This window comes from Perognathus longimembris, chromosome 9, assembly GCF_023159225.1.
Source record: "Perognathus longimembris pacificus isolate PPM17 chromosome 9, ASM2315922v1, whole genome shotgun sequence".
NCBI classification, from domain to species: domain Eukaryota; kingdom Metazoa; phylum Chordata; class Mammalia; order Rodentia; family Heteromyidae; genus Perognathus; species Perognathus longimembris.
In genome coordinates, this window is record NC_063169.1 from 71,289,144 (window position 1) to 71,350,906 (window position 61,763).

The following is a 61,763-nucleotide window of genomic DNA, read 5'->3' on the forward strand; positions in this document are numbered from 1 at the left end:
ACTCTCTGGTCTGCTGTCACTCGCCCCGCCCAGTGTCTACATACCCTCAAATACCACATTTCCCACCTCTACAAGTCCAATTTCTACCTCTTGCGTGTCTTCGTTTCTACATCATGGTTGTACTCAGCTCTTCCTTTGTGAATACATGCAGCTTGCTTATATCTTTGTAATCTCCTTTGCTGCCAGTTCTCTCTCCTTTTTTTTTTTCCTTTTCATTTCTAGCTTTTTTCCTCTCTTGGTTTATCTGTCTTCAGGTGCTGACTCCTATTTTCTTGGAAATAACCCAGGAAGCCAAAGAGGAAGATGGGACGGCGGGCTCCCGGGAACGCCTCTGGGGTCGAGTCCTCCACGCTGCAAGGACGACCTTGCACTGGTCCCCACCTGTTGCATGGCTCCGCCTCGCAGCTGCACTGCTCTGGAAACCTTGGGCCTTTAGAGGACACGCCGCACCCACACCTCAGCAGCACCCGGACGCTCTGACCTCCCCCAGCCCAAGGTGCACTTCCCCACACCGGCAGGACAGACAACAGCGCTCTCCGGGCAGAGTGATGAGCCAGAGAACTTACCGATCTCCAACTGTCCTCCTCCCCGTGTTCTAATTCTATTCCTCCTGCTGAGCAATGTCTGCAGCCTCTCTCTGAAGTCTCTCAGCCGGGTGAAAGAGTAAACCCAGCCACTGATACCTCACTTCGGCTGGGAAGAGCTTTTCTGGCACATTCACTATCCACATAGTGAACCAACGGTCCTCTGGACACCCCACACATCAGCTTCAGGTTTTCTGGATGTAGGGCTTGTTTTCACCCATGATTACTTTTCTAAGTCTCCCATGGACGGTCCGGCATTCTTATTCCCCTTGGTAGGAAAGTCTTCGTGTCCCAAGCTCGGGAAAGGCTCAGCTTTGTGTCTCCATTGTCTTCAGGGCCTTGCCGGGGCGCTGCATCTTGCATCATTGGTCAGAACTCCCAGGAGAGTGGGGAGTTTCCCTGAGATACTCCCAGGAAAGGAACATGGCCAGTGACTCAATCTGGGCTCTCTTTAAACATGTTCATCACTACACTTCCTGTCAAGGCGCGTTCTCTAAGTGAATTCTTCCATGTTGAATGTGTTCAGTGTGGTGTAAGACCATGAGTTGTTGTTGTTGTTGTTGTTGTTGTTTTAAAGCAACTAGAATCTATGAATGTATGGTAGACTCCCTGGGAAGTGTCATGTAAGATCACAAGTATTTTGGTGTCAAATGAAGATATCTCACAACCCACACTGTCCCATAAGCCATGAGGTCAGTGGGGGGCCCTTTTCAGAGGTGCGATGTACAACCCTGGGTCAGAACCACACCCTGGTCCCACGGGAATGAAGGGCCCCGACCACCACAGGGGAAGTCCCAGATGTCTCCCTGCTGGGGCGGCCTCGGGCCTCCGGCAGGCTGGAGAGGTCTCCAGTGCTCCTCTCCTCCTCAGCGCGTCTGGAACATTCCCAGTGGCACCTCAGTAGCCCTTGATGGTCTGCTGTCTGGATGAGGACATGGAGCTATTCATCCTGGGCCCTCGGACACCCTTCGGAGAGCCCCAGGGTGGTCCTCCATGCTCCGCATGGTGAAGGCGGAGGTCATCCTTGCAAGCACACAGCCCGGCACCGCTGCTCTCTGGGGACAGTGCACCCACAGTCACCCGGTGGAGTCACCAGGAAGGCGTGGCCCCGCCGCTGACATCCCTAACAGGACTTCACTCGCTCTTTGTCTCTAACTACAGCCTAACTGCTCCTGGCCTGAAGATGGAGACTCGGCGCCCTGTTGGGACGGTGGCACCGGCCCACGCCTACTACGTGCCGGCCATATCAGCTGTCTCTGCTGACGGCAACACTTATCTCCACCAGCACAGGCCCAAACCATCACCATGTTTCTCACACACACACACACACACACACACACACACACACACACGTGTCTGTGTCGGTCTCTGCCACTCTCTCATCCCACCTACATCCCCATTCGTCTCTCTCCTCTGCTGGGAGCCCTTCAAGTAGGACACATCCAGGGAGGGGCATTCTCTCCGTCCCTGCCACTGCCGTGGTCAGCTCTACAGCAGCGGGTCAGCTCGCATCACCGCGTCCTGCGCTCTGCCCTCTGGCTGCTGTGTTATGTCTTCCCAGGTGCATGCCGGCCGCGTCCTACGCCGCCCCTGGCTGCACCTGCTCCTCTCCGCCCAGGTCAAGCCCGGGACCTTGCAGCAGGTGCTGCCGCTGCCGGGAACGCTCTTCCTCCCGGCTCCGCAGGCCCGACTCCTCCGCCTCCTTCGGGTCCCCCCCAGGGAGGCGGGTGCTCTTCTGCTGAGATCCCCCCCCCCCCCGCTGCTCCCCAGCACTCCTTCCAGCTCCCCCACGACGCCGGGGTCTGCTCCGTGCTCCCCCCGATGCTCAGCAAGTCACTTCTGTTTTCTGGGTCTCTCCCAGGGCGCTAGGTCCCACAGAACAGGGAAATGCGTTTGTCCGGTGCACTGGTTTCTTTCCGGTGCTCACATGGTTTATACTAAGTGCCCAGCGATTACTTGTCATCTTCCGGTGACTTAGCCAACCTCTCGCTGATCTTTGCGCGTTCTCCCAACGCTCCTCTCAACTTAATTGTTTCCCCTATTTTCCTTCCACAAACGTAAACCCATTCCCCTGCCCCAAAGGTGAACTCACAAAGTACTTGCAAACGCCGTGAATGCATTGATCTCCTGACTATAAGCAGCTATGATTTAAATGATGAAACTCTCTGGCTTCTATACGGACTAGCACGAATTCGAATGCTCCTCTGTGGTGGGAGCCCCGTGTCCCCGCTTTCCTTCCCGGGGGATTAGCTGCCGGCAGCTGCCGAGCCCGGTGGACCGGCGCAGTTGCCTGGCCCAGCCGGTCCGCCGCCTCCGGGCGGCTCCGCTGACGTCAATTGGCAGAGCCTCTTCTGGAGCTGGAGCAGGTTCACACCGCGCCTGCTGCCCACACGCCCCGCCCCCCCCTTCCCTCCCCCCCCCCGCCCCCTCCCCCAGTCACCAGCTCACTCCGCCTCCCCGCACTCAGCGATTGCCACAACGTCTTCCTCCAGCAGGAAAGAGGTGGCCTTTGCACACTGCTCACCCATGTGGTCCGCAATCTGTGACTCAGCCAAGGAGAACTACAGGGCTGAAGAGCGGACAGCGCCAGCGGGTGACGCGTGCAGTCACACACGCAGCTCCGCCTGTCAGAGACACTCCCCAAATACCGAAACCCATCCGTTATGGCTTTGCTTTCTTTACATCTGAAAGGAGACGGGCGGTCTTGCCCAGAGAGCCCGCAGGCAGCAGAAAACAGCTGAATGCCAAGCATAGGATGATGGATTTACTCACCCTCTTTGCCTGGCTTTCAGTGCGTGTGTGAGTGGAGTCACTGTCTCAGAGACACTGACTAAGCCGGTCGCCTCTTTTCTGCTATGCTGTGAAGACGCACCAGATAGAAAGAACACATGGCAGCACTGATGCCATCCGATTATGTGATGGGGGGGCGGGGGGGCACAATGAGTGTAATTCACTACGCAAAGAGAAGATGTTTCCTGAAGGGCAGACTCTTGACCTGCGCTGCAATGGAGTTGAACTTGAGGCCTCTCTCGCCTTGCCGGCTGTCTAACTCAGTTCCAGGATGTGAGTTTTGCACCAAGTCTTCAGAAGCCAAGCGGGTCCGGGAGCTCCTCGCGGCTGAGCACGCCGGGGCCCGGGACCCCACTCCGCGCGCCGGGGCCCGGGACCCCACTCCACGCGCCGCGCTGGGGCCCGGGACCTCACTCCACGCGCCGGGGCCCGGGACCCCACTCCGCGCGCCGGGGCCCGGGACCCCACTCCACGCGCCGCGCTGGGGCCCGGGACCTCACTCCACGCGCCGGGGCCCGGGACCCCACTCCGCGCGCCGGGGCCCGGGACCCCACTCCACGCGCCGCGCTGGGGCCCGGGACCTCACTCCACGCGCCGGGGCCCGGGACCTCACTCCACGCGCCGGGGCCCGGAACCTCACTCCACGCGCCGCGCCGGGGCCCGGGACCTCACTCCACGCGCCGCGCCGGGGCCCGGGACCTCACTCCACGCGCCGGGGCCCGGGACCTCACTCCACGCGCCGGGGCCCGGGACCTCACTCCACGCGCCGGGGCCCGGGACCTCACTCCACGCGCTTCCCCCCGTGAGGGACGCGCCAGCTGCTCCAGTGGGAGCACAAGCGGGCGGGCTCCTGAGAGGTGGGGGGGCAGGGGAGGCGGGGGGCGGGGGAGGCGGGGCGGGGGGGGTCCTCACGGCCCTCAGAAGGACACGACGGGCACCGCGGCACCCTCCAGAAGAGGAGACGAAGCCTAGGCCCCTTAGAGGCGCTCGCCCGCCTTCGGAGCCAAGCGGACCCACGGGCCGTCCACACCTCCACCGTCAGGGACGCGCCGGGCGGGCGAGCGCCATCTGCACACAGCAGCCACGGGCGCCTGCTCAGAGACGCCCGCGGCTGGCCGGAGCACTCGCCCGTCCCCGGCCGGGAGCACTCACCCCGGGCACGGAGCACTCGCCCCGTCCTCCCACGCGGAGCACTCGCCCCTGGACACGGAGCACTCACCCCGGGCACGGAGCACTCGCCCCGTCCTCCCACGCGGAGCACTCGCCCCGGGCACGGAGCACTCGCCCCGTCCCACGCGGAGCACTCGCCCCGTCCTCCCACGCGGAGCACTCGCCCCTGGGCACGGAGCACTCGCCCCGTCCTCCCACGCGGAGCACTCGCCCCGTCCTCCCACGCGGAGCACTCGCCCCGTCCTCCCACGCGGAGCACTCGCCCCTGGGCACGGAGCACTCGCCCCGTCCTCCCACGCGGAGCACTCACCGCATCCTCTGGTACAGAGGAAAACACGCGGCAGGAAGTCCCGCCCTGCCTCGCCTGAGTCAAGGAGGGAGAAGTGCAGCTGCTGGACCAGGCAGGGGCGACGTCCCAGAGAACACCGCCGCACTGCGGGAGTGGAGCCAGGGCACTGTGGGTGACACAGCGGGTCACAGACACGCAGGCGAGACCCGGAAAAGGGCGCGGCTGAGATTCTCCAGCAGCACTGGACTCCACGGGCGCGGGGCGTGGGGGTGAGCACGGCCGGGCACGGACGCATCCGCCTGGCAAACGTGAGCAGACACTGCGGGCTTCCCACGGGGAGGGAGGGGCTGAGTGGAGCAGAGGGCCCCACGCCACCGAGAGGAGCCCCCGCTGCGCCCATCGTGGGGGACCCCTCCCTCTGGCAAAGGGAGCTTCCCCACGGCTGTCGGAAGGGGCCACAGGCGCCACCTGCCCCTCCAAAGCTGTTGCTATGACAACCAAAGCTCAAACACCCCTGGCGGCTGAGAGGCCGGAGCACCTGCTGCATGGGGAGGTGAAAGCAGGGCCTCGGGCAGCCCGGGCTCCGCTCCCCCCCCCCCCACGGCCTGAGCCCCAGCCAGCTCCCGAAGACCACGCCAGAGGTGAAAGCAGGGCCTCGGGCAGCACGGGCTCCGCTCCCCCCCCCCACGGCCTGAGCCCCAGCCAGCTCCCGAAGACCACGCCAGAGCCACACACGGCCACGCAGGGCAGGGGGGACCGTGTGAATACACCAACACGCAGGCAGAAACGGAGCCGGGCCGGAGGCGCAGAGGGGAGGACTGGCCCGCTCCTCCTCCCTGCAAGCCAGTGGCACGGACCTTCCGGACGGCCTTCGTCTGAGGAGTGCTCGCTGTTCTCCTCATCTCTTGCAAATGTCTCTGTGGGTGGCGGGTCCCACCTCCTGCGTTCCCCGGGCTCAACCCCTCTCCCCTGTCGCCATCCCGAACCAGGATGTCTTCCTTTAGCGGCACTGAGCCGTAGCCCCGTCCATCACGATTCGGATGACTTCCGGCACACACGGTGACCGCTTTCCAGTCTTCCTTCCTCCTCCTCTGCTCCCCCGCTGACCCCCCCGCGGTGTCACCTAAGGTTCATCTCCCACACAAAACCATTCCGTGCTAACCCCCAATTCTGTCATATAAAAAAACCCATGATCCCTTTTATACGCAGTTGACTGGTGGTGTAGATTGTATTTCCTTATTTTTTACTTTATGTAAATATCTAGATTGGTAGTGACTTGGTATGTTTAATGTTGTTGACTTTTACTCCTAGTTGAGAGAAGACTCACCGATGCTTCCACTACCCCGGGTTCCCAGAAACAGGGAACATTTTCAACAGAGACGATTTACTTGAATTCTCAAACTGTGAGTGACTAAAACTACCTATCGATGACTTGACTCCAGATAAGAAAATTTCAGTTGCAAAAGCACAGGAAATATCAAAAGAAGGCAAACATTACATCTGAAAGAGTCAGCATTCACACCGCAAAAGATCAGAGCAACAGTGAAGTAGAGAAAATCTCGAATAATGAGCACACAAAAATAATGGTAAGAATGACCCGTGAGATGAAAGAAAACATGTAAACATGTCAAGTAAATCAGAGAGAATACAAGCCAGCAATGAAATGAATTCAAAGAGAATAAAAACAAAAAGTAAATTAAATCAAACTCAATGCAAATAAACAGCTAAATGAACTCAAGGGAGACAAAAATGAACAGCTAAGTGAAGTAAAGAGGCTAGTCCAAGACACGGAAAGGGAACTCAGTAAAGATAGAGGAATACGGGCAGGAAATACGGGACATCTTGGCGATTGGAAGCCACAGTTAGATACCTTTCCAGTGGAATAGAACAAATGAAAGACAGGATATTCAGACTTCAATACAAGGTGGATATAGAATAACATTTTTTTTAAATAAAGGAAAACAATGAAGAAATACAAAAGAAACATTCCAGAACTCCTAGACACCATGAAAAGACCAAGTGGACAAAGCATAGATATAGGATATGCATTTTACAATCCAAACATTAACTACAGATAACAGGAAATGCATACCGAAAGCTACAAGAGAGAAGCATCAATTCACTACAATGGCAGACAGATCCAAATAACAGCAGATTTCTCGACAGAAATCTTAAAAGCAGCAATAGCAGAAATGATGTATGTCAAAGCATGAGAGTAAACAACTATCAACTTACATTAGCCTAGCTTGCAAAGCTATCATTCATAACTAAATGAGAAGTAGAAACTTGCTATACAAACAAAACCTAAAGCAACCTAAGACCACTAAATTTGCACTTCATAGATAATGAAAGGCCTCCTGCACACAGAAGAAGAAGATAACATAACACAAAACATACATCTGGGAGAAAATTTCACCAGACAAGCAGATACGCAAATGAAGAATAGAAAAGAACCAGACACGACAAAAACCACAAAATAGAGCAAGATGGTTGCATACCTCCCAATACTAACATGGAGTGTTAAAGGTCTCAATTCTCCAATCAAGACACGTAGAGGGGCTGGGGATATAGCCTAGTGGCAAGAGTGCCTGCCTCGGATACACGAGGCCCTAGGTTCGATTCCCCAGCACCACCTATACAGAAAACGGCCAGAAGCGGCGCTGTGGCTCAAGTGGCAGAGTGCTAGCCTTGAGCTGGAAGAAGCCAGGGACAGTGCTCAGGCCCTGAGTCCAAGGCCCAGGACTGGCCAAAAAAAAAAAAAAAAAAGACATGTAGAATGTCATAGCGATTAGGAATGGTGAAATATTGTTATTCGCAGGAAAATGGTCAGAACTCGAACAAATAATGTTGAGCAAGACAAGCCTAGAACACAGAAAACAAAGGGGCATGATCTCCCTGATATATGACTGTTAAGATGGGGTGACGGAGAGACAGTAGAGACCAGGTCTGTGAAACCAAAAACTGCTTGTCAAATGGTATTTCCCACAGAATTGGGGTAGCGACCCAACAGTATGTAACTAAAACCAAACAACTACTCAACATATAAAGGTCAAAAATTGACCTCTCAGTGGAATACAATAGCTCAAAAGCTAGGTATGTATGTTCATATAAGACTACTGTCGACATATTGTCTAATATCGACATTACATTTAAAGCCCTAGGGGAATTTTCTTGGGCTTGGCCACGTGGCTACCGTATATGGTTTTTTTTTTTTTTTTTTCCAGTCCTGGGCCTTGGACTCAGGGCTTGAGCACTGTCCCTGGCTTCTTCCCGCTCAAGGCTAGCACTCTGTCACTTGAGCCACAGCGCCGCTTCTGGCCGTTTTCTGTATATGTGGTGCTGGGGAATCGAACCTAGGGCCTCGTGTATCCGAGGCAGGCACTCTTGCCACTAGGCTATATCCCCTGTATATGTTCTCGATACATTGTATATTGTTTATATGTCTGCCTGACCTAGAGAAGGGAAAGAAAAACAGGAGGTAAGATATCACAAGAAATGTACACACTGCCCTACTATGTAACTGTACCCTTTTTTGCACAACACCTTGTCAAAAAAATTGTGTTCAATTAATAAATAAATTAAATTTAAAAAAGTATTCTAATTAAAAAAAAAGACACGTAGAATGGAAAGTTGGATAAAGAACCAAAAGCCGACCATCTGTTGCCTATAAGGAACACATCTCACTGGCAAAAGCAAAGATTCATTTCAGGGGAAAGGTAAGAAAAATAATTTCCTAGCAGTAGGACCACAAACATGTGTAGCCATAGTTGAACTCATGTCTGATAGTTTTCAAACCAAAATTATGCAGAAAATGCAAAGGTCATTTCATATTAGTAAAGGAATCCATCAAGAAGAAATAAGAGCCTATTCTTGTAACACACACCTGTATTCCTAGCTACTCAGGAGGCTAAGATGAAAAGATCATAGTTCAAAGCCAGCCCTGGAAGAAAAGTCCATGCAATTCCATCTCCAAAGCCAGCAAAAAGCCAGCTTAGAAGCACAGCTTAAGAAGTAGAGCGTCAGACGGGGATTCAAGATGGCGGACTAAAGATAGAGCAATACCAGGGCTGGGTGTGCTCCATCAGAAATGCAAAGCTCTAGCTGGGCAGTGGAGGCTCAAGCCTCTGGTCCTAGGAACTCGAGAGCTTGAGATCCAGGCTGGGATGGAGCTCGGTGGCAAAGCGCTTGCCTAGCAAGTGCAACGTCCTGGGTTCGATCCCCAGTACCAAAAAAGAAAAAAAAAAGAGCTTGAGATCTATAGACTGTGGTTCGAAGCCAGCCTGGGCAGGAAAGTCTGTGAGACGTTTATCTCTGATTACATCGTAAGTCTGAGTTTAGGTTAGGGTTTTACCTCCTTCCAGCAGTGTCAGGAACCGGCCCTGGGGGGAGATGGAGACGAAGGGCCAAGTCTGGTGCTCAGCACTCGGAGGTGGCGTCAGCCTCCGTCCACACCAGACCAGAGGACTGGGCCTCCTGCGCTGATCACAGCTGACTCTGGGTGTGGGTGCACCTGGGCCAGAGGACAAAGCCCAGGGCTCCCGTTCAGACGGCACCCCCGGCTCTGCCCACACCCGGCCTTGGGATGTAACCACCTGCTGGCTTCCCACCGAGCCCATCCCCAGGACGGACAGGAAGTGGCAGCACCAGGAATCCACGCCAAGAGGGGCTGAAGAAGTGCCGGGCGCCAACGCAGAGTCCTGCCCTTGAGCTCGGGCCTCAGGGGAAGAGGAGGCACTGGGCCAGTGCGTGCGCCCCGGAGCCAAAGACCCCGGCCAGAGGCCCCAGCCCAGCCGCAGCGCTGAGGGAGAGAGAGGGAGGCTTCCAGGGCCAGGCCGGCCTCAGCCGCGCCCCCTCCCGGGGAGCAGTCTCCGTGGGCCCCACCCTGGCCAGGAGACCCGAGAGGGGCCCTACGCCGGGAAGCGCTCGACAGGACTCCGCACAGGACCCGTCACAGCGGTGCTGCGGGAACAAGGCGGCCTCTCACCCGGGAAGGCCTCCACGAGTGCTACGCGTGGACACGGCAGAGGCCTCTCACCCGGGAAGGCCTCCACGAGTGCTACGCGTGGACACGGCAGAGGCCTCCAAAAGTGCATGCGCACGCGCGTGTGTGTGTGTGCACGCGGGGCGCCGGCGGCACGCTGCGGGGTGGACCCCCAACCACCTCGGGGGGAGCGGCTCCGCAGGCCGCCAGACCCCTGCACTGAGGTCTGCACCCCGACAGCCTCCAAAGCCCCCTGGGTATCCGTGCGTGAAACACCCCCCCATGGCATCGGGGGTCTGGGCCTGGCCCACCCCAGAACCAAGCCGTGTGGATCCCCTGCCCAGGGCGCCGGGAGTCCACGCCCGCAGCCCCCGGGGCCGGCCTGGACACCCCCCAGCCGGCCTGGACACCCCCCAGCCGGCCTGGACCCCCCCCACCGGAGCCGGCCTGGACACCCCCCCCAGCCGGCCTGGACACCCCCCCAGCCGGCCTGGACCCCCCCGAGCCGGCCTGGACCCCCCCCCAGCCGGCCTGGACCCCCCCCAGCCGGCCTGGACCCCCCCCACCGGAGCCGGCCTGGACACCCCCCCCAGCCGGCCTGGACACCCCCCCCAGCCGGCCTGGACACCCCCCCAGCCGGCCTGGACCCCCCCCAGCCGGCCTGGACCCCCCCCCACCAGAGCCGGCCTGGACACCCCCCAGCCGGCCTGGACACCCCCCCACCGGAGCCGGCCTGGACACCCCCGAGCCGGCCTGGACACCCCCCAGCCGGCCTGGACACCCCCCAGCCGGCCTGGACACCCCCCCAGCCGGCCTGGACACCCCCCAGCCGGCCTGGACCCCCCCCCACCGGAGCCGGCCTGGACACCCCCCCCAGCCGGCCTGGACACCCCCCCCAGCCGGCCTGGACACCCCCGTGAGGTGACGGCAGCCCCGGGGCCCCGGCTCACGCCTCACCCAGCACCCAAGGCTTCTGCGTGTCCCCTGGGCGACACCCGAGGAGCCCCGCGCCGACGGTGGGTGGGGGGGAGACGGCAGCGCCGACAGTAGAGGCGGAGCGGGCTGGGGAGCGCAGGGGCTGCGCTCTCCTCATCCCTCCTCGCCACCGCCGCGGTTGGGGGGCGCCTGACTCCTGCACGGTGCGGGGGGGGGGTCTCCCCTCCTCGGCCAGCCCCCCCCCCCCGGGGCGCTGGCTCGTCGGGTCCTCGCTGGGTAGTTTCAGTGTGCAATGCTGGGAGAGGCGGGGAGGGAACGCGGGAAGGGAAGGCGCGGTCCCCTCTCCTGCCGGCACCGGTCCTTCTTCACGCGCCCCAGACCCCTCGGGGGCCGAGCACGGGGCCCGCGGGCCCCCAAACACGCAGGCCGACGCACACCTTGCCTGTGCAGCCCGCCCCCCGCGACCCAGCCCGCGCCGCTCGGGGCACAGGCCGCTCGGGGGCGCGCGGGGGTCGGAGCCGGGGGCGCGCGGGGGGGCGGAGTCGGGGGCGCGCGGGGGCGGAGTCGGGGGCGCGGGGGGCGGAGTCGGGGCGCGCGGGGGTCGGAGTCGGGGGCGCGCGGGGGCGGAGTCGGGGGCGCGGGGGACGGAGTCGGGGGCGCGGGGGGCGGAGTCGGGGCGCGCGGGGGTCGGAGTCGGGGGCGCGCGGGGGCGGAGTCGGGGGCGCGGGGGACGGAGTCGGGGGCGCGGGGGGCGGAGTCGGGGCGCGCGGGGGTCGGAGTCGGGGGGCGCGCGGGGGCGGAGTCGGGGGCGCGGGGGGCGGAGTCGGGGGCGCGGGGGGCGGAGTCGGGGCTCGCGGGGGCGGAGCCGGGGGCGCGCGGGGGGCGGAGCCGGGGGCGCGGGGGGCGGAGCCGGGGGCGTGGGGGGCGGAGCCGGGGGCGTGGGGGGCGGAGCCGGGGGCGCGGGGGGCGGAGCCGGGGGCGCGGTAGGCGGAGCCGGGGGCGCGCGGGGGCGGAGCCGGGGACCCGCGGGTGCAGAGCCCGCCGCCCGCCCGCCCGCCCGCCCGCGGGCCCCGCTCTGCTCTCTGCAGATCTGCCGGGGTCGCCGGCCGGGGCGTCGCCGGGCCGGGAGGGCGCTCGCTCGGGGCGGCTTTGGGCGCTCAGGGAAGCGCACCAGGCCCGGGCGGCGGCCGCGGTGCCAGCGCGCCATCGTGCGGCTCCCGGGCAGCGCAGCGCGGGACTGGCGGGCGGGGGGGGGGGAGGCCGGGGCCATCGTGCGGCTCCCGGGCAGCGCAGCGCGGGACTGGCGGGCGGGGGCGGGGGGGGGGGAGGCCGGGGCCGTCGTGCGGCTCCCGGGCAGCGCAGCGCGGGACTGGCGGGCGGGGGTGGGGGGAGGCCGGGCCGTCGTAGGGCGGCACTGGCGGGGAGGCCGCAGCCGGGACGCGCCGGAGTTCGCTGCCGGCACACGCCGCTCACGCGTCCCGTTCTCTCTGCGTTGCCTCCGCGTGGGCCGTGCGCGCGGGGACGCGGTGCCGTGGGCAGTACTGGAGGTGACCCCGCCGTGCCCCCGCCCTCTCGAAGGCCACGGGCCCAGCTGGACCCCAGCCCCGGGTCTCGTCCCCGTGGAGTCCTGTGCGGTCCGTCCCTGCCCTCGGGGCCGCCCCTTCCCCTCCCGACCTGCAGATGGCGGTTCCAGCCCTCCACCCTCGGCTGTCCTCGCGGCAGGGTCTCCCGGCCTGCTGGCTGGGGCCCAGCGCCCGCTGTCTCCGCCCTTCCGTGGAAACGTGACCGGAGGACGAGAGGACGTGGACGCCCCCGCCCCATCACACTCCACACCCGTAGGACCCGAGCTCGCGCCGGCGCCCTCCACCTGTGCGCCCCGTCCGCTCCCCGCTGCCAGCCAGCCGGGCGGAGCGCTGCGTCCCCGCCGTCCGTCCCAGCCGCTCCTCTCCTGCAATGCCTTCTCCCTTCCGGTAGCATCACTTCCAGCCCACAGAGCGGGGAGCGGGGGACGGGCGGGCCACCTCTGCCAGCGTCCCTGCAGAGAGCAAGGGTGCGGGGGGGGGGGGGAGCAGCTGGGGGCGGCTGGGTGCTGCCTGGGTGCTGTCTGGGTGACGGCTAGGTGCTGTCTGGATGTTGTCTGGATGCTGTCTGGGGGCTGGCTGGGTGCTGTCTGGATGCTGGCTGGGTGCTGTCTGGGTGCTGTCTGGGTGCTGTCTAGGGCTGGCTGGGTGCTGTCTGGGTGCTGTCTGGGGCTGGCTGGGGGCTGTCTGGGTGCTGTCTGGGGCTGTCTGGGTGCTGTCTGGATGCTGGCTGGGTGCTGTCTGGGTGCTGTCTGGGTGCTGTCTGGGTGCTGTCTGGGGCTGTCTGGGTGCTGTCTGGGTGCTGTCTGGGGCTGTCTGGGTGCTGTCTGGGGCTGTCTGGGTGCTGTCTGGGTGCTGTCTGGGTGCTGTCTGGGGGCTGTCTGGGGGCTGTCTGGGGGCTGTCTGGGGGCTGTCTGGGTGCTGGCTGGGTGCTGGCTGGGGGCTGTCTGGGGGCTGTCTGGGGGCTGTCTGGGGCTGTCTGGGGGCTGTCTGGGGCTGTCTGGGGGCTGGCTGGGTGCTGTCTGGGGGCTGTCTGGGGGCTGGCTGGGTGCCAGGCAGGAGCTGCTGGAGAAGCGAGTGCAAACTCAGGGCAACCATGCAGGGAGCAGGAGGGACTTGGGACAGACCGGTAGTGCTGGGCCTGCAGCTGCCTCTGTCTTAGCTCGGGGCTGGGGACCAGGGCCACCGTTTCTGCCAGGACCTGCCCCCCCCTCCTAGCGCTGGGGAGGGATCCCCGCAGTCCAGGGGTGAAGGCTGATGCCGTCCTTCCCACCAGAGTCTAGCCCGCCTTCGTGGGACTCCTGCTGCAGTCACGGAGTTCTGAAGAATCAAATATGCAGGCTTGAAGAAAGCACGGAGGGGCTGGCGCCTCCCACCCCCCACCCCCAACTCTGAGCCAGGGAGCGCACAGCTGAGTCCTGGCTAGGGAAGGAGCTGGAGCCACAGGCCAGCTGGGGAGGGGGGGAGGGGGGCGGGGGGGCCTGGCACAAAGGCGCCTGCCCAAACGTCCAGAAAGAGCTCTTCCTCGGCGTTTCGGGAGGGGAGCTGGCAGAAGCACCAGGGCAGAGTACTGTGGTAATTATCAGCTATGAATATTCGTTATGCGTTCTCAGCCGCAAAGGCTGCTCCTTTTGTGTTATGTGGGCGCTAGAGCTTGAACGCAGGGCCTTCGTCCGCCTTGGCTTTCCCCCCTCAAGGCGGGTGCTGCACCATTTCGGCCGCACCTCTACTTCTGACTTTCAGCCCATTAACTGGAGATGAGAACCTCAGGGATTTTTCTGCGGGGTCTGGCTCCAAATCCAATCCTCAGATGTCAGCCGCCCGAGCAGCATGGATTACAGGCATGAGCACCAGCGCCTGGCTCAAAAGCTCCCTCTGAAATGTTCCTATGTGGATATGTAGCTGCATATATGTTTGAGGATACATGAACGTGAATGTTTAAAGGTATATGATGGTAGATGTATATTTATACGCATATAAGCATGTATGTATGTTCACACGTATGCTACGGTCGGGCACATGTCCTACATGCACACTTCTGTATATGTGTATATGCTGTGTTTGCATAGGTGAATATGTAGGTGGGCTACCCATACTCAGTACATGTGCGTGAGTGTGTACACGGTGAGCAGTAGATGTGTACCTGTGCGGCACACAGGGATGGAATGTGTATACACTTACATGAGCATGGGTGTGTAATGCGTGTAGTATGGATACGCTTGCATACATGGAATGTAAACGTGTGCGTGCATCACAGCGGTTGTCTCTCGTGTGCGTGTGCGTGCATCACAGCGGCTGTCTCTCGTGTGCGCACGCACAAGCGCGTGGTGGTACTGGTCTCAGTAGTTTCAGTTTGCATTTCTATAAACTAATTGTGTTGAGCATTTTTTATTGGTTTTCTATTTTATCTTATTTTGTTGGTGTGTCTGTTCAAATCTGCCGTGTGTTTATATATTTATGTAGGCTGTTTGTCTTCTTATAATTTACCAATGCAAGTGCCTTTGTTAGGTATATAGTTTACAAGGTGAGTAAATATTTTCACAAATGTTGGCCTAGTGGCAAGAATGCTCGCCTCGTGTACATGAAGCCCTGGGTTCGATTCCTCAGCACCACATATATAGAAAAAAAGCTGGAAGTGGCGCTGTGGCTCGAGTGGCAGAGTGCTAGCCTTGAGCAAAAAGAAGCCAGGGACGGTGCTCAGGCCCTGAGTCCACGCCCCAGGACTGGCAACAAACACAAAACAAGTAAACAAACATTTTCTCCTAGTCTGAAGCTTGTCTTTTAAGTTTCAGAGTAATGACCTTTGAAGGGCAAAAGATTTAATCTGGAATAAGTCAGCATATTGATTTTTTTGTCCCTTATAGTCTGTGACTTCGGGGTATTTTTAAGGGAATTTCTCCTTCAAATCCCAAATTACTTGAGCACCACTTCTGGCTTTTTCTGTGTATGAGGTGCTGAGGAATCGAACCCAGGGCTTTGTGCATTGCTAGGCGAGCTCTCTACCGCTAGGCCACGTTCCCAGCCTGTTTCACAGCTTTTGTATTACAGAAGTTTAATAGTTGCACAATGAAAACTGTGTTTGACAGCTTTCCTATTACAGCGGAGCCTGTGACCTACGTCAAGCTGATGTTTCCAGTGGTGGGAGGCGGGAGTCTGCGGTTTAGGGCTGGCTCCTTGGATTCCACCTGGCCTCCAGGGTCCCGGGGGCTGAGATTTTTCTTGAATTGTCTCGGGACCTTTGTCAAAATCAAAAGCCTCCCAGGCGTGTGAACGTGATTTTCCACTTTCATTTAACGGACCTCTTTACTACGATGACATGAAGCTCTGATTGGCTGTCAGGAGCAGAGATGACCGGTAGTAAGGGAAGAACAGAGAGAGGAAATATCTATGCTAGAGAAAGATGCTAAACACGATCAGAGTATAAGACATAAGGAGAGTGTTAAGCGCATAATTTATAGGAGTGAACACGAAATACCTATCCAGGATGACACTAATGCAAAAATAAAACAAAGCAGATGAACAACTCACTAAGTCTTAGACTGTCGTGCTAATATCGTTCTCGCAAAATCTTACATACATATGGGCTGGGGATATAGCCTAGTGGCAAGAGTGCCTGCCTCGGATACACGAGGCCCTAGGTTCGATTCCCCAGCACCACATATACAGAAAACGGCCAGAAGCGGCGCAGTGGCTCAAGTGCCAGAGTGCTAGCCTTGAGCGGGAAGAAGCCAGGGACAGTGCTCAGGCCCTGAGTCCAAGGCCCAGGACTGGCCAAAAAAAAAAAAAAATCTTACATACACATGACGGCCATGTTTGCAAAACCAAAATTTAAAGCACATAATTAAACAACACCGTAAATATTTGACTTCGGATGGTAAAGCAAGATAAAACTGCTAATAAACAATTGATTCTTAGTGACTACTCACAATGTTCTTCATGCAAAAGTGTTTCAAATTAAGTCATAAATATTTTAAAAAATAGATTATTATTCTTTCTTCTTAAATCTCATCTCAATATATAGAATAGCACATTGCAGGCATTTTAAATCCAAAATGCTGTTCACCGGCTATGTGCTAGGAGATAGACAAGCTTCCTCAAGCACTTTTCCGACATGGAAATCTGATGAAAGCAGGTCTCGCCGCTGCCCGCTGCGGTCTCTGCAGGAGACGCCACACGACGTTAATTACAGGCCACCATTCAAGCTGTAGCTACCCATGTCCAAGAAATCAACCCCGGAGACAAGATGCAGACGTGCCATGTCCTTCAGCCCCCCCCCTCCCCCCTGAGTCAGAGCCCCCGCCCCCCACCTCGCCCAGCCTCTCCCTCCACCTCCCACCGGTCCCTGGGGTGCAAGAATCTTCCCCGGCGTCTCCAGGAGCACATTCTCCCACCTAGGTGAGGAATGGCTCGCATTCCCAGCACTCACCCTCTAAGAGCACGGCACACAGAAACCCCTTGAGCGGCCCGCGGGCGGCCCCCTGGGGAGACGCCAAGCGGGGGGGGGGGGGCGCTGCCTGTGCTCCCTCCAGGGACAGACATCCTTTCTTTTCGTGGTGCCAGTCCTGGGGCTTGAACTCAGGGCCTGCGCACTGTCCTGAGCTTTTGAACTCAAGGCTAACCCTTTACCACTTGAGCCACAGCTTTGGGGGTTTGGGCAGATAAGAGTCTGACAGACTCCCCTGGCCCGACGGGCTTTGCACAGCGATCCTCCCATCTCAGCCTCTAAGGAGCTAGGGTCACAGGTGTGGCCACCAGAGCCCAGCCAGACTTCCCGTTCCTGGGCGCAAGGTCTCCTCTCTGCGTATGGGGAACGATCTGACCTCCGAACACGACACCACCCAGGGATCTCCGGGGGATTTTGGTCTTAGACGGGGCCCAGGGCCATCCTCTGTCACCCCCAAGTCTGGAGCTGGCTGGGAAAGCAAGCGCCTGGAGGAGGAGCACGCCGCCTCGGGCTCTGCGCTCCACCCGAGGAGTTCTCAAACCTGCTGTGGGAGTAGAGAGAGGAAGCACCCAGAGGGAGCACCCAGAGAGAGCACCCAGAGAGAGCACCCAGAGAGAGCACCCAGAGGGAGCACCCAGAGAGCACCCAGAGAGAGCACCCAGAGAGAGCCACCCAGAGGGAGCACCCAGAGAGAGCACCCAGAGGGAGCACCCAGAGGGAGCACCCAGAGAGAGCACCCAGAGGAAGCACCCAGAGGGAGCACCCAGAGAGAGCACCCAGAGGAAGCACCCAGAGAGAGCCGCCCAGAGAGAGCACCCAGAGGGAGCACCCAGAGGGAGCACCCAGAGAGAGCACCCAGAGAGAGCACCCAGAGAGAGCCACCCAGAGGGAGCACCCAGAGGGAGACACCCAGAGGGAGCACCCAGAGGGAGCACCCAGAGAGCACCCAGAGGAAGTACCCAGAGAGAGCACCCAGAGGGAGCACCCAGAGGGAGACACGCAGAGAGAGCACCCAGAGGGAGACACCCAGAGAGAGCACCCAGAGGAAGCACCCAGAGGGAGCACCCAGAGAGAGCACCCAGAGGGAGCACCCAGAGGGAGCCGCCCAGAGAGAGCACCCAGAGGGAGCACCCAGAGGGAGCACCCAGAGAGAGCACCCAGAGAGAACACCCAGAGAGAGCACCCAGAGAGAGCCACCCAGAGGGAGCACCCAGAGGGAGCACCCAGAGAGCACCCAGAGGAAGTACCCAGAGAGAGCACCCAGAGGGAGCACCCAGAGGGAGACACGCAGAGAGAGCCACCCAGAGGGAGACACCCAGAGAGAGCACCCAGAGGGAGACACCCAGAGAGAGCACCCAGAGGAAGCACCCAGAGAGAGCACCCAGAGGGAGCACCCAGAGAGAGGTACACAGAGGGAGCACCCAGAGAGAGCACCCAGAGGGAACACCCAGAGGGAGCACTCAGAGAGAGCACCCAGAGAGAGCACCCAGAGGGAGCACCCAGAGGGAGACACCCAGAGGGAGACACCCAGAGGAAGCACCCAGAGAGAGCACCCAGAGGGAGACACCCAGAGAGAGCACCCAGAGGGAGCACCCAGAGGAAGTACCCAGAGGAAGTACCCAGAGGGAGCACCCAGAGGGAGCACCCAGAGGAAGCACCCAGAGGAAGCATCCAGAGAGAGCACCCAGAGAGAGCCGCCCAGAGAGAGCACCCAGAGGGAGACACCCAGAGAGAGCACCCAGAGGGAGCACCCAGAGAGAGCACCCAGAGGGAGACACCCAGAGAGAGCACCCAGAGAGAGACACCCAGAGAGAGCACCCAGAGAGAGCACCCAGAGGGAGCACCCAGAGGGAGCACCCAGAGAGAGCACCCAGAGAGCACCCAGAGGGAGCACCCAGAGAGCACCCAGAGAGAGCACCCAGAGAGAGCACCCAGAGGGAGCACCCAGAGAGAGCACCCAGAGGGAGCACCCACAGAGAGCACCCAGAGGGAGCACCCAGAGGGAGCACCCAGAGAGAGCACCCAGAGGGAGCCACCCAGAGGGAGCACCCAGAGGGAGCACCCAGAGGGAGCCGCCCAGAGGGAGCACCCAGAGGGAGCACCCAGAGAGAGCACCTAGAGGGAGCCACCCAGAGGGAGCACCCAGAGGGAGCACCCAGAGGGAGCCGCCCAGAGGGAGCACCCAGAGGGAGACACCCAGAGAGAGCCGCCCAGAGAGAGCCGCCCAGAGGGAGCACCCAGAGGGAGACGCCCAGAGAGAGCCACCCAGAGGGAGCACCCAGAGAGAACCACCCAGAGAGACACCCAGAGAGAGCACCCAGAGGGAGCACCCAGAGCCACCCAGAGGAAGCACCCAGAGGAAGCACCCAGAGGGAGCACCCAGAGGGAGCACCCAGAGAGAGCACCCAGAGAGAGGACCCAGAGGCCCAGCATGCACCTCAAGGGACTGACTACCAGGAAACTACACACCAGCAAACAAGCACTGAGACCACGAGCGCCCAGGGCGGGAGTCTGTGAAGAGGAACTCAGAGCGCCCTCCGTGCCCCGGGCCCAGGCTCCGTGACCCTTGACCCTCATGCGGCCCGCGAGCTGGGCATCACTCCGGGCGAGGACAAGTACCTGCCGGCCCCCTCTGTGCCAAACGAACGCAGCCAGGCGCCCGGTCCCGCGGGACGCACCGAGCCGCGTCCACCGCGACTGAACTTCGACGGCCCCACAGGCCACCGCGTGAGATCACCGCGCTCGGGAACAAGCCGGACACCACGCCACCCCCACAGGGCCACTGCGGGCCCCAGATTTGGTATACTAAAACAACAGCAGTGGTAGTAATAATAATAGTAACCTTCCAATACGACGTTAGCGAATCTCGTGGGGCGGTTTCGACAGGAGCAACCGTAACGAGTCCTCTGCAATCACCGCATCCCGTCGCGAGATGAGCACAAAGGACGCCAGAACCCAGCCCTCGCCCTTCCGCTCCAGGTCGCCCCTCAAGAAGACGGAAGCCGCTGCCCGTCCGAGGTGGCCCTGCCTTGGGAACGCCCCTCCGGCTCGGGCGGCTTTTGTTTTCTGTCTTTTGGGTTGGGGGTTTTGTGCGTAGCACCAGAGCTTGAGCTGGGGGGCCGGGCGCGGTCCCTTCGCCGGTGGGACTCCGCCACTTGAACCACGCAGCTCCACCTCCACAGTTTACCGGCTCAGGGTGGAGATCAGAGGCTCCCGGGCTGTCCCGGCTGAGGCGGCTTTGAACCTCAGCCTCCCGAGCAGCCGGAAGTGCGGGCGTGCGGCACCGGGGCCGTGCGTGCGGGGGAGCCTCCTCCCCCTCCGCATCAGACATCTTTATTACCCACATGCCCCAGGCCACCCTGGCCCCGCACTCCCGGGTGCCCGCCGCCCGCCGCCAGCAGGGGGAGCCGCCGCCCCACCGTCACCCCTCAGCTCTGCCCCGACCCCTTGCCGGTACACCGTCACTACGGCAACCACCCCTCACGCTCACGCAGTGCTCCTTAAACCCCGCGAAAACCACTTGGCACAGCCTCCGTTTGGGGACGGTGAGGTTGAGGATTGCACAGACGTTCCAGCGGATTAAATACAGCACGGAAACCTAGAGTAGACCCAAGACCTCCAGCTACTCAACAGTCGCGAGGAGACATTCACAAAGAGACACCGCCCCAGCCGGCTCTTGTTTACTGCTTTTATTTGCTTTTTTTCTTTTGCAGAAAATGCTTTCTGCCGATTGTCTTTGGCTGCTTTGTCGAAAGTCAAGATGCAGAACAGTTGGTTTCCCAGCCCAGGAAGCTACAGGTGCTCCAAGTAGAGGCCTTCTAGCGGGCAGGGGAGGCCAACGTGCAGCCCCGCGGGAACCTGCCGTCCTCCGGCGATTGCCTTCTCGCGACTGATGAGCCACCGGAAGGAGACGAAGCCTGCGCAGCCCGCCTTCAAGCAGGGCAGGGCCTCCCGGGGGTGCAGGGCCTCCTGGGGGGTGCAGGGCCTCCCGGGGGTGCAGGGCCTCCCCGGGGGTGCAGGGCCTCCCGGGGGTGCAGGGCCTCCCGGGGGTGCAGGGCCTCCCGGGGGTGCAGGGCCTCCCCGGGGGTGCAGGGCCTCCCGGGGGGTGCAGGGCCTCCCCGGGGGTGCGGGGCCCCGTGTGCCGGAGTCGCGTGCACGCTGAGAAGCACGCACAGCGGTGTGGGAGGAGCGGGGAGAAGGCTTTCTGACTGCGAGTTAGAGGAAATTAGGAGCTGGGCGGTGACTCCGCCGTGGCGCGGGCGTGGTGGCGGCCGGGGCCACCTCCTCCTCCTTCCCACGGCTGCGGGCGAGGCCGCCTCCTCTTCCTCTGCCCGGGAGCGTCCACGCCACCCTGCCGGAGCCGACCCCACCCCGCGGGCCCCTGGGGACCGGGAGAGGGCGTGGCCGCTCACAGGGAGGGCGGGGACACGGGCGTCCAGGAGGCCAGGAGGCGGCCTTGGGCCGCGTCGAACTGGCCGTCGGGAATGTCTGTGACCGCGCTGGCCCCTTCGTACAGCGGCGAGCCGGGGTTCGGGCCGGGGCCGGCGGGGGCCAGGGGGGCGTAGTGTACAGGGGAGCCGCGGAAGAACGGGGCCCCCAGCCCACCGGACACGCCGGCCGTCTGGGAGCCGGGGGCGATGCCGCCGTTGCTCACCGACCACAGGCTGGGGTACTGGCTGAAACGGGAAAGCGCGGCGGTCAGAACCCCGCGGGGGCCCGTCGTGGGGGCAGGGCCCAGAATCCCACCGCCCTGCACCCCTGTTCCCCGTGGGACCGCCCGACCCACATCTGGAGTTGCACACGCTTTGCCGCCTCGCCCATTGGCAACTACAAAGGCGGCTCACCAGTGCACAACTCGTGGCAGAGTGCCGCGGGCCTGGCAGAAAGCAGCTCCGTGTTCACAAGGCAGAATGGGAAGCTTCAGAGACCCGGGAGGCCCCCTGCGTGTGTAAGAGGCACACGGCCCCTGCGTGTGTAAGAGGCACACGGCCCCTGCGTGTATGTGGCACACCGCCCTCTGCGTGTGTAAGAGGCATGATCACTCGCTACATTAAATCCCACCACAGAGAACAAACCCTCCTGAAAGGGGGCCGGGAGAAGCTTGTTTTCCTCGGGGGCTTGCACTCAGGGCCTGGGAGCTGTCCCTTAGCTTTTTTTCACCCCTCAAGGCCGGTGCTCTGCCACTTGAGCTACGGCTTGTCTTCTGGCTTTTTGGTGGTTTATGGGAGCCGATTTGTGTGCCCAGACTGGCTTTGAACCGGGATCCTCAGGTCTCAGCCCCCCGCATGGCTAGGATTGCAGGCCAGGCAGGAGCCACCCACCGGTGCCTTCCGTTAGAAATCTTCTGGTCTAAGCCAGATGTGGGTGGCACAGCCCTGCAATCCTGGCTACTTGGGGGGTGGAGAGTCTCAAGCTTGAGGACCCTATCTCAAAAGCAAACTACAAACAAAAGGGGCTAGGTAATGGTTCCAGTGGAAGAGTGCTTACCTAGAAAGCTCAGAGCCCTGGGTCCCCAGTACCACACGGGGGGAAAGGGAGGGCTGATTGATTGGACTGTGCTACAATCCACAAGGCCTCTCATTGTGTCGCTGTGTGGTTTATCAAGACATGCCCGGGCTTTCCGCCGCACTCGACCTTGTAAGCAAGGCAAGGGCTAATAACCTAACCAGGCAGATTCCATCCCATTTTGCGGGTGACGGAGGCAGAGTCCCGGCGGCCTTGCCGTCTTCCGGGAGCCCCCCGCAAGCCGTTTGCAACGTACGGGTCATGACACTGCTTCTTGGGCAATGACCTACAACCCTTGGAAATTTCGCTGTCGGCAGATGTTTGGTTTATTTTTAGGAGCAGACAATTTGGCTCTGGTTATTAAAGGACCATTTCTTGGTCAAAAGGAACTAAGATCTTAGGCAAATGTGGCCAAGGGTGTCGCTTCTAAGGTCCCACCCACGGGACGCGGCCTCCGGCTGACGCGGTTAGCGCACACCGTTTGCCCACGCGGGAGGAGGGCTGGCGTCGACCTTGGCTGTTTCTTACTGTGTTAGCCCTACAGAGGAGCAATGACACACCTGGGGAGGGATGTGCACCGCTTGATTTTTTTTTAAGTTCATTTTACTGTCAAGGTGGCGTACACCGCTTGATTTTTTAAGCCATTCTCCCACCACAAAATTGATCATTAAGGAAACAAACAGTCACCATTCTTTACCTGTTGACTTTGATTCTATATCTACAGAAAAGCCAATATGCTTATTTCCTTCACTGAATCACTTTCACTAACTGGAAAAGATCTTTATCATTTCTTCAAGCTTCATCTACTGACCCCAATCTGTAAGAGACAGCCAGGGTTACTTGGCGTCCCCTTTTTATGTATGGAAAAAAAATGGAGGTTCACTGATGTTAGGAGACTGAGTCGTCATAGGAGCCCTGACATGCCAGCACCCCGTAAATGCTCTGGGCTCAAGAGGGCACAGACAGAGAGGGACAGCTCCCCCGCACAACGCTGAGAGGTTCAGGGACAGCCAGCTGCACAGCCGGCCCACGGTCCACAATCGGGAGCCAGCAGAGGAGAAAAGACCAGGAGAAAGGGAAGCAATGTGGGTCCGGGAATGGCATGGCCCTTCCACGCACGTACCTGGAGCCCGTGGGCGGGCTGGAGCTGTGGCCCATGGGTAGCATGCTGGGGGGCGGAGACACTCCGAGGGTAGACCAGTTGTCGTGGGGCTGCAGCATGGATAAGCACGCCGACGAGTTGTCCGCGTAGGCTAGGGGACACAGAAGGAGGTTGTCATTGGGTGGGCTCCTCCAGCAACAGAGTACAGTGAAAACAGCCAAACACGACCAGGAAGAGCCAGCATTAAAAGCCAATGGTCTACAGGATATTAAATATAGAAAAGAATCCATTAGCTGGCTTACCTGGTCATCAGGACAAATACTTACTGACAGATACAATTACTTTTTCCTTTACTGTCCCATCAGTCACTGCCTGGCAGAAATCTGCAACCATTGACTTGGGGATCAAACCCAGGGTCTTAGTGCTCTGCCACTAAGCTATACCCCAGCCCAGATTACAAGTAGGGAAATCTAAGTAGGTGTTATTTTAACCAGCCTTTCCCATGCAAATTATAAATATGACCTTCCTGCTTCAAAGTCTAGCCTTTGGTTGAAGGAGTTCCAACGACTTATTTCCTTTCACTTCAAATCACCTGTAATTGCTTAATTGCTTTATGGTGTTCAGCTATTTTCAGCAGACAGAAGTGAGTCTGAGCATGCAGAATGTTAGAGAGAATGAGGCCTGGGGTCTTCAGGGGCTGACCCGGTACCCGGCCCTCAGCCCCAAGTCTGGTGGGGCCGGAGACCCGGCCAGCTTCTGGTGCAGGGCTGGAGCGTTCCCCGGGGAAGCCACTTGGGCCCAGTTGGCTTTCAAGAAAGCATCGTCAAACCTCTCCTCCCGGAGGGGAGCACTGGCCCTGGGGGCCGGGCTCGGCAATCTGTCCTTCTGCACACCGGCCCCCGCGGAGCCCCGGGGTGCCCCTGGGGTGAGGCGGGGACACACCGGGCTAAGAACGGCGTTCTGCAAGAGCGCCTCTCTCGCCCAGGGCCTCCGGGCCTCCCACCGCCCCAGCCCACCGAGGGGTCGACTTACTCGGAGAGTTGTTCCGGTGAGCGTAGGGGCTGGGGTAGGGCGACGCGCGGTGGCTCCTCAGGGCCGGGTACCTCTCGCAGCCGTGCGTGGAGGAGAGCGGGAGGGGGCCGCCGAACTGAGGGTGCGGGCTGGCGGGCGGGCAGAGGGGGCCGGTGCCCGGGAGGAGCCAGCCCCCTGCTGTGGGAGAGAACGTGAAGCGGCTGCCGTCTGCGGGCAGACATCGGGGCCTTTCCCTCGGGAGCGGGGAGTCCCGCGCGCCCGTGCTAGGGTGCAGACCCTCCGGGCGTCGACGCGTGGCCACGTTCCACGCACCCGCTAGAGCAAGGGTTCAAGCCCCCCGAGTTCCCAAGAGGCCTGCGGACCCCGGGTGCGCGCCTCGGCTCTGCCTCCTGGGGAGTCCGCCCCCCACCCTCACCCCGCAGGGGGCTTTCCTCAGCCCCAAGGGGAACGGTTAACGGACCCAAGAGGACAGAGGCGAGGGGCCCGGGGAGCCGGGGAGCCGGGGAGGAGTGACTACGCTCACGCCAGGGCCTCAGCTCGGCCTCCACTCCAGCTGGGGTGGACACGTCCTGCCTTCTGCCTTAGCCCACCCCACCCCACCCCACCCCACCCGAGTCCACCGGCCCCTCTCTCTACCTCTGCAGCAGAAAGCTTCCCCACCACCCTCCTGTCTCCCTCTGAGACTCATTATGCTCTTACATTCACGGTCAAATGAGCCCGGAAAACTGACAGGAGGCCTCTCCCGCGGGGCCTGTGACGCGCCCGTCACGCTGACCGTGACACCGGGCACACCACCCTCCCCCACCTCCGCGGGTCCTCCTTGCCCAGAGCGGGGAGGCTGGACCTGCGCTCTTGGCTCAAACTCCTGGAGGAAGCAAGACTCGACGCACAACCACCCGCATGTCACAACCCGCGATTCCACCAGAGCCCGCGCGTGGCTGGCGTGGACGTCAGACTGGAGGAGAAAGGTTCCTTCCGCTTTCAGCCACTGACAACAGGAGAGACCGCCTCCCCGAACACAGGCCGAGCCCGCCCTCCCCAGCCCCGACTCCCCTCGGTGCTCAAGGGGCTCTCCCGGCACCAGAGCCGCGACGGACGGACTCAGGTGTGGGCTGGGGGAGGACCTGCAGCTGGGAGCGGAGCTGGCCGCAGGGTGGGCAGCTCTACAGCAGGCCCGGCGCCCTGGGCACAGAGGGCATCTGCCCCCCACCCCCACCCCAACACCGCAGCTCAGCCCTGGCACCCAGTTCCCGCCGGCCTAGGCCCGAAGCCAGGCCCAAGGACAGCCCCGGGTGTGACAAACCGTACACTGGGAGCAGCCCGGCTGCTGGCCGTCCCCGGGCTCGTCCATCAGGTCCTTGTGATCGCTTCTGCCGAGAGAGCGCGTGCAGCGGTTAAAGGCGCGCCCGGCACCATCCCCGGCTCTTGGCTCAGGAAGTCCAGTTAGTTATCTCACCTTTCCTTTGCATCCAGGAAAGCTTTAGCAAATGGGTTGTATTTAATTTTAAGAGCTGTGATCTGAAAAACAAGAAAGCGTGTTTTCTAGAAGACGGCCCACTCGCTCAAAGATCGGACGGGAAGAAACTGGGAAATGTCACAAAATATATTTAAATCTAGCTCCAGGTATATTTCTCTCTATTTGGATCCAAAGTGGCTGAGAACTGCGAGGAAAGCCGTGTCTGGGTAGAACTCGGGATAAACTTGGCGGGCCCTGCCTGCCCTCCCCGTGTACGAGGGAGAGGGGGTCAGAGCAGCTCCGCGGGAACTCCAGGCTAGCTCTTGTGCTCGGAGTGACAGGAGCCTACTCTGCATTGGCCTCCAGCTGAGTGTCACCCTCTCCTTGGAGGAGATGTACACACGGAGGAGACACACTCTGGAAATTCTCTGGGCCTTTCGCCTAAATGCCTCGCGCCGCGGAGCCTTTCAAGCATCTAGCGGGCGGGAGCAGCTTTTGTATACACCTCTGTGTGCCGTTATGGAAAAGCTAACGAGGAAACGGGGGGGGGGGGGATCTTAAACTGTTCTGCCCTCAGCCTCCACTTCAGCCGCACTCAATTAGAAAATGGAACTGCTGGGCTGGGGATATAGCCTAGTGGCAAGAGTGCCTGCCTCGGATACACGAGGCCCTAGGTTCGATTCCCCAGCACCACATATACAGAAAACGGCCAGAAGTGGCGCTGTGGCTCAAGTGGCAGAGTGCTAGCCTTGAGCGGGAAGAAGCCAGGGACAGTGCTCAGGCCCTGAGTCCAAGGCCCAGGACTGGCCAAAAAAAAAAAAAAAGAAAATGGAACTGCTACTCAGGGGTCCCCATCTCCAGACTCCCCAACCCAAAGGGCTCCCGCCCTCCCCGCTTCTCCCCGGACCCCCAGTCCGCACCTCCTCGTTCTGGTAGGCGGTGACGGCTATGAACTGCGTCTCGGGGAAGCAGTGGCTGGTGATCATGCGCTGCGGGCCGCCCACCCTCACGATGTGGATCCGAGGCTCGTACTTGTGCAGGGAGTTCAGCATGATCTGCGGAGACAGCAGCAACAACGCCCTGCCCTCGCGGAGGCACACCCGAGAGGCCAGACGACAGCCCGCCCGCCCTGCTGCAGGGCTTTCCGAGACAGCCGTCGACAGCGTCTCCCACAGCTGACTCGGAAAGGGGACGTGAGGCATCGTGTGCACCGCTGAAACCAGGGAATGCGCAGGGCCACGGAGCGCCCTCAAACGCCCGGCTGTCTGCAGCTTGAAGGGACTGACCGGCGCTCCGGAACAATCCTGAACTGAAGGCTGCTCTCAAGAAAAGATGGACACTTGCCTAGCAAGCGTGAGGCCTTGAGTTCAAACCCCAGCATTACCAAATGGGAGGGAAGGGGGAAAGGTGAGACGGGTCACCAGCGGCTCTCAGCTATAATCCTAATTAGTCAGGAGGTGGCAACTTGGGGGTGTCGGTGTGAAGCCTGGGCAGCTAAGTCCGTGAGCCTCTTCCCTCCAATCCACCACCAAAGCTGCCACAAGTGGAGCTGTTGGCGCAAACCGCGGAGCACCAGCCGGGAGGGAAAAGGTTGGGGACAGAGAAGCCGGGACCCTGAGGGGGAGCCCAGGTTCTTTTTTTTTTTTTTTTCATTGCAATTTTGCTCCGCACGTCTGGCTTTCATGTGATGGTTTGTGCCAAGCTGCCTCCAGGAGGGACAGAGGCTGGAAGAGGGCCGGCCGCCAGCTCCGGCCTGCACCGATTCTCCCCGCGCTTGTGCTCTGGGGGCTTTGGCCTGCGCCTTATCAGCTCAGCATAAACAGCACTGAAGATTTAACGGGGGGCGGGGGGGGGGGGGGCTGCCACTGCTTCTCCGGAGCCCAAAGGGGCCGAACTCCTGCCGCCTGCCGGGCGATGCTGGGGACCCGGGGCCCTGTCCTGCCCGCCCCCCCGCGCCCCTCCTACCTGGCCCCCTCCGTTGAGCTTGTTGGTGAGCTTGACTTTGCTGAAGGAGACGGGCGCCTTCATCCAGTGCGCCCCGAAGTTGGGCGAGTCGGGGTGGATGTAGACGCAGCTGGGCGCCTGCGGCTCGGGCTTGCCGCCGGGCACCCACTCCCCGTTCACGTACTTCCAGCGGTGGTTGTCGGCCGCCACGAAGTCCAGCAGGAAGGAGTACATGGCGTTGGGGTCCAGGCCCGACACGCTCACCTTCAGCACCGGGAACATCCTCCTGGAAGAGACGGCGCGCGGCGGGAGGACCCGGGGCCGGGCGCGCGGGGGCCCCGAGCCCGGGGAAGCCGCCCTCCTCCCGGCCACCTCCGAGGGGGACCACCCCCCCCCCCGGCCAACGCGGCCCGACGGGACGGGCGCTGGCACCCGGGCGCCTCCCGCGGTTCCCGGGGCTGCCTCGGAGTTCGGGACCCCCCCCCCGTTCGCGCCCCGCGCCCCTACCTGCCGTTCTTGGTCACGATCATCTCGTTGGTGAGCTCCTTGAAGCGCAGCCACAGCTCGCCCTCCTCCAGGCCCACGCGCAGCTCGCGCTCCGTGGGGTCGCCCTTCTCGCGGCCCGCCAGCAGCTCGCTCTCCACGGCGCTGAGCAGGTGGTCCACGCGGTGCTGCAGGCTCTGCCCCGCGCCCTCGGCGCCCGGGGAGCCCATCCTCCCGCCGCCCCGACGGCGCCCAGCCCTCCGCCACCTCCCCGCGGGCCGGGCCGGGCCGAGGCCGCGGGGCTGCGCGCCGGGACGGGACGCGGGGCGGGGCGCGGAGCGGGCAGCGGCCCGGGGCGACGCGGCTCCACTTGACCTCCCGTCGGGCGCGCCGGGCCGGGCTCTGGGGGAGGGCGGCCGCGTCCCCTCCCCATAAATAGAGTCGGGGGCGCGGCGGATTGGGCCGCGGGGCCTTTGAAGCGCCGGGGAGCCGCCCATTGGCTGCGCGCGGCCATATCAGACCCGCCGGGCGGGCCGCGGAGGCCGGGCGCACCGCGGGCTCCCTCGCCCGCTTCCTGTCGGCCGCGGGTCCCGGCCCTCCGCGCCGGCCCCGCCCGCCCCGCCGCCCCGCCCTCCCCCACATGTTCGCACCTCCATCAAAGCGGGCGCGGGGCCGCCCCCCCCCCACCGCGCGCCCCGGCGGCCCGTGCGCTCTCCCGGCGCGCGCGCCCCCCGACGCCCTGCCCCGGCCACGCGGGGCGGGGCCGCCCCCGACCCCTGTGCGGGCCGCCCTGGGCGGGGAGGCCGCCCGCCGCCCTCACCTGTCCCGAGGGGGCGCCCCGGCGGCCCGGCTCCCCGCTCGGGGCTCGGGGCTCGGAGGGCCCGGGCTGGGCGCCCCGGGGGCGCGGCTCCTCCCGGCACTCGCGCGGGCGGGCGGCGGGCTCCGGAGCGCGGCGGGCCCGGGAGGTGGGCGCGCGGGGTCCCCGCCCGGCGGCGCGGCGGGTTTATGGCCTCCGGGGCGCGCTTCCTCGGGGCGCTGGGAAGGTGACAATGGGCAGGAAGTGGTTCAGCGGGGCTCCCAACAATCACATGCCGCCGCCACGGGCGCCGGGAAGGGGAAGGACGCCGGGGCGCGGCCCTGCCCGCCGCCCGCTGCAGCTGGGGACCTGGGGACCGACGGCCCCGCGCCCCGGACTGGGGCTCCCGGCGGGCCGGAAGCCCCCGGACGCCCCGGACTCGCTCTGCGCCGGGGACCCCACGCCGGACCCCGGGGCCCACCCGCTCCTGGCTCCTGGAGAGCCATTCTGGGAAAAGGCGCGCGTGGGCCCGGGGCGGGAGAGGGTCTTTCCGGGGCGCCCTTCTGCCCCCCTCCAACTAGTAACTGGGGAGGGGAGAGAGGGAGACGCCCCACCACCGCCCGCCCTCCCCCCTGCCGGCGCACCCGCTTCTGCTGCTGTCTAGGATTCGCGGGAGTCCCCAGGAGGCCGACCGGAGACCCCGAAAGGGCGTCCTCTGCGCCGGACCCCGGGACTCCCGTGCCACCCCCCACCCCGCGCGCCTTCCTCGCGGGACCCCCCTGAGCCTCGGCTCCTGCAACCAAGGGTCCGGGTGGAGAGGGTGGGGGCGGAGGAGGAGGGATTCCACGTGACTGCGGGTCTCCAGCCTTCCACCCAGGGGGGACACGGGTGGGAACTGGCGCCCCCCCCCCCCAGCTCTGTCAGGAAGCTCCTGAAGATCTGTCTTCCCAGAAGGCCTAGCCCCGCGCGCGGAAAGGGGCTGGGTGGCAGGGGAGGGCGCCGCCAAGTAAGAGGAGTGTTCACCCTCTGCGCGTCCACGAATTCCTCCCCAGGCCCCCCCTCCCCGGGCCGAGGACCTGAGCGCCCCTTCCCCCCCCCCCAGGCCGGAGGACCTGAGAACCCCACCCCACCCCCAGGCCGGAGGACCCTAAGAGCCCCATCCCCCCACCCCCTGCCTGGCCGGAGGACCTGAGAGCCCATCCCCTGAGGCCCCCGGCCCCGTTGGGAGTTACCTTGTCACCTGTGGGGTGTCCCCTGGGCCCCACGCCCTCTCCCTCCGAGTCCGCCTCTCCACACCCCGCCTCTCCGGTGGCCCCAGGTTCTCAGGACCAGGCCCTCACTCCCCCCCCCTCGGCCTTTTCAGGGAAGGCTGCAGTGCATGACCGTTTACAGCCAAAGGCTTCCTCCAGCCAGGCTATAAAGAATCCCAGTCAATAGCAATGGGTCCCTCGGGGTGCCAGGGGGGTGGCAGAGGCTCTTCCAGCCCTCAAGGTCTGCCCTTCCTGGAGAAGCCCAGCCATCCACAGAAAAACACAGCAAAAGATCTGTCTGGACTCAGAAAGAAACGCCCCCCCCCCATTAAAAAGTCCTGGGAGACACACACACCTTAGAAGCCCAGGCGCGCTTTTCTCTTCAGCTCAGCTCTTCCTCACACGCAGTTGGAGCTGGGTGGTTCCAAGGCAGCGCACGGGCTTCAAAGCCGACCCAGAGCAGAGGCCGCTCCTCTGGCCCTGGCCGGCCGGGCCCTCTGGAGCCTGCTTGAGGCCAGAAGGAAGCCCACGCTGCTTCCTAACGCACCCTCGCTGCGCTGCCCGGCCCTCCTCGTGCAGGGGTGTGGGTGCAGATGCCCCGTCGGGGTGCCCGCATTCCTACCTTTTCCATTTGGCTCTTCCCCGAGCCCTGAACTGGAAGTGACAAAGAGCCTCAGAGCAGGCAGTGCCGTCCCTCCCGGTGGGCCATTCCTGTCGGATGGCTTGTAAAGTGGAGTCATCCCGTAGGCTCCCTCGACGTGCAGCACTTCAGCGGGCTCCTGAGCCGGGGGCTCCGTGCTTCTCTCTCTGATGGTGGTCATCTCAGTGGTGCTGGGGAATGGCCTCCGTGCCTTCAGCTTGCTCGGCACGGACTTCTCGGGAACGGGACCCCGACCCTTCCTTCCTTTACTTTTCAGGTGGTGTCTGTCTGGCATTTTTCCCAGGCTGGCCTCAGACCAGGACCCCCCTCCCTGCGGCCTCCTCCACGTCGGGGACCACGATGGCCCTGAGGTGGACGGTTCCATACGCGTCTACGATGCATCTCCATCCAACTTCCTGCCGCTGGCCCCCTCCATCCCCCCTCCCGCTTCACGGCCATCTTGTCCTCACCCCCCCCTTCTGTGGACCGCTCCCCATAGAGGCTGTCATTTCAAGTGTGTATTGGTTGCCCCAAGGTATTTTAGATGCGCGTGTGTCATATTTTAATCAGAGCAGTCGTGGTGGTTTCTTTCCTGTCCCCGGCTCCCTGTGGAGGAGCAGCTTTTACCACGACGTATGGGCGGCTGCGGTCTTACAGGAAATGACGCATCTTTAATGTCCCCTCTCCCACGTCAGGGTCCCCCGCATTCTGCTCATCTGCCGCTGCGTCACTTGGAGACTTCCTCGTGAGGTCGTGGAGCTGCCAAGGATGGGAGGAGGCGAGTCTGCGGAGAGGGCTCGAGGAGCGGCCATGGCCGCATCTAGAGCCGGAGGCCCCGGGCTGCCGCGCTTGCCACACAGGCCCGGGGTCTGGTGGTTTAGTGACAGAGCTCACACAGCCAGCCTGGGATTGGAGCAGGTCCTCCTAGCGCTCCTGTGTTCTGGCATTCAAGCCCCCGAGGGGCGGTCAGGGCGGCTGTGCGCGCCTTCTACCCTCTGTGTCTCTGGGCTGGGTGGGGAACGTGCGTCTCGTCTCCCTAGAGGCGGACTGGTTCCCCCTCCACAGCTCCACGTTGGGGGGGGGTCCCATCCAGCCTCTCCCAGGAAGAGGGGTCCCCATGGAGGTGAGGGCCTTAGCGCTCCCTACAGACCTGGGTGTCACCCTCTTTCCAGATAGCGCCCGCCTGCTGGCCAGCCCTGCCCACTCGGCTCCTCCCGCCCGTCTCCCCGGGTGCTTCTTCTCTTGGGTCTTGCTGCGTGTATTAAATGGCTTGTAAAATGTTTTTTCCACACCACGCTGTCAATGTGCCAAGAGGACACTGGGGTCTTACTGCCACGCGTGCAGATTTCTCTGTTGTCCTTTCGCGTGTCCGGCAATCCCAGCCAGGATTCCTCCAGCCTCTCATCCCGCTCTGCGGGCTGTGGTTCTGTAGCAGTCACCCTGTTTGCTCCCTGAGACTGCTTCTGTCCCCCTCCCCCACGCTGGGCCTCTCTCTTCTAGTGACGGCAGTGGATTGTCTGGAACGCCCCCCCCCTCCCCTGGAGAGGCTCCTGGTCATTTGTCCCTCTGTCCTCCCAGCCCACTGCCTGTCTGAGCTCTGGGCTCCCTTCCTGGACAGGAGTCGCCGTCAGTCTCCAAACCGGCTGTGTGTTGGGAAGCATGCCACCCTCCGCAGATGCTGCCGCGTGGCAGTCCCCCACACTTCCCCAACACAGGTGCCACCAAACCTGCAGCCACCTCCTGCCTGGCTTAGCCGCTCACCTCAGTTCCACTAGCCAGGTGCCTTCCAGAGATAAAGGAGGGACTTGGGGCAAGGGCTGTTAGGTGCGACCCTCACGGGTAGGAATGGGGCGGGCAGGTAAGCTCCCAGGCCGGCCTTTCTCTGGAACCAGAGGCGAGGGCAGGCCCACCCACAACACGAGTGACTACCTGCACCGCAGACGCTTTCCCGCCCTCCGCACCGTGTTTGGCAATCACTGGGTCTGTGATCGGGCGGGAGAGACAGGAAGGAAGCAGGGCAGGGGACGTGGGCGGGGCCGGGCTTTGGCTGCCGAGCTGGCTCTGGGGAGCTCAGTGGGACAGGATGTCCACAATCCCAGGAGATGGGGATCGGGCCTGGGAAGGTGTCGGCCCCCCGCGGGGCCGCGCGCTCAGAGCTAACACCAAGCAGGTGGTGGGTCAGGAGAGGAGGAAGGGAGGGAGGCAGCCAGCACCGAGCCGGGTGACAGGCGGCGTGGAGGGCCCGGGAGGGCCAGCAGCAAGGGCGCAGGGGCGATCTGAGGCCGAGCCTGCCGGTTGTGAGCGCGGACACTCGGGGAGATGCAGCCCAGCTCCCAGGGAGAGCGCGCAGGCGGCTTCACGGGGCGGGCCTCGCTGGAGGGTGTATTTTGTTTTCTTTGGGTGCCACCCGAGGGCGGGCAGGGGCCCGATAGAAATGGAGAGGCACCGGAGAGGGCTGAAGGGAGGGTGTGTGGAAAGGTCGCGGGACAGGGCAGCGCGGGGGCCTCTGCAGAGGGGTCCAGAGGGCGCGGGCTGGGCGCGGGAGCTGCCCGGGCACTCCTGACACTGAGGCATGGCCACTGCGTACGGGGGGGGGGGGGGAGCTCTCCTTAGGTGCAGGCAGCCAAGGCCCACAGAAAGCGGGAACCCCAGAGGTCCAATCCCACTTCTGACATGTCCTCCTTTAAACTTCTGCCAGAGAGGATCACAAGAGCCCAATAGCTATGCCCTTATGAACACATAAGATGATGCTAAGTGAAATGAACTCCATGTTATGGAGACAATTGTTATATCACTGTTGTAACTACTTTCAACGTCCCATCTGTATCTGTAGCTTCTATTATTGATGATGTTCTTGTATCACCTTCCTGTGGTTGTACCTACACTATCTCTGTAATCTTATCTGAGTATATTGGAAACCGTGTATACTGGTATTAGAACTAGGAAATTGAAAGGGAATACCAAATTCGAGAGACACGGGGTAAAAAAAGACAAACAACTACAAAAGCAATACTTGCAAAACTGTTTGGTGTAAGTGAACTGAACACCTCAGGGGGGGAAAGGGAAAGGGGGAGGAGGGAGGGGGGTATGAGGGACAAGGTAACAAACAGTACAAGAAATGTATCCAATGCCTAACGTGTGAAACTGTAACCTCTCTGTACATCAGTTTGATAATAAAAACTTTAAATAAAAAAAAAAACTTCTGCCAGACCACGCGGCACATGGGAAAGGCAGAGGAATGCATCTCTCTCTCTCTCTCTCTCTCTCTCTCTCTCTCTCTCTCTCTCATCTACCACGTCCACATTAGGGAACAAAATCTGACCCGCGGCGCTGGGAAAGGGAGGAAGGCACTGGTGGCTTCATTCCCTCTTGAAGTCTGGGTGTGGGTGCAGAGGGGGAGACTGCGATCCGACAGATGACAACGCAGGAAAATCCGCCCCTGGAAGACCCGAGTGTGAGGCGCTACGGTATACGCTACACCGAGAGCAGCCAGAGCCGAGCCAGGGACACGCGGGAAGACATCTTGCTAACCCGTGTGCAAGGGCTCCGTTCAGTGACTCCGCTCGTTATAGCCACTCTCCGTCACACAAGGCACGGCTGGCGGAAGTGCTCCCGGCTGCCCGTCTGTGGCCGAGCGAGGGCCCTGCCCGTGGACGGCAGGAAGTCCACCTCCAGCCCCGCAGACGGTGCCCCGGGGACTTGCAGCGTGCAGGCCGCAGTCACGCCGGAAGCTGGCCGCATCCTGGCTGTGGTAGCGGCTGGCGGGGCGTGGGAGCCGCCCCGGGCGGGCAGCGCGGGCTTCGGGCCCTCCCTCCAGTGGGTGCCCGGCCTGGGGCGTAGAGCGCACACTACTTCACGCGTCTGGGAGGAGGGTGTGCGGCTTGCAGCTCTAAAATCTAAAGGATGTGGAAGTGGGAAACAGAGCCAGCCACCAGCACCCGGCGCGTCACGGCCTCCAGCGTGAGGAACGTCCGCTGGGTCGCGCGTGAGTGTCTCTCACAGCCCACGGGTGGGCGTGTCGGTTCCACCGGGGTCTGCGGCAGTGAGGGAGGCGCCGTGGGTGCGGTCGTCCACGGAGACGAGGAAGGCTCGCAGACCTGCTTTCCGAGCGTAGAGAACAGGGGTTCCAGAATCAGAGAGGAGGGCCCCCCGCGGGCTGAGCCGGTCCTCCTCGCCGCCCCGCGAGGCTCGCCAGACCCACGCCCCAGGAAAATGGAATCGCGGTGAACGAGCCGCTCAATAGTCCGTCACTCAAACTCAGCCCATCTGCCCCGGGCACCCCGCTGTCGGTCCCTCGGGGTGAGCCGGTGGCCTCACTCGGCAGAGCGACTCAGGAGGCTGAGAGCCAAGGACTGCGGTTCAAAGCCAGCCCGGGCAGGAAAGTCCGTGAGACTCTTACCTCCAACCGACCACCAGAAAACCGGAAGTGGGGCTGTGGCTCAAAGTGGTAGAGCGCCAGCCTGGAGTGAAAGAGCTCCGGACAGTGCCCAGGCCCTGAGTTCAAGCCCCATGGCAGACAAAAAAGAAAGAAGCTTTTTGAGCCTATCATTGTGTTGTTGTTTTTCTTAAATTTAAGTTATTCAAGATTGTTTAAAATGCTGGCACTACTTTCTCATTTTTTTCATGAAGGATTTACATATCCTTTTCTAAATTTATTTGTAATTAATTTTAGCTCATACAGTTTTTTTTTAAATGTGTGTTTGTTTTCCGTTCCTAGGGCTTGAGCTCTGGGCATGAGCGCTGTCCCTGAGCTTCTTCTCCTCAAGTGGTGGCACTCTAGCGCTTGAGCCAACTCTGCCACTTGAGCCACAGCACCACTTCTGGCTTTTTCTGTGATTAATTGGAGATAAAAGTCACATGGACTTTCCTGCCCAGACCTTGAACCAGGATCCTCAGATCTCAGCCTCCTGAGTAGTTCAGGTTGCAGGCGTGAGCCACCAGCGCCAGGCAAAATTGTTGATAATAAAAAGTCTCACTGACTTTCCTGCCTACGTTGGTTTTGAACCTGGATCCTCAAATCCCAGTCTCCTGAGTAGTTAGAATTATAGACATGAGCCACCAGGGCCCAGCTTTTATATACGAACTTTTATTTTGTAAAAAAAGCTCTCATAAAGCAAACACATGAATCACCACTGGTCAGGTGAAGAAACAGTCCAACATCCTAGCAATGCTCTTCTCAGCCTCACACCTTGTAATCAGAGCCATTTTCCAGGAGCTCGTCGCCATTTCATGTCACTGAAGATGTGCGTTACGCCCCGAAACTAAGCACAGGCGCTCAAGGACTTGGCTCACGGTGCTGGCGACTCGGAGCGCCTTCGGTCTGAGGAGCAGCGTCCCTCATCGCTCGAGGGGCCCTTCCCCCGCCTCTCAATGCTCCCCCTTGGGGGCCCTCCTCCCTGGGCCCCCCCCAACCCTCTCTCCCACGCCCCACCGCGCCCGGTTTCTCCGCGCTGAATGGCACATCCCTTCCCGCCCATCTAGCAGGCATCTGGCTGCGCCGTCCGTGGGCATCTTCCCCGGGACGTTGTTCTGCTTGTAAAGCTGATGCTGCCGCGTCGATCACGCTCTGCCACCCTCGGCACCCGCATTGTGCTCTTCACCTGAGCATCTCCAGAACCCAAGGACACGCGTGTTTCCATGGCTGCTGCTCGTGGCTCCGGGCGCCACGTCTGCCATCGCGCCGGTTGGGACACGCCGTGCGAGGTACACGCGTGTTCATTTTGCGGCGGAGGCAGGACGGCACCGCCGCCGCCTCGTCGCTCATCATAGCTCGGAACTAAGAGGAAAGAAAGCTGCGACTTCCGCGGTGTCCGCGTCCTCCATCGTTTCCACCCGTCACAGAGCTGCGACCTCGTTCTTCATCCGCGTAGTTAACCCAGTACCGGCTTGCTGCCTGAGCTTCCTGGAATGAACACAGCAGAAAACACATCCATCTGTCCATTCACCATTATAGCTTACCTACGTGAACCCTGGAGATGAGGTACCGCGGGGTGCGCCCTCACGGGGCGGGGGGGGGCCTCACCACCTCCCGCTGGCCTTCTCCTGCTCCCCAAGGAATCAGGAGGCAAGTCCTTCCTCCCCAACCCCGGCCATCATGCTGGGGACCCCTGTACCGGCAGCCCCCCTTTCTGGGTGCTGGCCCATGGAATTCTCCAGCCCCTCGAAGCCCCCTCCTTGCTCCCAGTGGATCCCCCCCGCCCCTCCCGCCCTCCCAATGCCTCCCACCCCCTTTTAAAAGGACAGGCACCCACCACCACCGGATGAGTCTGGAACAAGTGCTCCAGGGCCAGGGGCGCTGGGGGCCGGGGCGCTGGGCTCACCCCACGACCAGAGGGCTCAGCCTGCGTACGCCCTGGGAGCTGCCGCCTAGAGGAAACAGGGGAAGAGCCTTCTCTCAAAGGTTGCGCTTACGTTGCTTCTTCTAGGAATATATCCAAATTGGCGTAGACAGCAATGTTTTTGTTTTATTTCACTTCATTCAGCTTCATGACATTAACCTCCTTTGGATCCCAGATGTCCCGTCCTAGCAATCTATTTTTTTAATGTTTCTACAAGCCCTCTAAGGAAACCATACAAAAGCCATCATGTGGAATATACTTTAATGGGATTACACCTGTCTAGGTTTGTGAAACTTACATGTCTCAGCCTCCTCTGTGTTGGCCAATGGTGTCTTAACTCTCTGAACATTGCTTTCTTTATGAATCTTCATTGGGTATATATTCACATTTCCTTTTTTCCTGATTGTTTGAATTGACAAGGCTATTTTAGCTCAAATTGAAATTCTGACCATGAGGAAAGTCACAAAACACTCTAAAATTTTAGAAACTAGACAGATAAAAATTGGAATTACAATAGTTTTTCTGTATACCAACAATGTACCATCAGAGAAGGAAATCAAGAAGACAATTCCATTTGCAATAGCCTCAGAACAAAAATATTTAGGAATAAATGTAACCAAGGAAGTAAAAGAAATGTATTGCTAATAATAAAAAAAGAACTGTATAGTGAAAGCTATAAAAATCTCAAAAAGAAAGAAAGTGAAGGCATCAGAAAATGGAATGACCTCCCATGTTCATAGACTGGTAGAATTAGTATCATGAAAATGGTCATGGTGCCAAATGTGATCTACAAATTCAGTGCAATTCCCATCAAAATCCCAACGATGCACATCACTGAGAAAGAGAAAACAATCCAAAAAGTTACATGAGACAATAAAAGACCTTGGATAGCCAAAGCAATTCCAGGCAAAAAAAAAAAAAAGCAATGTTAGTGGTATCACAATCCCAGACCTCAAACGCTACTATGGAACAGACTAGAAGACCAAGAAATAAAGCCACATACTTACAGGTATCTGATATTTGACAAGGGAGCCAAAAATATATAGTGAGAAAAAGATAGCCTCTTCCATAGTTGGTACTGAGAAAACTGAACATCCATGTGTAGAAAACTAAAAGTGAATCCTTGTTGGTCACCTTACACCAATATCAACTTAAAGTGGATCAAAGACCTCCATGTCAGACCTGAAACTTTGAAACTACTGTAAGATGGAAAAGGAAAAGCATTAGAGCTTACATGTATAGGCAGAAACTTTTTTAAGAGTCCCAGGAGCCCAGCAGATCTGAAACAGAGTTGACAAATGAGCTTGCATCAAAATTAAGAGTTTCTGCACAACAAAGGACATGGTTTCTAAACTAGTAAGACAGCCAACAGATTGGGAGAAGATCTTTACTAGCAATATATCTGACAAAGGCCTAATATCCAGAATATATAGGGAGCTCAAGAAACTAACCCCCAACTAATAAATCAATTACTAACAGGGAAAAAGGGCTAAAGAAAGGTTTCTCAGGAAAAGAAGTAAGAATGACAAATAAACACATGAAGAAATGCTTATCATCCCTGTCCATAAAGGAAATGCAAATAAAAACAACTCTGAGATTCCATCTCACCCCGGTTAGAGTGGCCAACATTGTGGATTCGAACAACAAATAGGGATGTAGAGAGAAAGGAAACCGATTGCACTGTTGGTGGGACTGTAAGTTGGTACAACCACTCTGGACGGCCGTCTAGAGGCTCCTCAGGAAACTGAACACAGAGCTCCCCAGCCATCCCATTCCCGGCATCCACCCCGACGTCACGAGCCAGGACGCCAAGAGCACACCTGTACCTCCATGTTCACTTTGCTCTGTTCACAATAGCCACGCTAGGGCCCGACAGTAGAGGAGTAAATCAAGAACGTAGTTTACACATTGCATTTTACTCATTCATTAGGAAGATTAATATTATACCACTTGCAAGAAATGGATGGACCTAGAACAAACCATAGTAAGTGAGATTAGTCAAACTCAAAGAGACAAATGGCACACGTTTTGTCTCCTGTGTGGAAGCTACATCTGAAATACCACTGGACAAAATAAATTATACAGGACTCTAGGCATTCACACACAAACAGTCTGACTACAGGAGGATACTCTTAGAGGAAGAACCCAAAGGCATGTCTCCTCTGAACACTTACAATACTATTTATTGAAATGAGTTCCAGGAGATGGAAACATGGGTTTATTGTTGTTGGTAGTGGTGGTGGTGTTTCTTTTTGCTCTTAGTGGTTTGTTTTGTTTTTTGTTTTGCCTTTTTAGGGGGAACAAATGAGGAAATGTAGAAAAGGAAGGAGAGAGGGCGAACAAATGCAGTCATGGTGCTCAGTATTCACCAGGTAGAAGATGAACCATGCAACCGTAGGCAAAGGGAAACAGGAAAGTGAAGGAAAGGCAGACATTGTCCAAAAAAAGTTGTACTCATTGCCTGACTTAGGAAATGTCAATCTCTCTGTACAACACCTTAATAATGATAACAAACTGATATTTAATAAAAACCGCATTCCTATTTTATTCAACACCATTGCTTTGGAGGCTCTTTTGAAAACCAAGGACTCCAGTTGAGACGGCACTGCATAGAGCAAGACATACTCACGAACCCTCATCAAAAGCTGTTGATTAGAGAAGTGTGAGCAATAACCGTCAACAAGGACATGTGTGTGCATTTGTTGGTGTAAAAACAAGCGTGAAAATCAGCACAAACAGTCTGGTGAGCATGCACCTGCTTGTGCTGGACTGAAGAGAATGACTGAAAACATAAAGCACTGGGGCTGGCCAGGAGCATGAGATTCGCAGATCATTCCCTGGGCAAAACCCAGGCCCAGGAGGGCTCTGCTCTGCTCTGCTCTGCCCTGGGGCAAGGGCTGGGGCACTCAGGAGAACGGCGCCCTCGCAAAAGCCCTCAGCGGGCGACGGAGCAGCCCCTCCCTCGCCCCCCAGTCGCCCCGCATCTGTGCAGGGTCCTCTGCCGCACACGGGGTGTCCTGGGCCCTCTACACGTTATCTGCCTCCTTGCGATGAGAGAGCATGAGAAGTTCATTTTCAGGTTGACGGGCCTGCGCTTTACGTGAACTATTAACTATCTTCCCATCTCTCCGTCTGGAAAGGACTCTAACAACCAAAGACGATACTGATGGCGTAAGGACACTAAAGGCCTGGCACCGGTGCCCACAGCACACGCGCCGCCTCCCTCACAAAGGCGCGCGCGGAGCGGCACCCGAGGCCCGCGGGCGGCTGGGGTTTTCTCTAGTGGGGGGAAGGCTCGCCCAGTTCTGGAGCTTTCAGTCATTTTTCACAGTCCCTGGCCAAGTGAACTCAGAGGCGAAGTCCTGTATGACTTTCTATCCCACGCAAGTGTCCTGCGCCCAGGAGGCTACAGCTCTACGAGGACACGCGTGGCGTTTTGTGTCCAAGGCAGCACGGTGCCAGCTCAGGCTGGCCGGAGCCGGCATCTACCAGTTCCTCCTCACGAAAGACCACCGGTCAACATCAGGAGGCACTGGGCGTATTAGACGAGTTATGGACGCTACCTGATCAGATGCCAGGGTACTGTACAAAGAACTCGAGATCAGCTCTGCGCTGGCGGCTCATGTCATGACCCTGCCTCTGTGGAAGGCTGGGACCTGAGGATTACAGTTGCAAACCAATCTAGGCAAGAAAGTCTGTGAGATCCTTTTCCTCCACTCACCACCCCAAAAGCTGGAAATGGAAGTGACTCGGCGGTAGAGCACCAACCGTGAGTGATAAAGCTTAATTACAGTGCCCAGGCCCTGAGTTCAAGTCCTAGTACCAGCAAAAAAAAAAAAAAGAAACAAACAAATGAAGGAAGAAAGAGAAAGAAAAGGGAAGGAAAGGGAAGGGAAGAAGAAGGAAGGAAGGGAGGGAGGGAGGGAAGGAGGGAGGGAGGGAGGGAGGGAAGGAGGGAAGAGGGGAGGGAAGGAGGGAGAGAGGGAAGAAGAAAGAACAAAAAGAGTGGGCCATTGGCAGGCGTTGTGGAGGAGGTCTTGCTCTTGTGACTCAGTGGGTCTTCCCAATCATTGCTTTTTTCCTGCCAGTAGTCTTGAGAGTGGGTTATCAGTATTTGCTGTACAAAATCAGAGACGCACGGCTGAGCCTGACTGAGACAAGGGCAGTGAGGTACACAGGACTGGGTCTGGCTGGCTTGACCTGTGAGGCCCAGAATCATACTGGGCCCCACTGACGGAAGGAAAGAATGAACATTTTTATCTTGTAGTAGCAATACTGAGGGAGGGAAGGTAGCTCGGAGGTAGACCAGTTGCCTAATACATGTAAGGACCCAGCTTTAATTTCTGGCACTAGAAAACCAACATATCCCAGGACACTAAACTAAAGGTTCGTGGATTCACTCGCCCCAGAAAACTGAGTTCTTCCCGGTGTCTTTATGGTACCAGAGGCAGCAGGCACTGTGGTGGCCACCGGTTCTCACTGGTGGGTGGGACACCCGGTGGACGGAGTGAAGCTGGTGACAAACCGCAACCACGGTCGAGGCAAAGCTGTGAAATGGGACCTGGCGCAGGCACGTGGGGACCCCAAGAGAGCTACGTGGGCACCGCGGAGGTCAGGCAGGCATTCACAGCTCACACTTCTGCACTGTTTCCACTGTTCCACTGCCAACTCCCGTCAGAGACTGCCAGTGTGTGTGCGCGTGTGTGCGCGCGTGCGTGCGTGTGTGCGTGTGCGCACGCGCGTGTGCGTGTGTGCGCGCGCGTGTGTGTGTGTGCGCGCGTGGGTGGTCTTGTTTGGCGGGGTTCGTTTCTCATTTCCGCCTTTGTCGCCTGCTCACCTGCCCCGCGGGGCCCCTTGCCGTCCTCTGGTTTGGGGGTGGGGCTCTGTCTTCAGGCTCGCTGACCTCTGACATTTCAAGAAGCAGAGGGCAGGGCGAGCGCGAGGCCGCGGCCCGGGGGCCCGCTCGTCCTCCTGGGCCGCCTCTGCCCCGCGCTGGGCCGCTCCCGGCTGCCCGTGTCCACGGGGGATCAGGAAATCACGCTTGGAAAAGCAAAGCACACTTCCCGTTTCTAGTCGTTTCCTCGCAGTCAGAGCAGCAGAGACGGCTTTCAGAACAGAATCTGGGAGGCTCGGTGAGCGGCGATGGCCTCGCCCTTCGTGGTCGTGGTTTGTGCCGTGCGGGGGAAGCCAGCCTCGGCACCAGGAGCCACGGCTGCACCGGGCACACAGTCGTCCGTGGTCCCCGGCCTCCAGCGGCCACGCGGACGGGCCGGCTTGCGGGGGGAACGGCGTGCTCCCGTCCCGCCCCCCCAGGGCCTCCCAGATCCGCACCCCGGCCCGACAGAGGGCCCCTGTGCCGCCCCGGGCCCAGCAGGCGCTCACCAGACGGCCGGCTCCGGGCTCGGCGAGCGTGTCTGCGAAGCGGCCGTCCCTCTCCAGCAGGCTGTCCGGGTGGCACCAAACAGAGAAAAGCAAACACGCAGGAAGCTGTCAGGCTCGGCACTCTGTCCACACCGCGGCGGGCCCCCGCCCCGGGCATGTCCCGAGAGCCGGATTCACCCCGGAGGGGACGGGTGGCCACCAGGATGCCCCAGGAAACGGATGGAAATGCACCGCCTGCGGCAGCAGCAGAGGGCCACGCCTTCCTCTCACACTCCATATTTAAAATCAGGCGGCTCACACCTAGAATCCCAGCTACTCAGGAGACTGAGATCAGAGGATCACGGTTCAAAGCTGGTCCAGGCAGGAATCTCCTTGAATCTCTTATCTCCAATGAACCATCTGAAACGCCGGAAGGGCTGAGCTGCGGCCCCAGCAGCAGAGCATCAGCCTTAGCAACCAAGCTCAGGGACAGTGATCAGGCCTCGAGTTCAAGCCCCAAGATTGGCACGAGAAACCACATAAGCCTGGTATGAAAAGGGGAGAGTGTGGGATTCAAGGAGTCTGCAGTGCTATGTTGGGGGTCACTGGCTGCGGAGCGCTCGCTGTAAAGGCGCGTGGAATTTACGGGCTGCTCGGTGCCTGTTTCTAGACCGGGAACCCACTTCTCCCCGCGCAGAGGCCGCGGCTCACGGGCTCACGGGGCCCCTGGCGCTCCGGGGGCTCCCGCGTCTCTGTGCACGGGAAGATGGGAGCTCCGAGCTTCCTCACCCACGGGGCAGACGCAGCTGGGGAGATGGGTGACGGCTGTGTGTGCCCATTTCGGGGGCCGGTGGGGGGTGGGTGGGGGGAGGACGTCCTGAGCAGCACTGAAACCCAGCGGCCCTGTCCCAGGTCAGAGTTCACCCTGGCCCCAGTCTCACGGGTGTCCCTGGGTTAACTCAGTGGTAATCTCCCCCAGCGACTCTTGCTAGCTTCTCACCACGGCCCAGGAGGTAGCTCTGTTGGGGCTGGCTTATTTTCGAGGCCACAGGCTGAGGATGTATGTCTTTCTTTTCCATAGGGCTCTTCCCTGACAGGCGGGAAGGCTGGAGGGAAAGGTCGAGCGGGGGGGGGGGGGGGGGGGGGGAGGTGTAGGGGGGAGACAAAGGCAGCAGAAGCCAGGCTCATCCCTGTGACAAGACAGGTGCCATTTGTCTCCGTACACAGCAGCCAACACCTAGGCAGAAGCACACACACACACACACACACACACTCGGCCTTTCATCAGCCCCGGAACAGCTGCCTGACAAATTGCTCTCCCTGGAGCAGCCCTCCCGCGGATGGGGCTACGCGCGACTTCGGGGAGGCACTGACGGAGGAAGACGCCTCTCACCTGGAAGGAGGCCGGGCCGAGCGGGCCCAGTGTGCGTGTCTCCGAGGTCGTGTCTTCAGGACATCAGCCACGAGAGACAGCGGGCCACATGCAGGGGCCTCCGCCCCAGGGCTCGTGTGTAAGGGAACTCGAGTCTGGCTGCTGACGCGCGCGGACTCCCCCGCGCGGGGTGTCCTTCACCGGTGCCTTCTGCGTGTCTGGGCGCCGGGCCGGGCGCCGTCCCTGAGCCCCCGCGCCGCCCCTGGAGCCCCCGCCCCGGTCTGGCTCTTTGGGGGTTGGCTGGAGGGAGGTCAGCGCCTCGCAGACCTTCCCGCCCGGGCCGGCTTCAAACCCCCGCCGTCCGTCTCGGCCCCGGAGCGTCTCGGGCGTTAGGAGCGAGCCCCCCGCACTCGCGTTCCTGCGTTTTTACAAATCTAAATCCTGGTGTCTCTGTGCTCAACACGAGGAAATGGAACGCAAGCCACGGGGGGGCCATCGGGAGCTCCCAGGATTGAACTTTCCCCTAGTGAACGTCCCCAGCTGTTCATTGCGGAAAGAGGCCACTCCCGTTCACGCACAGTGCACGCGCACACGGGGCAGACGCACAGTGCACGCGCACACGGGGCGGACGCACAGTGCACGTGCACACGGGGCGGACACAGTGCACGCGCACACGGGGCGGACGCACAGTGCACGCGCACACGGGGCGGACGGACAGTGCACGCGCACACGGGGTGGACACAGTGCACGCGCACACGGGGAGGACGGACAGTGCACGCGCACATGGGGCGGACGCATAGTGCACGCGCGCACGGGGCGGACGCACAGTGCACGCGCACACGGGGCGGACGGACAGTGCACGCGCACACGGGGCGGACGGACAGTGCACGCGCGCACGGGGCGGACGGACAGTGCACGCGCGCACGGGGCGGACACACAGTGCACGCGCACACGGGGTGGACACAGTGCACGCGCACACGGGGCGGACGGACAGTGCACGCGCACACGGGGCGGACACAGTGCACACGCACACGGGGTGGACACAGTGCACGCACACACGGGGTGGACACAGTGCACGCGCACACGGGGCGGACACAGTGCACGCGCACACGGGGTGGACACAGTGCACGCGCACACGGGGCGGACGGACAGTGCACGCGCACACGGGGCGGACACAGTGCACGCGCACACGGGGTGGACACAGTGCACACGCACACGGGGTGGACACAGTGCACGCACACACGGGGTGGACACAGTGCACGCGCACACGGGGTGGACACAGTGCACGCGCACACGGGGTGGACGCACAGTGCACGCGCACACGGGGTGGACACAGTGCACGCGCACACGGGGTGGACACAGTGCACGCGCACACGGGGTGGACACAGTGCACGCGCACACGGGGCGGACACACAGTGCACGCGCACACGGGGTGGACACAGTGCACGCGCACACGGGGTGGACACAGTGCACGCGCACACGGAGTGGACACAGTGCACACGCGCACGGGGCGGACACACAGTGCACGCGCACGGGGTGGACGCACAGTGCACGCGCACACGGGGTGGACGCACAGTGCACGCGCACACGGGGTGGACGCACAGTGCACGCGCACACGGGGTGGACACAATGCACGCAGCACAAGGGGCGGACACAGTGCACGCGCACACGGGGTGGACACAATGCACGCAGCACACGGGGCGGACACAGTGCACGCGCACACGGGGCGGACGCACAGTGCACGCGCACACGGGGCGGACGCACAGTGCACGCGCACACGGGGCGGACGCACAGTGCACGCGCACACGGGGCGGACACACACGGGGTGGACGCACAGTGCACGCGCACACGGGGCGGACACAGTGCACGCGCACACGGGGTGGACACAGTGCACGCGCACACGGGGCGGACACAGTGCACGCGCACACGGGGCGGACGCACAGTGCACGCGCACACGGGGCGGACGCACAGTGCACGCGCACACGGGGCGGACGCACAGTGCACGCACACACGGGGTGGACACAGTGCACACGCACACGGGGCGGACGCACAGTGCACGCGCACACGGGGTGGACACAGTGCACGTGCACACGGGGTGGACACAGTGCACGCGCACACGGGGCGGACGCACAGTGCACGCGCACATGGGTTGGACGCACACTGCACGCGCACACGGGGTGGACGCACAGTGCACGCGCACACGGGGTGGACACAGTGCACGCCGCACACGGGGTGGACACAGTGCACGCGCACACAGGGTGGACACAGTGCACGCGCACACGGGGTGGACACACAGTGCACGCGCACACGGGGTGGACACACAGTGCACGCGCGCACACGGGGTGGACACAGTGCACGCGCACACGGGGCGGACACACAGTGCACGTGCACACGGGGTGGACACAGTGCACGCGCACACGGGGCGGACACAGTGCACGCGCACACGGCTCGGACACAGTGCACGCGCACACGGGGCGGAAACAGTGCACGCGCACACGGGGCGGACACAGTGCACGCGCACACGGGGCGGACACAGTGCACGCGCACACGGGGTGGACGCACAGTGCACGCGCACACGGGGCGGACGCACAGTGCACGCGCACACGGGGCGGACACAGTGCACACGCACACACGGGGTGGACACAGTGCACGCGCACACGGGGTGGACGCACAGTGCACGCGCACACACGGGGTGGACACAGTGCACGCGCACACGGGGCGGACACAGTGCACGCGCACACGGGGTGGACACAGTGCACGCGCACACGGGGTGGACACAGTGCACGCGCACACGGGGCGGATGCACAGTGCACGCGCACACGGGGTGGACACAGTGCACGCGCACACGGGGCGGACACAGTGCACACGCACACGGGGTGGACACAGTGCACGCACACACGGGGTGGACACAGTGCACGCGCACACGGGGTGGACACAGTGCACGCGCACACGGGGTGGACGCACAGTGCACGCGCACACGGGGTGGACACAGTGCACGCGCACACGGGGTGGACGCACAGTGCACGCGCACACACGGGGTGGACACAGTGCACGCGCACACGGGGTGGACACAGTGCACGCGCACACGGGGTGGACGCACAGTGCACGCACACACGGGGTGGACACAGTGCACGCGCACACGGGGTGGACGCACAGTGCACGCGCACACACGGGGTGGACACAGTGCACGCGCACACGGGGCGGACACAGTGCACGCGCACACGGGGTGGACACAGTGCACGCGCACACGGGGCGGACACAGTGCACACGCACACGGGGCGGACGCACAGTGCACGCGCACACGGGGTGGACACAGTGCACTTGCACACGGGGTGGACGCACAGTGCACGCCGCACACGGGGTGGACACAGTGCACGCACACACGGGGCGGACGCACAGTGCACGCGCACACGGGGTGGACACAGTGCACTTGCACACGGGGTGGACGCACAGTGCACGCGCACACGGGGTGGACACACAGTGCACACGCGCACACGGGGTGGACACACAGTGCACACGCGCACACGGGGTGGACGCACAGTGCACGCTGCACATGGGGTGGACGCACAGTGCACGCGCACACGGGGTGGACACACAGTGCACACGCGCACACGGGGTGGACACACAGTGCACACGCGCACACGGGGTGGACGCACAGTGCACGCTGCACACGGGGTGGACGCGGGGTGGACGCCCAGTGCACGCGCTCACGGGGTGGACACAGTGCACGTGCACACGGGGTGGACACAGTGCACGTGCACACGGGGTGGACACACAGTGCACGCGCGCACGGGGCGGACACAGTGCACGCGCACACGGGGCGGACACACAGTGCACGCGCACACGGGGCGGACGCACAGTGCACGCGCACACGGGGCGGACGCACAGTGCACGCGCACACGGGGCGGACGCACAGTGCACGCGCACACGGGGCGGACGCACAGTGCACGCGCACACGGGGCGGACACACACGGGGTGGACGCACAATGCACGCAGCACACGGGGCGGACACAGTGCACGCGCACACGGGGTGGACACAGTGCACGCGCACACGGGGTGGACACAGTGCACGCGCACACGGGGCGGACACAGTGCACGCGCACACGGGGCGGACGCACAGTGCACGCGCACACGGGGCGGACGCACAGTGCACGCGCACACGGGGCGGACGCACAGTGCACGCGCACACGGGGTGGACACAGTGCACACGCACACGGGGCGGACGCACAGTGCACGCGCACACGGGGTGGACACAGTGCACGTGCACACGGGGTGGACACAGTGCACGCGCACACGGGGCGGACGCACAGTGCACGCGCACATGGGTTGGACGCACAGTGCACGCGCACACGGGGTGGACGCACAGTGCACGCGCACACGGGGTGGACACAGTGCACGCGCACACGGGGTGGACACAGTGCACGCGCACACGGGGTGGACACAGTGCACGCGCACACGGGGTGGACACACAGTGCACGCGCACACGGGGTGGACACACAGTGCACGCGCGCACACGGGGTGGACACAGTGCACGCGCACACGGGGCGGACACACAGTGCACGCGCACACGGGGTGGACACAGTGCACGCGCACACGGGGCGGACACAGTGCACGCGCACACGGGGTGGACACACAGTGCACACGTGCACACGGGGTGGACACACAGTGCACACGCGCACACGGGGTGGACGCACAGTGCACGCTGCACACGGGGTGGACGCACAGTGCACGCGCACACGGGGTGGACACACAGTGCACACGCGCACACGGGGTGGACACACAGTGCACACGCGCACACGGGGTGGACGCACAGTGCACGCTGCACACGGGGTGGACGCGGGGTGGACGCCCAGTGCACGCGCTCACGGGGTGGACACAGTGCACGTGCACACAGGGTGGACGCACAGTGCACGCGCACACGGGGTGGACACAGTGCACGCGCACACGGGGTGGACACAGTGCACTTGCACACGGGGTTCCGCCGTGCAGCCGTCTCCTCCAGCCCCCCGCCACCGAGCTGTCTGGAGAAGGCTTCGGCCGTCCGTACCCCAGCCTGCCCGGTCCTTCCCGTGGCTCGGGAGAGGAGACCCTGACCGTCGCCCGTCTCCTCCGTTCTTCAGACGGCTCTCAGGGGGCCGGGAGAGGCGGCCGCTGGCGTTCCCAGGCCAGCGCAGGCCTTTGCTCTCCCTCCCCATTTCCCCAACTGTTCCAGCTGATTAAAGGGTACCAGAAAATGACTTACCCCCCTCAATTGCAACAACAAAGGCTTGGCTCCTCTTTCCTATCAAAACCGGCAGGCTGCCTGATTCAAATGCTAATGGCGAGGCCTGAATTGGTCCCTAAACCAGGGAGACACCCCGCCCCCCCCCACCTCCCCGGCAAATGACCAGAAAGCGGCTCTGTGGCTGCCGGCTTCCCGGAGGCCAGGGAGGCGGATGTCCTGTTAAGTGTGTCGTGGGAAACGCTCTCCCGGTGGGCCTCAGGACCGGTGGGGGGGGCGCTCTCCCGGTGGGCCTCAGGACCGGTGGGGGGGGGGCGCTCTCCCGGTGGGCCTCAGGACCGGTGGGGGGGGGCGGGGAGCCTCAGACGACACAAGTTCAAAGGGCGCATGGCCTCCGTGTTCCTCATCCAGCGAGACGGTTAACAGGTCTGGGCCAATTCCTGGCCTTTGTACGGGACGCGGTCTCCATTCCTGGGCTGGGGGCTGTCACCAGGGTTCCCAGGTGGCCTTGGGTCTGTGGTCTCTGCAGAAAGGTGTCCTGCCCCGTCCAGGAGCTGGCCCTGACCAGCCAGCCCCCGCCTGCTGCCTTCCTCACCCACTCCCAGCTCCTAGATGGCCAGGCCAGAGGATCCAAGTTCAAGTCCAGGCTCTCTCAAGCAGGGAGTGACCTCGGCAAGGTGCTGGACCCGCTCAAGGGGTCACTGGAGTTAGAGGAGCCCAGAGCCCCACGCCAGGGCTTCCCACCGCCGCGGGGAGCGCGCGGGCTGCTGCGGGCTGACCCCCACCCCCACCCCCACCCCCGCCGGGCCTCCTGCTGCTCCGAGCAGGCAGCGGGGGTCTGCAAGGCGGGGTCTGCAAGGCGGGGTCTGCAAGGCGGGGTCTGCAAGGCGGGCCTGTGTGCGGTGAGCAGGCAGCGGGGTCTGCAAGGCGGGGTCTGCAAGGCGGGCCTGTGTGCGGTCAGTGAGCTGCGGGGTCTGCAAGGCGGGGTCTGCAAGGCGGGCCTGTGTGCGGTCAGTGAGCTGCGGGGTCTGCAAGGCGGGGTCTGCAAGGCGGGCCTGTGTGCGGTCAGTGAGCTGCGGGGTCTGCAAGGCGGGGTCTGCAAGGCGGGCCTGTGTGCGGTCAGTGAGCTGCGGGGTCTGCAAGGCGGGGTCTGCAAGGCGGGCCTGTGTGCGGTGAGCAGGCAGCGGGGTCTGCAAGGCGGGGTCTGCAAGGCGGGGTCTGCAAGGCGGGGTCTGCAAGGCGGGGTCTGCAAGGCGGGGTCTGCAAGGCGGGCCTGTGTGCAGTGGGCAGGCAGCGGGGTCTGCAAGGCGGGGTCTGCAAGGCGGGGTCTGCAAGGCGGGGTCTGCAAGGCGGGCCTGTGTGCGGTGGGCAGGCGTGGGCCGCCGGCCTCTCCCCTGCCCTCAGCGCGGCGTGTGTCCTTCACGCTTAGGTTTCCATACACTCCGTGTGTGGCTTGCACACGGTGTCCCGCTTCAGCCTGAACCCCGACCAGGCCCAGCGGGCGCCCCCCCCCCCCCGTGTGCTCCGAGGCTGTGGTGGGCACGCAGGGCACCCGGGGAGGGAGGCGGAGCTCTGCCCCGCAGGGCAGAACCCGCGGGGGGAGCAGAGCCGGCTCCACGCCGCACCCCAGCCCCCTCGCACCTCCTCCCACTTCCTCACTTCTTGGGGGGTGGAGTGTGGGGGGCTGGGGGGTGGGGGGGAGGCTGAGCTTGCCTTTTACAGCTATATTGTGCCAGGTTCCCTCATGATCGGATTTTATGTTATTCTTTTCCTAGAAAATAGTTCTCAGGCCACGTGGTAGAGTGGTGGTTATTTGATACATCTACGTGAAAGTCGGGGGTGATATTTAAAGTGGACACTGAAGCTGGGCACTGGTGGCTCATGCCTGTCATCCAAGCTACTCAAGAGGCTGAGCTCTGAGAATGGCGGTTCGAAGCCAGCCCAGGCAGGAAAGTCTGAGATTCTTATCTCCAGTGAACCACGAAAAGGCCAGAAGTGGTGATGTGGCCCAAGTACTAGAGTGCTCGCCTTGAGCAAAAAAGCTCCGGGTTTGTGCCCAGACCCCGAGTTCAAGCCCCAGTATGACACGCTCACAGGTGCGCGCACACACACGCACGCGCACACACACACACGTAGGCATTGAGGACTAGGGTGTAAACCAGAGATAGAGGGCTCATCTTGCTTGGTGAGGCCCCAAGATTTGATCCCCAAGAAGCAAAAAAAGGGGGAGAGGGAGGGAGATACGAGGTGTGGTGCATTCCTGAAATCCTACACTGAGGAGGTGGAGAGGTGTAATTGTGACAGACCTATCTATGTGGTCCAGAGGCGGAATGCTTTCCTAACAATGGCAAGGCCCTGGGTCCATCCCTAGAATCACACACACACACACACACACACACACACACGTATTACTACAGCTTTTAGAAGGAACTTACCGTCTGGAGAATTCCATGTTAGCAAGGGAGGCAGAATACATCTGGTACAAGCCACGGAGGTACACCTTACTTCGGGAACCCTTCTTATCCATTTGAGAAGTAATCTGGTTCTGAAAGCAACAGATGGTATTTGAAACTTTTTTTACATTCAGGTCTTACCTTGAGACTAGAGTTTTCAAATGCCCAGTGTGAGGCCCTCTACATCTCTGAATCCCCAATGCAAATTTCAACACATCACACAGAAGCAGAGCTGTGGCTCAACTGGTGGAGAGCCGGCCCGGAGCCCACAAACGCTTAGCAGGCTCAATGCCTCAATGGCTCTGATCATGTAATATTTATTGAAATGAAAAAAATGCTCAGGGACCGCGCCCAAGCACTGCGCTCACGCCCCAGGACTGGTAACAACCCCCCCCCCCCCACCAAACAAACCAACAACAATAGTTGAATTGCAAGTGGCAGGTCTTTTGTTTAAGATGGAAATGAACCAAGAAAAGGAGGACTATGCAGCCAAGAGAGGGAGAAGAGGAGGAGGGAAAGGCTTGTGTGTGCGAGAACATTCAAGGCCCAGGTGACCTGAGAGGGAGAAAATAGAGATCAGCCAAAATTCTCAGACCTCCATGATGCAGGACCCAGCGGTGGGCAGGCCAGCCGAGTCAGAGCTCCCTGTGGAGGAAGACCCTCCCCCAAGGCAACATGCACGGCAGACAGGAAATGCCGCTGTCAGGTGGGTGTAGAAGCAAATCAAGACGGGCCGGGCCTAAATGAAACAGACGTAAAAGCCAAGCTGATGAGATACTTCCCAAAATATAACCAATCAGCAAGAACCACATAGAAGAAAGAGCCAATCCATAAGGCCCACAAAGAAGAAAGCCAATCAGCAAGGCCCACATAGAAGAAAGAGCCAATCCGCAAGGCCCACATAGAAGAAAGCCAATCCGCAAGGCCCACATAGAAGAAAGAGCCAATCAGCAAAATCTTTATAAAAGTATGTCTCCCAGACCCTTACAGACAGCGCAGCAGCTGCATGACCTGTGTCTGGCTACCTGAGTTTTTCTTTGATGGCATCCTGAAATAAACTTAGTTTCTTCTATTCTCCTATCTCTTTAAGTTCTTTTACCAACCTGCAGCTCAAAAAACCCAAAAATCCATCCTATTGCTGACTAGCCAAGTTATGAGTGCAAGAGACCACCTGAGGGGCAGGATAAAAATTCATGTTCCCTGACACGAATTTCTGCCTCACTACGTCAGAATCAGAGGAAGCCCACACTGTGCACTTCCACCAAGGGCCCCAGCTCATTGCTTTGGCCCAAGGATTTGTTTTATAAATGGGAGGCGTGTGTGTGTGTGTGCGTGTGCGTGTGCGTGTGCACGTGTGCGTGTGCGTGTGCACACATGTGTCCATTAGGCTGGGGATGGAGCTATAAGACGGTCTGTAGATTTGTAGACTAGCTCACAGAACCTTGGTCAGCACGAGGCCCTGGGAAGGATTTTGTGCGATCCCGTTTCCCGTGCGAGCTCCCGCACCCCTGCGGTGACGAGCACGCGGTGTGTGGTCCTTCCCGGTTTCTGGGTTGGGGAGAGTTCTGCAGCCTCCAGCCTGGGAGACAAGCTGAGCCGAGTCTAAGTGCAGCCTTCGTGCTGTGTGGCGGGGGTCTCGCAGCAGCGTCTGCTCGCTGCGTTCCAGCTTCAAGATCCCGCACCCCACCCTTCGGCGCGCGCTTGGGGGGGCTTTCACCTGGTGAGGTGCTCCTAGAACACCAGGTTGAAGGCATCCCTCTCTGTCACTTGCCCTTGTCAAGCAAGGGTGACTCCTGGCACAAGCCGGGGGGGGGGACCCTCCCCCACTGCCAGGGGCTCTGAGTCACCGAGGCCCAGACACAGCGCAGCATCCTTCCTGTCCTCCTGCACCACTGGCTCTTGTGAATTCCCCTGGGCTCTGAGTCCGGTCCCTCAGCCTGTCCTTGCACAACGCCGCGAGAGGCGCGGGTGACGACGGCGTGGGGACACACAGCACGACACGCCGCACCACACACCACACTCACCTCCCCGAGTCCTGGGGAGCGTTTTCCCGCAGCTTCTCGCGCTTGGAACCTGCTCCTCCCTTCCATCGGCCGAGCAAGAGGGCTCTTGAAAGGGAAGGAAAGAGGTCTTTTCACAAACGGCTTTCTCAACACCTTCGTGCTGTTCTCCTGGACCGGGAGCTCCCGCAGCTCCGCCGCCCGGGGCCAACGCAGGCACTCGCGGTGGCGACTTGTTTCACAAGGGATCCCCGCCTTGTTGAGGCCCCCCTGCAGCCTTTGCAGACCCTCCCCTGCCTGGGCATTCTCGGTCGGAGGGTGCCACACCTCCCTCCTGGCCAACCACCTCTCCGTGAGCCCTAAGCCCTGGGTAAGAGTGGATAGAGAAGACGCGGATAGAGAGAGGGCGACGCGGGCATCCATGAGAAGACACGGATAGAGAGAGGGCGACGCGGGCATCCATGTCCTGGAAAGCAGGGTGATAATAAAGACCTCGGTGGGCGAGGCGAGGACAGGGGAGGGTCACCTGGAAGAGTAGGGCGGCCCTGACAGGCGTCGCCGGGGCAGAGAGGCCGAGGGGCTCTGGGCAGGGGAGGCTGGCCGCTGGGGACACTGGCCGAGCCGGCCCTGCAGAGTTCTCTGTATTTGACTGTCATGTTACTCGTCACCTGGGCACCTCGTGCGCCCCAGAAACAGAGCCCGAGGGCGGAGCGGCCCCAGTGCGGAATCAGCATGCATCCCTCCCGGACTGGTCACGTTGAACTGCATAACCGTGACAGAGGCACTAATCCCCCGGTCCTTGAGAATCACTGAAAGCAGAGTAAAGAGGAGAGCAAACTTCAGATGTGGCGTGAGGAAGAAGAGGCAAGGCCGTCCCGAAAGGTCAACAGCATGGGGTCAAATGCAGAGATCCAGGAAGGAAACCTGGTGCTGGCTTTGCATTTCAGCCTTCAACTTGATTGGGACACTCAGCTGGAAGTGTCCCCACTTCCAGCCCACGGTAGGTGGGGTTAACGCGTTCTCTCTCGGGTGTGGACCCCAGAGCCCCAGGGCGGGAGGAGGGGCACCGTCCCTGTAAAGCTGCCGGCTCTCTGGACGGCAGGGCCGCCCACTTGGAAAGGAAGGAGGAAGTGGTCAAAGTCATGCTGCTTTGCAGACTTCAAAGCTGGCCCTCCCCCCTCTTTACATTTTACTGTCTGCGGGGCTGACGCGTCTGCAGCTGTTGGCAGAGACGGGGTCCCCAGCCTCAAACCTGCCCCCTCACAACCCATAAAACTACAATGGGGAGCCGGGCGCAGGTGTGGAGGGAGAGGAGCTGGATGGCCCTCGGGGGAATCCCCGACCCCCCCCCCCAGGCCGAGCCCAGGGTCCAGCTGTTGACAAGCGGGACAGCCAGGCAGGCCACAGCTGGAAAGAAGCCCCGTCCCTCGGTCCCCGCAGCTCCCCACGGAAGCCTCGGCCGCTGGAAAGCCTGCGGCTTGCACCGCGAGCCAGAGCCACTCAGACGTTTCCCCATCCACGCCCAGCCTGTCCCCCAAAACGCGCTCGCGCGTCTCGGCAAATAGGAGAGGTGGATCAAACCCAGATGTCCTTTCCAAGATGTCAGATTTCTGTTGGTGTTTATGTAAAACAATTCGCCCTTTTTCTTTGCCAAGCAACAGAAGAAATCAAAGAATTACAGGATAGGTGAGAGGGAGGGGAGAGGTGATACTCTGCAAAAATGAAGGTACTCTTCACCTGACTTAAGTAGCGGACCCCTTTGTATATCACCTTTATAATAACTTTTTTTTTTTTTTGGCCAGTCCTGGGGCTTGGACTCAGGGCCTGAGCACTGTCCCTGGCTTCTTTTTTTTTGCTCAAGGCTAGCACTCTGTCACCTGAGCCACAGCGCCACTTCTGGCCATTTTTTATATATGTGATACTGGGAAATTGAACCCAGGGCTTCATGTATACGAGGCAAGCACTCTTGCCACTAGGCCATATTCCCAGACCCTATAATAACAATTTTTTAAAAATTTTTTAAAAGAATTGCAGGGCTGGGAAGCCCTGGGTTCGATTCCTCAGCACCACATGTATAGAAAAAGCCAGAAGTGGGCTGGGGATATGGCCTAGTGGCAAGAGTGCCTGCCTCATATACATGAGGCCCTGGGTTCGATTCCCCAGCACCACATATACAGAAAATGGCCAGAAGTGGCGCTGTGGCCCAAGTGGTAGAGTGCTAGCCTTGAGTAAAAAGAAGCCAGGGACAGTGCTCAGGCCCTGAGTTCAAGCCCTAGGACTGGCAACAACAACAACAACAAAAAGAATTGCAAAACACCTATGAATCACATGTTGTTTTGTGCCAATACTTTTTGAAACAGAAGGGAGTAAAGGACTAGAAAGGCTTCCTCTATAGTTTATATTCAGATTACAATTCTGAAATCCAGACCAGGGGTTTCAGATATATATTGATTTATGGAAAGTGACCTTTTAAGATTTATGTTGGTTTTACTGGGCCAAATTGATAAGTAGACATTGTCCTTTAAAAAAATGGAAAGGGGGGCTGGGGATATAGCCTAGTGGCAAGAGTGCCTGCCTCGGATACACGAGGCCCTAGGTTCGATTCCCCAGCACCACATATACAGAAAACGGCCAGAAGCGGCGCTGTGGCTCAAGTGGCAGAGTGCTAGCCTTGAGCGGGAAGAAGCCAGGGACAGTGCTCAGGCCCTGAGTTCAAGGCCCAGGACTGGCCAAAAAAAATAAAATAAAATAAAAATAAATAAAATAAAAAAATGGAAAGGGCTAGTGGCTCACATCTGTAATTCTATCTATTCCACAAGACCCTTATCTTTAATTAGCAACCAAAAAGTTGGAAGTGGAGCTGTGGCTCAAGTGGTAGAACACTATCCTTGAACAAAAATGTTCAGGCAAGACGGGCACTATTGGCTCGTGACTGTAATCCTAGCTACTCCGGAGGCTGAGATCTGAGGATCACAGTTCAAAGCCAGCCCAGGCAGAAAGTCCATGAGAGCCTTATTTCCAATTAACCATCAGGAAACCGGAAGTGACACTATGGCTCAAGTGGTAGAGCGCCAGCCTTGAGCTGAAGAGCTGAGAGACAGCTCCCAGGCCCGGAGTGCAAGCCCTACAACCAAAAACAAAAGGACAACAAAAACGTCAGGCACAGTGCCCAGATCTTGAGTTCAAGCTCCAGTAGTAGCACACACACACACACACACACACACACACACACACACACGAGAGAGAGAGAGAAAGAGAGACAGAGGCAGAGACAGAGACAGAGAGAGACAGAGAGACAGAAAAACAGAGAGAGACAGAGAGAGACAAAGACAGAAAGACAGAGAGAGAGAGACAAAGACAGAAAGACAGAGAGAGAGAGAAATGAAAAAGGGGGTAGGGGGAGAAAGAGAAAGAAAGAAATGGAAAAAGAAAGAAATAGAAAGGTGTGTGACGCTTCTGCAAAAGCAAAGGCCCCTGGCCCGGAGGTGAACCCCCCTGTGTGCGGTGGGCAGGCCCCCACCTGAGGAGGGAGGGAGAGAGGCCTTGTGAAGACAAACAGTGGCAAGTGTAAACATTCCTGGGTGTTTCAAAGACAGGACTTCCAACTGGGGATACCCAACAAATACACAAAACATACTTCAAAATCAGCAGCCAAGAATTCACCAATTATTTTTACGGTTTAATATCGTGTTTGCACCCAGGGAATGGAAATAAGAGTTAACTTTTCTTTCTTAAAAAAAAAAATACTATGTTTAGGGGCTGGGGATATGGCCTAGTAGCAAGAGTGCTCGCCTCATATACATGAAGTCCTGGGTTCCATTCCTCAGCACCACATATATAGGAAAAGCCAGGAGTGGCGCTGTGGCTCAAGTGGTAGAGTGCTAGCCTTGAGCAAAAAGAAGCCAGGGACAGTGCTCAGGCCCTGAGTCCAAGGCCCAGGACTGGCAAAAAAAAAACAACAAAACCACATGTTTGCGTTCTACACACTACTCCTTATGAAGGTGTTGCAAGGATCATTTGTATCTTTTGGTTCCATGTCTTAAGTCCTGCAGGAGCGGGGTGATGCTCTTCTGGGGAGCACTATAGGTGGGTGGTGCACAAGACCCCGGATTTCATCCTTGGCGCTGCTGCTTGCAAACAAATCCTACAGACGACTGTGGGGAGGGAGCGGGGACCGCGGGTTGAAAACGTTTCCAGCGAGGTGGCGGGCCTCATCGTTCAGAAGTGAAGCCCCTCCTTCAGCGGGGCAGAATCGGGCCATGTAAGACGTCTGTGCTTTGGCAAGCCCGTCCCTGGAATGCAAGCTGAGCCGGGCGCTGGGCCGGGACCTTGGCGTGTGAACAGCATTACAGCGCAGCTCATCGTTTGAGCAGAAGACAAGGTGGAGCACAAGGGGACCTTAGTATTTCAGAGTCCATGACACCTTTCAATTCATTCTTCCAGAATTAAAGACTAGAAAGCCTTCCCCCATAGTTTATATTCAGGTTAGAGTTCTGAAATCCAGACCAGGGGTTTAATATATATACGTTTTATGGCCCTAAAGGGTCATCTAAAAAAGGAAAGAGAGAGTATTTGTTATATATTTGCCCAACAGAGGCAGAATATAACCTACAAAGTCTGAAACAATGGCTCCCAGATGCCTTCCAGAAAACGTAAACCCAGATTATAAAAGCATCCAGAAAAACCATGCTCCTATACATGGTCCCTCCCTGCTCTCAGAGTGTTCAGGGGGTCAGGTACTTGGGGGCTTTCTGTTTAAGGTACATTAGTTGAACACTTACTGCTATGTTCCTGTTTTAATAGTAAGCCATTTATTACGGAGGCTGCCCATTGACCATTTGCGTAGCATGGTGGAGTCCCAGGTCTCGCGCAGGTGCTCCTGTGGTCACAGTAAGCATGTTTTGGATCACCTAAGTCCTTAAGGGCCAAGATTTCTGGTTGCAACTGAGCCACAGGTTATTTCACATTCCCGGTATTTATTTAATTGTGACAATGTAATCAAGGCTCAAAACATTCTGCCTGTTGTCCCTAATAAAATACACAGTTAAAACTGACTTTTCGTGTTATGCCACGTGATACCTGCTTCAGTTTCCACGCTCCGTGCTCTCCATCACTTAGGAGGAGCCAACCGAGCTCCTGTGCTGATGCTGGCACTTTAACTGGGTACATTTAACATGACTTCTCAGCATATTTGGGGTGGGTGAAAACTTACACATACTTTGTGAAATGAAGGGGGGGGGAATCCACTCAGCTGGCATTAACCTGTATCTCAGCCAAAAAAATCTAAAAAAGGAAGAAAATCACCCAAGAAGGAATTTCATTTTGAGTTTCCTTCATCTGATCAGTTACAGGCTCAAGTGACTGATTAGACACCTGCTCAACACAGACACATAACCCAAGCCCATTTTCCTGGGACGAGGCAAACCTAAGTGTGTACCTCACTCTGAGCCGTCGGTCCGTCCCCCAAACCAACGACCCCATTTGGCTTCTGTCCCTGGAGGTCATTCGTGCCATTTGGACCACGCAGGCCCCGGCGGGACCGCGACGCGGCGCTGAGCTCTGCCCCCCCCCCCCTGCAGCCGCGGCCTGCAGGCCCGAGGGAGGGGGGGTTAGCCGAGGGAGGGGGGGTTCGCCTCCACAATTAGGTAACTCTCCTCGAGAGGAGGAGCCCCAGACGACAGCTGTGTCCACATCTGCGTAACCACCAGCCGCTCTGGAGGGAGCCTCCAGGAAGACTGTGACTCCTGTCCCTCCAGAGCACCTTCCCGTCCTCCCGGCCTGGGGCACCCATCAGGGCAGGGGTGAGGACGGGCGTGATGGTGCGTGGGAGGAGGGAGCAGGCCGCGCGGACGCAGCAACGCCCCGCTCTTCCTCATTACAAACAAGCCACCCGAGGGGCCCAGAGCCGCCGCCCCGCAGGCACCCGAGACCAAGCCGCCCTGGGGCGGACAAACTGGACAACGGCTCTGAGTTTAAGTCCCAGCACCACCCCCCCTCATTGCCCACCCCCCCCCCCCACCCCGCCACCACCAAAAGGACAACCCCGACCACAGCTTTTCCCAGATGCAGTGGGGAACGCTCAGGCCTGCCAGTGAGACGCCCGCGGACCCCACGCCTGAACGCGGGAGCTGGAAGGGGACACGGGTGGGGGCGACACCAGTCTCAAAGATGTGGAAATCGGATCCGAACGCCATTCCGCCAGGCCGGAAAGGGGGCCCCAGCACCCCTCCCATCCCAGGAACATCTCCAGGCCCCAGAAGCCCATGAGCTCCCCTCAGCCGGAGCCGGCCTTGTTTCTATTGCAACTAAGCCAGAGGTGAAGACGTGCCGGGACTCATTACCGAAGCCTGCAAGTGCATTTGGTGAACGGTTCTCCCAGAAGCTGGAGTGAACTAAATTGCAGCATTTACAAGCCAAGGCAAATGTTCAAAGGGGACTCGGGCACAAAGACCAGATGGCAAACGGACAGGAAGGCAGGGTGCATCCTACCAACACCCACAAAATGCAGATTTTTAAGAGCGCTTGATGGCTGTTTATGGTAGGAGCACCCTGGAACCCGGCCCTTCCCGCTGCTGGGAGAGAAGGTTCTGTGCCGAGGCCTCCGTGGCCTGGGCCTCCGCCCTGTAAACGCCCCGCTCCCCCCACCTTTCCGCGGAAGGAGATCGCCGCCCATGCTCCTCCGCGGCCGGAACCCCAGGCGGTCAAGGAGAGCAGGCACTGTCTCCCTGGCTTGGGGCGCTCACGGCCCCCCACAACTTTTGCTTCCCACTCCTTCTAAGATTCACTGGACGTATAAACCGTCATGTTGAATTGGGACCCTTTCGTACAACTATCTAAAGATAATAAAGTCTAACTATGGGGGCTTCGGAGCGTTGTAAATGCATTTTCCACCTTGTTGAAGCATCTTTGTAAAATTACAGTTGTAACCACTTCTTCCTCGCTTATGGAAATACTCAGGGCTCCCCTAGGTCCCTTTTAGTTAAGTGAGGCAAACAGGGAGACACTAAGGAGAAGAGGGTATCTTCCTTAAAAAGTTCTTGTTAGCCATGACTTCTAGTCCCTGTGGTTCCTTTCTTATGCTAGAATGTTCTTGTTGAAAAATAGCAACAACAAAGTCAAACTACACATACACTGTGATAATTATGAATTACTCTACACCCCTTCCAAAACTGAGATCAACTTTCAGTGCAAGTACATTAATGCAATACTCTAAAAATTACCAAATGTTATTCACTTGAGAAGTTGGATGGGTAAATAGATGTATGGGTGTATCGGTTGGTAAGTGAGTAGATGGATGGATAAGTAGGTGGGTGGACACATGGAGGGATAGATGGATGGATGGATAAATGGACAAGCAAGTAGGTAGGTGAGTGAATGGGTGGGTGGAGGGAGGGAAGGAGGGTTGGGTGAACAGCTGCTTTAGGGAATGGATAGATACATGAATGAATGGACACAGGCATGCATATATACATATATATATACACGTGGATGGGTGGGTGAATGAATAGATGGACAGATGGATGGGTGGGTGGACAAATGGATGGCTGGATGAGAGAATAGGTGGGTGAAGGAGTGGATGGTGGGTGGATGAATGAATAGATGGATGGCTGGGTGGGTGGGTGGATAGTGGGTAAATATATGGATACATGGATGGGGTGTGAATGGATGGATGGCATGTGGCTGGCTGGCTGGATGGTGGGTAGATGAATAGATGGATGGGTGGATGGTGACTGGGCGGATGAATGGATGGATGGATGGACAGATGAATGGATGGGTGGGTGGATGGTGGGTGGATGAATGGATGGATGAATGTATGGGTGGGTAGATGGTGGGTGGATGGATGGATGGACAGATGGATGGATGGATGAATGGATGGGTGGGTGGATGGTGGGTGGATGAATGGATGGATGAATGGATGGGTGGGTAGATGGTGGGTGGATGAATGGATGGATGGACAGATGGATGGATGGACAGATGGATGTATGAATGGATGGATGGTGGGTGGATGGATGGATGGTGGGTGGATGGATGGATGG

General features: G+C 59.8%; 2 protein-coding genes across 2 annotated transcripts; both read right to left on the reverse strand.

The window, feature by feature from the left end:
* Positions 1–21,182: 21,182 nt before the first annotated feature.
* LOC125357756 (T-box transcription factor T-like) lies at positions 21,183–28,526 on the reverse strand. Its single transcript, XM_048354683.1, has 8 exons — positions 28,321–28,526; positions 27,835–28,099; positions 26,790–26,924; positions 25,870–25,931; positions 25,722–25,783; positions 24,414–24,590; positions 23,403–23,532; positions 21,183–21,450 (listed from the first exon to the last, which is right to left on the reverse strand). The coding sequence occupies exons 1-8, from the start codon at positions 28,524–28,526 to the stop codon at positions 21,183–21,185; spliced, it is 1,305 nt and encodes a 434-aa protein (XP_048210640.1).
* Positions 28,527–34,978: 6,452 nt separating this feature from the next.
* On the reverse strand, positions 34,979–59,921 carry LOC125357611. Its single transcript, XM_048354564.1, has 9 exons — positions 59,841–59,921; positions 53,752–54,093; positions 51,710–51,819; positions 42,703–42,763; positions 42,158–42,360; positions 37,234–37,348; positions 36,822–36,884; positions 36,650–36,758; positions 34,979–35,079 (listed from the first exon to the last, which is right to left on the reverse strand). The coding sequence occupies exons 1-9, from the start codon at positions 59,919–59,921 to the stop codon at positions 34,979–34,981; spliced, it is 1,185 nt and encodes a 394-aa protein (XP_048210521.1).
* Between the last annotated feature and the right edge of the window lie 1,842 nt (positions 59,922–61,763).

Excerpts from the sequence above, each read along its gene's own strand:
- LOC125357756 (XM_048354683.1), bottom strand. The coding sequence starts at position 28,526 with ATGGGCTCCCCGGGCGCCGAGGGCGCGGGGCAGAGCCTGCAGCACCGC. Across the intron at positions 28,100-28,320 it reads ATCGTGACCAAGAACGGCAG|GAGGATGTTCCCGGTGCTGA; the intron begins GTAGGGGCGCGG and ends CGTCTCTTCCAG. Across the intron at positions 24,591-25,721 it reads GCAGCCGGGCTGCTCCCAGT|CAGGGGGCTGGCTCCTCCCG; the intron begins GTACGGTTTGTC and ends TCTCTCCCACAG.
- LOC125357611 (XM_048354564.1), bottom strand. The coding sequence starts at position 59,921 with ATGGCGTTCGGATCCGATTTCCACATCTTTGAGACTGGTGTCGCCCCC. Across the intron at positions 42,764-51,709 it reads AACATGGAATTCTCCAGACG|CCTGCTGGAGAGGGACGGCC; the intron begins GTAAGTTCCTTC and ends CCACCCGGACAG. Across the intron at positions 42,361-42,702 it reads AGCCCGGAGCCGGCCGTCTG|CGTGATTTCCTGATCCCCCG; the intron begins GTGAGCGCCTGC and ends TGCTTTTCCAAG.